The sequence below is a fragment of the Biomphalaria glabrata genome, chromosome 8, assembly GCF_947242115.1.
Source record: "Biomphalaria glabrata chromosome 8, xgBioGlab47.1, whole genome shotgun sequence".
NCBI lineage: Eukaryota > Metazoa > Mollusca > Gastropoda > Planorbidae > Biomphalaria > Biomphalaria glabrata.
The window spans coordinates 1,028,588-1,100,676 of record NC_074718.1 but is presented as its reverse complement, the minus strand read 5'-3'; the positions used below and the strand labels follow the sequence as shown (position 1 = coordinate 1,100,676).

Genomic DNA, 72,089 nt, shown 5'->3' with positions numbered 1-72,089 from the left:
TTAGAGTGATTAGAGTAGAGCCCTAGAAAAGGATAGATAATCAAGTAGATCTAGAATAATCTAGATCTAGTCAGTAGATTTATATCTAGTAGTAACAAATAAAAATAGATATTAGTAACATTTGAGTCTAGGTCATTAGAATACATTTTAGTTAGAATTCATCATTTAGGAGTTAAGAACTATTGATTTCAAACAAAGGACATAATTATGAATTAAAGGTTTTCTTACTTTTAATTATAATATTTACATCTAATTTATAAGAAGCATGCTATTGTTGTTTTTAAAGTAATATAATTGAAGTTTTATTTATATTGCGTACAGTATTGCTAACAAACGCGTTTATGTTCCACATTGGGGCTCAAAATTCCACATTTTCAACCTGAGTGTTCCACATTCTGGGTCTTGGGGGTAGGCATGTCTGGATTTGTATCTGAACCTTATATAGGCCAGACTAGATTTGTATCCGAACTTTATATAGGCCAGACTAGATTTGTATCCGAACTTCTTTGGTCACCTACTGAATACATGTAGGATTGCTTAGATCCAATATTTTCCATCTAAATAGCTTTGTATTGCTAATTGTCTATAAATCTGTCTTTCATCCAGTAAAATCTTTTCTTATATAATACTGATAATTGGACTGATGCATTTCTTAACATTTTTACAGATGTTTAGTTTTTCATTTTGACTAATTCAGACAGATATTTTATGTCTATTTGAACTATTTCTCAGAAAGAAAGGCACTTAAAGTATTAGACCATAATTGGAAAAAATGATTAACATGCTTTAATCTTTCACTAGTTCCTGTTTCGAACCTTGCAATCTATTGTGCAGATGATTATGTGGCCAGCACAATGACCAACTGCCTTTACTTTTCCCAACTAAAGTTAGGTACCCTACCTATTTCTTCTTGGGACTGTGGGTCACACTAGAATTCTTGCTTAGCCTTTAAGATCAGTTTTCATCTCCAAACCAAGTATTTCTCAAATATTTGCTGGTTGAAAACAATAAGAATTTCATTTGTGCCGCCTTAAGTTGGCTGGAGAAATTTTTAGCGCTGTAGGCTTTTACGATGAAGGCTTTTAGAATGTAATGAAAAAGAAGACATATTATTATAAAACAATATTCTGATTTTATTTATCATAAATATTTACAATATGTATAGAATCCAAATTTATGTATCGGTATTAAATGTTCATTGACTCGCTGTTTTTCTTCCACCCCCTTTTCACATTTGTTCAAATTGTCACTCCCCACAGTTTGAGAACTACTGTCCTAGCCAAAACCTCTTGCAGGGATAGAAGCAGTCTGGTTCTAACTTTGGACCATAGTGGTGACATTCTCAAACACATACCAAAATAACTAGGCAGCCATCTCTTCTGTTTCCTAGTTGCTTGCATCCCTCTCTGCACTCAGAATGACAGTCACAGAGTCAGTTCTGTCCACTCCTTGCTCGATACTTTCCCCCTTTATAATTCACCAGATGAAGGACAAATGATGTTGTAACATGACCATACATTGTTTATGGTTTTATCAGTAGTCAATAGGGCACCATGAGAAGGAATCAACTTCAAAACACTTGTCACAGTACAAATAATGTTGTTTTTTAACTAAAACAGATGTTTAGACACAATTTATATTTGTCTTCATATTGTTACTACTTTAAAACATTTAAATACTGTACTCTTCCCTTTGAGGCCACATACTTTTTTTTCTTTAAGGTCAAGTGCATTTGTCTTTGACGCCAAGTACCCTTTTCTTTTTAGGCCAAGTACTCTTTAGTTTAAGACAAGTACTCTTCTCTTTGAGGCCAAGCCATTCATGAGACAATTCCAGTACATCATTTTCTTGCGACTAGTCATTTGGCCTGCATTTTGACAACCTAAAATAACTTTCTCCAACATAATTCACATACATAAGATCTGGCTTACATAAAATAAGAGTTAAGATCTTTTTTTATTATTTAGAATCTGTGTATGCTCTGCAGCTTTGAGTGACCAGGGTTTGAAACCTGAAGACATCCACTATGTTATTTGCTTAAATGGACACATAGAACAGATTGGCAACCTCAACCTCTTCTCTGGAGCTGTCCAATGTGTAGGCTATGATATTTGTCGACATGATCAGTACTTACTGCATGAGTTGAAAGAGGTATCTACAGACTAATATTTTTTGTTTGTTTTTAGTGTTTTGTGCAGACACAGTTTAAATTCTTTTTATTGCTCCCCTACGATTGCAGTAGTTGCATAGATAAAGATTTTGTAGACATAATAATGCAACTAGCGAAGCTTCCCTTTGCTATCTTAATATCCATATAGCTGGTAAAGTAAAAGTTCATCAGTCGCTGGGCCATTTGAAGAGCTCTTTGTCAAACTCAGAGATTATTCTAATCAGGTCTTAAATGTAACTTTTCTATGGGAAGATTGGACAGACATCTTAATGTAGACAGAAAATGTGATTGTTCTACAAATTTATTCTTAAACACTCAAACATTCATAAATGTTCTCAAATCTTAAGGCAATTCTCAAACAGAATCGAACTATCCAACTCATCACATTCCATTTAAATTCCTCTTCTGCTATACCATGGCATTATGATGTAGCCTGATTTAGACATTTTTAGTTTTTGACATGCTGAAGTTGAAGTTTTGTTTGTTGACTGGCTTGCGTTTTGAACATGTTCATGTATTTGTATTGATGATGTTTACTTTTGATATCCTTGAGTTGTTTTTGTGTAAAACAAGATAAGAAATAGAAAACTTCATTGTTACACTGACTGTTTAAATAGAGCTAAGTCATTTTTTCCCTATTTCCTTCATTTGTTAGTAAATAAAGCAATTGGCTTGTTTTATCAACTACTTTTCATTTGTCATTAATAATTGCATACAATGTTTAATTTCTTTAAATATCTTTGCCTGCTGAACTACCTAGAATGTCATCATTATCCTTTCCTTTAAGTTTGGGGGCAACACAGAGTATGATGAATTTATATGTCAGATCCTTTCTATGTGCTAATTTCTTAGTATAAAAAAAAATAGAACTTAGTATAAAAAATCAGAACAAATTAATTTCTTAATAAATAAAAATACAAATCATTTTGTTTGCATAAAAACATCATTTCAATCTTGAAATAGCTTGAAGAAGCCATCATTTAAGGGAATATCTCATGTTTACTTTTTTACAAATATCTTTCTGAGTCCTACCCTGCGTCACTGCACATTATGGATAAACTTTTCTTTATTTATTCTTGATACTGCAGGTCTTATTTGTTCTTCCTGCAGGGGATGCCCTTCAACATAGATGAGGATGTAGAAATAGGGCCAACACCTGGTCATACAGGAAATGATGTGTTGGTGGTGGTGAAGAAGGCTAATCTTGGAGTATTAGCAGGGGTTGGTTGGTTGTTTTTTTTGTTGTTGTTGTTAGGTGGTGTAAGAAAAGTACAACCTTTTGCTTGACACAGAAAATCATGTTGAAGGATTGTACTATCCAGCTTTAAAAAGTATGGTTAAAGTTCCCTTTCCAACCTTGCAATCAAACGCAAGATGATGTAAAGGTCATATGTTTCTGTGGCCCCCTGGTTCGGAAGCCAAGGGCTTTACTGTTCAGCCATTGGGCCTCATGTTTATTTTCAAACTGATGTTTAATGTTTTTTCAATTTTGTTTTTCACAGCGGATTTATTTTATTGTGAAGGTGACCTTTTCTCCCCCTCCCTTTGGCTAAAAAATAGTGAGCGACAACATCTCCAGGTGCAATCAAGATATACCATATTGGAAATGTCTGACTTTATCATACCAGGACATGGACCTACGTTTAAGGTGCATTTAAGTTGTTTTGTCTTTCCCTTTGGCATGAGTCTGTCTTATATGTTTACAGCATTGTCATTTTCCTCTTAAATGATGTGCATTCTTGAAAAGTTTATGTTTGATTTTAGTAGTATTTAAGTTGATTTAAAAAAAAAAGTTTGATATAAAACCATTTTTTAGATTGATAAGTGTATTGCCACGCCTAAGGCATTATCTGTTGAGATTATGTGAGACTCCATGACCTGGTACATTACAGTTTGACCACTCACAATTGTGATTTGTTTTTAATCCAAAATGTAATATCTGCAACTTATAGAATGTATAAAAAAGTAGCCATTGGACAAATTTTCAAACTGAAATGTGCTTGTAAATAATAATAATATGGGATTAATATTAAAACCGTTTAGGCACCAATATCCAACATTAAGTCTGATTTGAGCTGATCAGATTTTTAAAGATTGAATTAAGAGACAAAATAAACTAGTGCAAAATTTATTTTTTTTATTCTGAATTTTTTTCCTTCTTTCAGGTCCCACAAGGCTATAAAAGTCAGAGGATCTTGGACGAACATGAGGAACACATCAGCTCTCCACAGTTGACAACATCCACTTCAGAATGTATTATTATTGAAACTGATTAATTGTTTTTTTGTTGTTGTTTTTTTTGACAAGTTCTAGATTTCTAGATTATGAAACAAGCAAATAACTATGCATACAACATATCTTTTTTTTTTTTAAATATTAAAATTGATATTTCTTGATTTCAGAATCAAGAATGTAGTTGTATTTTAATCCAGAATGCTTTACTAAGCCACCTCTTAACATAGTGGATGAAAAATTATACTGGACGAAAGGAACTGCTGAAATAGATGAAGGAAACAGAGGCGACGGAAACGAGGTAATCCTTTTTTTTTTCCATTTACAAATATATTCTGTTATCAGATGTAAGACTTGCTAAGAATACATCATATGGTCTATTTCTAGGGGTGCACCGGATAGTACTTTTTTATATTTGACCGGAGCTGAATATTGTCGAATAGTAAAATATGATATTCGGTCGAATCTGGATACCTACATGTCTTGTAAATACCTTGGGTTCCAAAGCACTGTCAATGCCGGGGGTGAAAGTGGGGATAAGCACCCACTTTCCAAGAAATGCTCCCATGGCTTGCATCTCTAAATGCCTCTGACAGTCAAATCCAGCTCCTGGCCTTCACGTGTGATTTCCTCAAAAATCCGGCGGAACCTGTTCTTACAAACTGACAGGAGAAGGGATGAAAGGCGGAACACTGGCGCCTCAAAAGCAGTTTAGCTTCGTGTTGATGGGGCACGTCAGCCTAAATAACGCAACCCATCTAGGAGAAGGAAAACTCTTGACTCCAAACCTCCACTCTGTGGCGATACTCCCCCGTGTGGGTATCGGGGCTTGGAAATGACCAAGAGAAATAAATAACCCCACTGCCTTTCCACTTGCATTTCACTAAGTGAATAATAGTGGACCTTCCCCCCTCTAGGTGCTTTTTGACAGAGGTCTGGATTGCACTACACCAGACGGAGGTCCTTGTCTCACTACATTCTAATACTAGACATAAACCCATCATGAAGTGTTTTTTTTTTAAATCTGGTGAATGTGATATCGTGAAGGGGCCTGGATCCAGGATGTGACTATTCCACAGAGCATACCCAGGGCACAGTCCACTTTAAGCTTTCTACTGCAGAAAAAAAGTTCCATTTGGAGAGCTCTATGGATGGCGGAGAATGGACCATTGGCCAACCCCACCTTGTCCCATGGATATTCCGGTTACAGTCTTCAGACCTAGATGTTTCCTTTTATGTCAGTATTGGAGAAAATTGCCAAGACCGAAAACTTCCTTAAAATGCGGGGACTATATATTTATATATTTTAAAAAAGCCTGAGGAAACACCCAGCCTACACTAAATGCCAAGGAATTTAACGAAAAATCCATACGAGCTCAGACGTCGCCTCGTAAAAGGTCTGCGCATGGCAGTTTCTTCCAGGACTGCCTGTGATAAGTCAGCTACTGGAAATAAAAAACAGACTAGCAGCAAACACCTAAACCTTTTGCAACTTAACATCTTAGGCCTACAAAACAAGACAACAGAACTCCAACACATACTCAAGAAGCATGATATACACATAGCGCTATTACAAGAAACACTACTGCCCAAGAAAAAAATAAACATCACAGGCTACACACAGTACAGATGCCTTTGCACCAAATGCCAGGGAATTATGACCCTCATAAGAAACGACACACAAGCCACAGTAAAACAAATACAGAACAATACAGACATCGACACGCAGGAAATACTTCTTTGGAGAGAAGGAACAAAGTACACCATCAAAAACTACTATTGCCCACCATCATCAACAGCAGAAATAAACATACAACTACCACACTACACAAGGACAATAATAGCTGGCGACTTCAATGCACACACACCTTCCCTAGGCTACCCACACTACAACAAAGAAATAGAGGATGTAACAAATGCCTCTAACCTACACCTTCTGCAAAACAAAACTACACCTCCAACTTTCCTCCACAGAGCACACAACACAACTAGCAGACCTGACCTAACTTTTATCTCTACAGACATTACCGACTCTTCTAAAATAACAGTACTTGAAGACATAGGTAGTGACCACAGGCCTATACTCCTCAATATTGGAACGCCAGGTAGATACCAATCCAACAAAACAACAAGATGGAACTATAAAAAAGCTAACTGGGCAGCTTTTTCACAAGAAACAGACACAAGACTATCAAGCATAATTGAGACAGACATCAATTCAACCTACACAACTATAGTCTCCAACATCTTACAAGCAGCAAAAAAATACATCCCTCGAGGCCAAGTTAAGAAATACAAACCTTTTTGGACACCTGAATTAGATAAATTAGTAAAAGAAAGAAACATGGCCAGGAAGACTATAAAAAAAAAAACTACTAGAGAGAACAAGACAACGTACAACAAATTGACAGGGCTTATAAGATACAAAATTAAAACAGAAAAAAAGAAAAAGTGGACCACAACATGCGAACAACTAGATGGATGGTCGAAAGGCCTGGACCCTTCTGCACCGACTAGCAGGAAAGCAACAAATAACAAACCCCCAACCTATAAAAGGCACTGACGACATAATAACAGAAAACCTTAAAAAGGCTGAAACCTTCAATAAATATTTTGCCAACATTAACAAGTCAAAGCCAAGAAAACAACTGGACCAGGCCTTCAGTAATATCTTAAAGAAAGAAGAAAAAGCTCCAACAGTCAACTGTCAGATCTTTGACACTCCCTTCACTCTACATGAGCTCAATACTGCCCTAAAAAGCCTCAAGTCAAGAAAATCCCCTGGACCCGATAAAATAACAAATGAAATGATTCGGGGACTAGGACCACAGGCCCAAAACTGTATACTTAACTTCATCAACCATACATGGAAAACTGGAGACATACCACAGGAATGGAGAACCGCAAACATAATACCCATTTTAAAGAAAAATAAACCACCTGGAGACCCAAAAAGTTATAGACCAATATCTCTAACATCCAACATTGGCAAAATGGCAGAAAAAATGATCAATAACCGACTTTATTGGTGGCTAGAAAGTACTTGCTCACTCCACAATGCACAAGCTGGCTTCAGGAAAGCAAGTAGAACAGAAGACCACCTCTTTCATTTTATCCAGGACACAGTAGAAGGGTTTCATGAAAACAAGCACACTACAGCAGTATTTATAGATTTGCAGCAAGCCTAAGATAGAGTGTGGAGAAAAGGTCTATTTTTGAAGATGAAAAAAATGGGCATCCATGGAAAAATGTACTGCTGGATCAGGGCATTCTTAAACAACAGAACCATCCAAACCCGATTTGAAGGTGCCATCTCTAGTAAAAAAAGTTTGGAAGAAGGACTACCACAAGGTTCAGCCCTTAGCTGCACTCTCTTTCTAATCTTCATGAATGACCTCCCGGACCTCATTTCGTTCAATAAGGCACTTTATGCAGACGACCTTTTAATTTGGACTACAGAGAAATATCCAGTGCTGACTAAATCCAAACTAAATAGAGCCCTCACAACTATCTCCACATATTCAAAATTATGGAAAATGGAAATAAACAAAGAAAAGTCAGTTTATTCAATCTTTAGCCACAGCAACAAAACAGCAAAAAGAAACTACATCCTAAAAATAGACTCTCAGCCAATAAATAAAGAAGAAAATCCAACATATCTTGGTGTAAAACTAGACCAAAGACTGTCTCTAAAACACTTTATGGCAGATTTAAAAGAAAAGGCATCACAAAGATTAAACATAATAAAACACCTAGCAGGAACATCCTGGGGAGCTGAAAAGAAAACCGTAAGACATTTTGTCAATTCAGTTTTAGAACCTCTGTGACATGAAGTGACACTCAGTCACCTATTGTAATATTACGTGCTGGTAAGCACGAGAATAAGTTTAGCGACTCAAAAATAAGGGTCAATGTTAGTCAGTTAGTGAAGAACTCCAGCAGAGAGTGGCCGTAATATAATTTTCTCTGTCTGTAATATGTACGGTGACAAATTTGAGCATGTGTTAACTTAGAAGATTTCTTCGGACTTACATTGTGAATATTTTATTAATGTGATTGCTTTGTCTACATGGCATGAGCAGCCAGTACTTATTGGTTTATATCTTGTGAAGGCTGAAGTCGCCAATATCTTTTGTGATCTATATTTTATATGTAATAAAATTCTTGTCTGCTACAAGAGCGTTTATTAATACTTCAGAACGTTTGTGTTTGGAGAGTTCAGTACGTTAGTGTTCTCACGCACCTGCAAATCTAGTGCGTATGAGAAAGCATTTAATTAAAGAACATTACAGCAATACCAAAAGAAGCATTCGCGTCATCACGTCTACAACCAGAACCAGGCAGTGACATTTGGTGGCCAGTATGTCTTAAATGACAGAACGAACCTACACTCTTTAACAAGTAAATCGTCGATTGTCTACATTCCATCTGGCGTAGAAGTACAAGGACTATTTTCTTCCATCATGGCGGCGAAAACAATTGAACAAACTTAGAGGGCTAATAAACTTTTCTTCAACAAGAAATCAACTCAGGTGGCCTTGCTACAACATGATCTCAAAACGATTCCTAGATCTTAGTGTGCTATCTTAGATCTGGAATGTAGCCAACTAGACTTAAAATATAATACCAAGTTGAAGGTAAATAAATAGCTACAATTTGGACAGTCTACTAATCACATGACCTTATCAATCTTATGACGTCATCGCTTCATTTGCAAGACCTTAATCGCCTAAGGCTAAGGAACTAAAAGCATGCCACTGAAGGCGCGTTTTTTTTTTTACCAACCAGAAACTTAAATAACTCTGTTGTAAACTTATAAGGACTTATGAACTCTAATCTAATACTTCGACAAGATTAAACTTCAATTTGATTACTTTAACAAGAAACTTCACCTTACAAAGAGCCACTTTGAACCAAGATCTGATGCAGATTGATGATAAACAACAGGTCAAGGCCCATTCATCTTAACTTTTAGAGATCTACTACCTTAACATCCTCATACACATAAGAGTCGATTTAATTAGTGTGTATGAAACTGAATACAGTCATGCCTGATGAGCCGCAATATGGGTGAAAACAATTACTGAAGAAAAGCCGAAGCCGGAGTACAGCAACCTGTCTGTACTAATCAATTCAGACGTCATTCAAGTCCACTATTCATCGTGGTGTACGTCGTTTGAGACTCACCTAATTATTTGTTCACTGTTCCAGTAACAAATTGGGGTACACTGGGGCACGTCATACCACCATATCGTCCTAACTGAAGAGAATCTTCTCCATAACATCTTCTGTGAAGAACTTTTCCTGTCGTATATTGCTAATTAAGTCAATCATAGACTATTGGATTATCTTCTAAAAGATCAAGTACTTTGGATTATATATACATATACTATTTGTCATCTTAGTCATCGTTGCCCACACTATTTGTATTAAGCCCTTATTGGATCACTAGCTACCAGTTTAATTAATTCTGTTTGGATTATTGAGCTCATTATTGGATATATTACCTCATTTCATTGGTTTATTTTGTGACTGGACTATTGGATATATTACCTTATTTCACGGATTTATTCTATGATTGGATTATCACTGGACTATGGATCTACACTAAGAGTATTGAGCTTATCTACATCAGACTACACTAGAAAGCCCCTGTAAGTTTTGATCAATTATTGAATATATTTGTTATACATTGATATAATTTAAAGTATCCAATTAAGTATTGTTGACTATTGAAGATAGTCACTAGTGAGTAACCATTTTCACTTTTCTAAGTGTTCTTTTGAGGGTGGCTGGAGAGGGACTATTTTATGATCTATCATAATAATAGGATCTATTAGGGTCTATCCTATTTGTTCTTTAACCTCTATAAGGCCCAATGCGTTTGAGGCTCTCCTTGTTGGTACGGAGGTCATAGAATATAGTGGGAAAATATTTATTTAGCTGTTGAGTCTTGTTTGTATTTCTGTCAGTGTACTTAATCTGTATCTATATTGTTGTTTGTTTAAAAGTCCTGTATCCATATATCTGTATTTCTCCTGTCGCATTTCTACTTTTTATTAATTTCTTTAAAAGCAGACTGTGTTGTTCTCTATATTGTTTCTGTGTTTGTCCTTTTCACTTATACTGTACATATATTTTTCTTTCTTTTACTAATTTACATTTTTTTTACTATTTTACTTTGGCACAACAGCACACATGTATAACATATGTTGATATTTATGAGTATTGAATTTGAATAGTTTATAATACTGAATTGAGTAACTAATGAGTAAATCTTGATCTATATCTAGATATTTGTTTGACAATGCTCATTACATTCTTTCATTACATTATAACCATTGATTACATTTTTTATTATTGTATAATACACACATGTAAAATAATTGACACACACTGTATTGATAAGTGTAACACAGTACATTTTTCTCACTTAATTAACTACTTTGAGCACACAAAGCATTAAACATGTCTTCCTATGACAAAATTTTAGAGCTAGTGAAAGTCATGGAACTAGAAGGGGATGAGAAAAAGGAATTTATCAAAAAAGAATTAGAAAAGGCTGACAAGAAAGAAAGGGAGGAAAGAGATAGGGCTGAAAAAGAAAAAGATAGAATAGAAAGGAAAGAAAGGGAAGAAAAGAAACAAATTAGAGATAGGGAAGAAAGAGCTGCTGAAAGAGCTCATCAAAAAGAATTAAAAGAACTAGAAACTAAACAAAGAGAAAGCCAGGACAAAGTAGAGTTAGCCAAACTAGAAGCTGCCAAAACAAATCCCAACATGATAACCCAACAGTCTACAACAAAGCCATTCATTTCTAAATTCCATAAATACAATTCAAAAGATGAAACACTTGAAAACTATTTGGTCCAATTTGAGCATATTGCCTCCACTTACAATCTTAACAATGAGGACATGGCCAAACACCTACTAGCAAATTTGTCGGGAGAACCCCTCAACATCATTTCCACTTTAACAGTAGACCAAAAGAAAGACTATGCAGCAGTAAAGACTAGATTACTAGAGCACTTTGGAAAAATTCAGACTTCTATCGCAAGCTGTTTAGGGACACTAAATTAAAGAAAGATGGGGACTTTAACAGAATAATATTTGATAGGAGGACGAATATGATAAAATGGTTAGAGCTAGCAAAATGTGACATCAAGGACCCGACACAAATCCTAGACATGCTACTTATTGACAATGTCCTCAACAACGTGACAGACTTGGTATTCACTTTCCTTAAAGAAAAAAAGATCAAGACAGAGACTGAACTAATAACCAACTTAAATTTATTTAAAGACAGTCACCCTGGACACACCATTGAACTAGATGTAGAAACAAAACACAACATACAAGAACATACAGTAAGCACTATAAACACCACACACAACAGTAGTCCAAATATTGAAAATGATATGTTACAGAATTTGACAGTTAAATATGGTGATGTAATTACACAAAAGCTAGGATGTACCAATCTGATAGAACATACAATAAAACTCAACAAAGCACTACCAATTAAAACAAAAGCCTATAGTATCCCCAAAGCATACGAGGACTTAGTTAGGACAGAAATGACCAACTTAATCAAAGATGGGAAGATAGAGAGATCTGAAACATGTAAATATGCATCACCCATGGTCATTGTAAAAAAGAAAGACAGTGGCGTAAGAATCTGCTGTGACTTTAGAGAAATAAACAAATGCACAATCATAGACCCAGAACCCCTACCAGACACTGACAGTATAATTACAACTTTAAGTAAATCATCCCTATTCACAACAATGGACTTAAACAGAGGTTTCTGGCAGATTAAAATGGACCCTGACTCTAAGGAATACACTGCATTCAAATGCACTATGCCAGGCCTAGAAGGTATCTACGTCTGGAATGTCATGCCATTCGGCTTAATAAATAGTACTGCCACATTTCAGAAATGCATGTCAAAATTATTAGAAGGCATAAATAATGTATTGTCTTATGTAGATGACATTTGTGTTTTCACCAACTCACAACAGGAACACATTCATGTACTAGAGCTAATATTCTCAAGACTAAGAACACACAACATGACATTAGCCCCCAAGAAATTAAACCTAGCCAAGCCTGAAATCCAATTCTTAGGATATTGCATTACCAATGACAAAATTACACCCACTGAAACAAACCTAACAAAGATTAAAAACATAAAAGAACCTAGGACTAAGAAAGACATTAGGACTTTGCAACTTTTATAGAAAGTTCATTCCAAAGTATGCACAGATAATTGAACCCCTTGTTGAATTTACTAAAAAGAAGCATGGAAACACAATTTGTATGGATGAAAAAAGTAGACTAGCATTAAGTAACTTAAAAGATAAATTTAATGAGAAACTAGCATTAGCCAGTATTGACCCAACATCAACACTATCACTATACACTGATGCCTCCAACACTGGTATTGGGGCATGCCTACTACAGCAAAGGGAGTCATTTTTTAAGCCAATAGTACACATCAGTAGAACATTATCTGAAACAGAAAGAAAATACTCAGTGATTGAAAAAGAATTATTAGCCATTGTATGGTCAGTTGTAAAACTCAAGAATTACTTGTTAGGAAGATTTTTTAGCATTAAGTGTGATCATAAACCATTAACTGGCACTAAAAAGAAAAGATCTAAAAAATGACACGATAAACAGATGGACACTCATTCTCTCAGATTACAAATTTGATTTACAAAGCATTCCAGGACATGAAAATGTAATAGCTGACTTTTATCCAGATACATAATACATGAAAATCAAGCAAGTGAAAATAATGACATTAAACACATCAGCCAGGACATTCTAATAGAGTAAATAACCAGTACAAATCACTTAGAACCAAGTAGTAGTAGTCAACTAAGTCAACTTAACATTCTACACATTTTTCAAATAGGTCATGACACTTTATTGTTACATTTTTCTCTTGGGTCATCATGACACTTCAAGTGCTATTGACCTATTATGCTTATGATCAATAACAGATCATCTATTTACTCATTGTATTTTATTGTCAACTTGTAATATGACAAATACCAGATGTGTTTATTTTGTGTGTACATATTTTGTTTTACTACTGAGCATGCACAGCAATGTAAACAATGAGATGTAAACTACTTGAACTGTTGACCTGAATTTTTTTTTTTTAAACAATTCACAGATGTAAATATTGTTGAATTTTTTACACACATACTACAATGAATGTTTACAAACATGAACATTTTTTACTATTGTACTTCAATACTACACTCAGACTATTTATAGTAGTCTTATGCAAGGGTGGCTGCCTGGTCGTGCGGTTTGCTCGCTGGACTGTCGTTCGGATTTATCGACGGTTGAGGGTTCAAACCTTGCCCGCTCCCATCCCCCGTCGTCCTGCGGGAGGTTTGGACTAGGAAGTAAACTATCTTCAACTCTTAAGGAACATCCGAATTATGTAAAACATTTTACAAAACAAACAAGGTCAACCTTGAACTTGATTGACATGTCTCTATGAATCCTTTTTGATTATGGCAAAACTTAGAATAATATTTTCACACAGCACATCACAATTGTAAATAAATATGAAATTTTTTTCTGAAATCATTTGAGTAAATTTACTCAGTGTGTCAAATGATACACATTGATAATGTTGTGCATCTACAATTATGTGAAAACATTGGATGTGACTTAGATTTAGACTTAGGTCCTCCCGCGCCGTTCGGCGCATTGGGCGGCAAGCTGTCTCCATAATGATCTGTCACTGGCAATGTCTGAAGCCTCCTCCCACCTGGTGTCCACTGTTCTGAGGTCCTCCATGAAGGTGTGTCGCCAGGTAATACGAGGACGTCCCTGTTTGCCCTTTCCTCATTTTGGCTTCCATGTTATCGCAACTCTTGGTGTGCGTAATTCATTTTGACATAGAACATGTCCCGCAAACCTCATGCGACGCTCAGTCACAACCTCACTAAGTGTTCGACTCCCAGTTCGGCATAGGATTTCCTTGTTTGAGATCCGGTCTGTGTAACTGACTCCCAAAATCCGTCTCAGCCATCTCTGTTGAGCCACATTTAGTCTTTTCTCAATTTTGACAGATGACTTCCACGTCTCACATGCATATGTAGCAGTTGGAATGACGATTGTGATGAGAAGGTGTATTTTTGTCTCGAGTCCAATGGCTTGGCTAGTCCAAATAGGCTGCAGCCTTTGGAAAATGCTCCCTGCCTTTCCTATTCGGCACGCTACATCATGGTAAGCATCTCCATCATTTGTTATGATGCTGCCAAGGTACGTGAACTTGTCCAGCTCTTCAAGCTTTGACTCGCCAAGTCTGACGGGGACACCCTTTGCCTTATATCCCACTCGCATAATTTTAGTCTTATCCAAGTTTATGCGGAGTCCAATTTTGGGTGCCTCTCTGTCTAGGCTCTCCGTCATTTCTTGAATGCATTTATTTGTTTCCCCGAGTAGTGCAACATCATCAGCAAAGTCCAAGTCCGTCAATCGGAGTTGTTCATGCCATGGAATACCAAAGGCAGTCTGGTTCATTGCTCTCCTCATTATGTAGTCGATGGCTAGGAGGAAAAGGAAGGGAGATAAACATTGGATGTGAAATAACTTAATTTTTTTTTTTCCTTTTATATTGATTAGCATGTGATTGCATGTACACATTTTTTCAGTACAAATGTATGCATAAAGCTGTTAACACTTGATGAAGATTGAATCTTATTACTAAAATGACCAGTGTGTGTGTTTTGTATCAAGGATGTGCATGTTGTTGGTTTTGAAAAAATGTTTGATGTGACTGCCAAGGCTTTTTACAAATCTTTTGTATGTGTTTTTTTTTCTATTTTTTTAAATTTTATATTGTAATCGGAATTCTTAAATGGTGGGGGAAAAATGTAAACCACTATTTTGACTGTCAAAAACAGTAAACCTAAAAAAAAATAAATTTTGTAGTTTTAAACAAATTGAATCACACTTATAATACATATAAAATATAGATTTATAACATATTTAATCACACTTATAATACATACAGGCTGGCTGCCTGGTCGTGTGGTATATTGTTTGGACTTCTCGATGGTCCTGGGTTAATACCCTGCCTGCTGTGTCATCCTTCTGGAAGTTAGGACTAGGAAGTAAATTATCTTCAACTCTGAAGGAGCAACTAAAATATGTAAAACATTTTACAAACATTTTTTTTTTTCCTTTCTCAGCACATACAACTCAATTTACTTCTATTGGCTGGAAATATTTAAAGCATGACAGTGGCGTAGGTAAATTACCAAATAGTGGATCTTATGTTGGATTGATCAGCCCTGATGAACTGACCTGACCATTGTAATTGAAACCATAGTGAGTAATAATTTCTTAAAAGCACTCTTCTTACCTCCCTCCCCTCCCCTTAAGATTCTAAAGAAAAAATTTGTAGCATGTTACATTACTAGACTGTAAGACTATTTATGACATATCTGTCAGACATACCTACAGGTTGGAAAACCTATCTATTTGACATACCTAGATGACATATTAACTCTGATTAATAAAAGAAAAAAGTTTTTCAGACACAATCACTTTATTTGTATTTCAGACTCACTCTATCTGTATAGGTCCTGGTATACCCTGGGATAATGTTCACCCACAACTTTTAACTTGAAATCTTAAAGGAAGTTTTGTAAGTATATTTCATTAGATTCTTCTGCTTAAAATAATTTATAACAATAAAGAAAAAGTTAAAGACTGCTATTGCATGAGGCTTGTATTAAAAAAAAAAAAAGAAAATATAATTACTGACAAATGAATTCAAAAGTTTGATGTCAGCTGGCAGAGTATGAACCTGGCACCATTGTGAAAGATAATCCAGTGTGCATACTGCACAACCAGGCAGCCATCCAGTCTTAAAAAGAATGTGTTAATTAATCATTTTATTTAGTTTTAAATTAGACTGTTTTATGTTTTATTTGTATCTCTTTTCTATGGACTTTCTTTTGTTTTAACAATATTTTATTACCAGTTATATAAATTTAGTAGAATGTTAAAATATCACTACCATTGTTATCTTTAGGCTAAACTAACAAGCATGAATGTCTGGTACAGTAAGATAGGGTTAATGGTCAACCTGACATCATGGTTCATTCATTGGGACAGCTAATGGTGAGTCAATTCTATTTTTAAATATTAAATTAATCTGATGAATTCCTTTGACTCTTTTTGTATTAAGTATCAAACTTGGCAGTGAAACAAAGACCAAGGAAAAGAAGCATAACTTAATTTATTTAGGTGATAGAGTAGCGGAGTAGGCCTAAAGTGTCTAATGCAGAACATTCTCAGGACATAAGCAATGTATTCATATCTTGTACCTTTGCTGAAATGTTAACAGACAGAAATTTAAAGAAGGGAATCCACCTGGGAAATAGTTTAAAGAGTGTTGGTAGACAAAAAGACTTGCAATGAAAAAAAAAAAGAGCCTACTGCTGTGCCACACCAGTTGGTTAAAAGAAAGACTTAGCAAAAGAAAATCTGGAGATGCTTTAGTAATAAATAAGTCAGCACTTTAATATTGTATTCATATATATATATTCATATTATCACATTCCATCTTTCACAGTTTGTGTCTGGCTTGATGAAGTCTACAAACTGACCACTATATCTACTGGACAAAAAGGATCATATTCTGACCCCGTCCCTCCCAACCATTTCCTCTGCCTCATCTTGATGACTTTGAAGGTATACAATTTTTGAGAAAAAAAAAAATAAAAAAAATGAAGGCGCCATGGTTAAACAGTTAAGCGCTTGGCTTCCAAACCGTGGGTCCTGGGTACAAATCCTGGTGAAGACTAAGATTTTTAATTTCTGGATCTTTGGGCGCCTCTGAATCCACACAGCTCTAATGGGTACCTGATATTAGTTGGGGAAAAGTAAAGGCGGTTGGTCATTGTGCTGGCCACATGACAACCTTGTTAACCGTAGGCCACAGAAACAGATAACCTTTATATCATCTGCCATCTCTTATGTCATGAAAAAAATTATTAGAAGAGTTTATGACATTATGCTGATGTCACATGTTGATAGATGAATTCCCAAAACTTTTATGTACATAGAGCTGTTGAAAAAGGCAATTAGAGTTGAACTTAGTCCAACATAATTATTCCTTGAATGAAATTGGCTTTTCATTGTGAATATTTTTGTCCATTGCCACTGCAGAGAACCAAAAATGTAATAAAACTGTTCTTATTATCTCCTGCAATTTTAAAACTAACCTATTAAAATGCTTTCTGTTAGTAAACTGAGCTTGAGCATTATATAAAATGAATTAGACTGAAACTTAAAAAAACTAAGCTTACTCTGTGTTGCTCGGAATCCTAAACATTTCTCTTTGAAACTTATTGGAAGGAATCTTTTAATGATTAAAGCTGTGGTATATAAATAAGATGTAATTATTTTTATTTTTTAGGGTACAAATGCACTTGGAGCTTTTGATGGTGTTCTGTTCAATGCAACAATTCCCACATCTCCAGCAGCTGGCTTTGCAGCTATTGGCGCAGACAGCTATGGCTTGGATGATTTTGATAATTATCTGCTTCCGCTCTTCAAAACTCAAACGCACGTCTGCCATGTTGCAGTTAATTCCTTGCCACTCCGGTACTGTGTGTGGTACAGAACCACCTTCACATTTATTTTTCTAATTAGACATTAAGCTTTCCATGTGCTGAAATTTAGCATTGTAGAACGGGAAATAAATTGTCTATGACAGTTCAAAGTGTGTATACATTTTTTTTACGCACCCTGTATATATATTGTATTCAGTGATTTTTTTATTTTACCATTTTCTAATATTAGTTTGTTAGCTCAATAACTATTAACCTTTTAGATTGTTATCTTTCATAATGTTAAGACTAGAAAACAAGATCTCAAAATTATATTTAGGACGATGATTACAATTACTAAGTCAATTACTTAGATAAAATAATTATAAAACAAAAGTTATATAAAGACATAATTATACAATGTTTTTGTTTTGTATGTTCATAAAAATGTGTATAGCAGTGTTATGGAGTGTGTGTGTGGGTGTTTCCAAGGTAACGTTGAGAAATTAGCGATTGGTTGGTGGATATGCAGTGAGGATGGTGAAATTACAAAAATGGTCTAGTGCAAATTACCCAGGGATCTGAAACTGTACAGAAAGGTTTTTTGTAGTGAGTTAGATTTTGTTTAAAATACCATTTTATATTATTGCTACTAGACTTATTTCATTTCATCTAGGTTAGTATTAGGGTTAGTGTTATGTTGTAATAAAAGTTATATTTAGTTTTGTTTAAAAAAAGACGTTTTTTCAAGTTTCACAATTAAATATATATATATATCCAAGCAGTAGTTCTCACCAAACTTTCATACACTGGCAGAACTACCTTTAAAAAATGTTCTGCTGGAGGCTGGTGTGGGTAGTATAGAAGAAATACTTATCATTCAACAGCTGTGATGGGTTGGAAAATTATCCCACATGGGGGGCGACTGCATGCCAAATGGTATCTTCAAGGATGGCGTAAGGGGGTGCTCCTGTAAGCACTATAAAGATTAACTCAGGCACCTTTTTGCCATAGAGGAAAGTAGGTTGTAATAGGGTTTATGAAAACACTGCACTCATGGTAATGAATGGTAATGTCTTAGTGTTAATGATTAGATTGAGAATGGTAATGTCGTAGTGCCAATGATAACAGTGAGAATGGTAATGTATTAGTGTCATTGATTAGATTGAGAATGGTAATGTCTAGTGTCACTGATTAGATTGAGAATGGTAATGTCTTAGTGTCAATGATAACAGTGAGAATGGTAATGTCTTAGTGTCAATGATTAGATTGATAATGGTAATGTCTTAGTGTCAATGATTACATTGAGAATAGTAATGTCTTAGTGCCAATGATAACAGTGAGATAATCATTAGATTGAGGATGGTAATGTCTTAGTGTCAATGGTGTAACACTATGATTAGAGTGAGATGCACGAGATGATTTCAATTCACGTGAAAATGGGTCTTACACATTGTCAAGCAAAGAGGTACCATTTTTGATCACATGACCACATTTTTTTTTGGTAAGTTAGCGCTATGATGTATCAAGAGACGGAGGTGTCTCTGTTTTATGAAATTGGATTAAATAATATGAGTACCTAATTGGAGCTTTTTCTATGGATGTAGTTTGTATTTGATGTGAAATAATTTGTGATGATATTGTATGGCTGAGATTGCCTACTTTCTGAACTATTATTTGATGTAATAAATATTCGTCTGCCAGAGAGGAGTTTGTGATTATTTTATCCATAATATGTGATGTGTTTAATTAAGAATACAAGAATTATCAAGGCCAGAAGAGGCCCTAATACCATTCAATCAACATTCACACCATTCAAGACGGTACAAATGGTTAGATTGAGAATGGTAATGTCTAAGTGTCAATTATTACATTGAGAATAGCAATGTCTTAGTGTCAATAATTATATTGAAAATGGTAATGTCTTAGTGTCAATGGTAATGTCTTAGTGTCAATGATTAGATTGGGAATGGTAATGACTTAGTGTCAATGATAAGATTGAGAATGGTAATGTCTTAGTGTCAATGATTAGATTGAGAATGGTAGTGTCTTAGTGTCAATGATTTCATTGAGAATGGTAGTGTCTTAGTGTCAATGATTACATTGAGAATGGTAGTGTCTTAGTGTCAATGATTAGATTGAGAATGGTAATGACTTAGTGTCAATGATTACATTGAGAATGGTAATGTCTTAGTGTCAATGATTTCATTGAGAATGTTAATGTCATAGTGTCAATGATTAGATTGAGAATGGTAATGACTTAGTGTCAATGATTAGATTGAGAATGGTAATGTCTTAGTGTCAATGATTAGATTGAGTATGGTAATGTCTTAGTGTCAATGATTACATTGAGAATGGTAATGTCTTAGTGTCAATGATTTCATTGAGAATGGTAGTGTCTTAGTGTCAATGATTTCATTGAGAATGGTAGTGTCTTAGTGTCAATGATTTCATTGAGTATGGTAATGTCTTAGTGTCAATGATTTCATTGAGAATGGTAGTGTCTTAGTGTCAATGATTACATTGAGAATGGTAGTGTCTTAGTGTCAATGATTAGATTGAGAATGGTAGTGTCTTAGTGTCAATGATTACATTGAGAATGGTAGTGTCTTAGTGTCCATGATTTCATTGAGTATGGTAGTGTCTTAGTGTCAATGATTAGATTGAGAATGGTAGTGTCTTAGTGTCAATGATTACATTGAGTATGGTAATGTCTTAGTGTCAATGATTTCATTGAGAATGGTAGTGTCTTAGTGTCAATGATTAGATTAAGAATGGTAATGTCTTAGTGTCAATGATTTCATTGAGAATGGTAATTTCTTAGTGTCAATGATTTCATTGAGAATGGTAGTGTCTTAGTGTCAATGATTAGATTGAGAATGGTAATGACTTAGTGTCAATGATTACATTGAGAATGGTAGTGTCTTAGTGTCAATGATTTCATTGAGAATGGTAGTGTCTTAGTGTCAATGATTTCATTGAGAATGGTAATGTCTTAGTGTCAATGATTTCATTGAGAATGGTAATGTCTTAGTGTCAATGATTACATTGAGAATGGTAATGTCTTAGTGTCAATGATTTCATTGAGAATGGTAGTGTCTTAGTGTCAATGATTTCATTGAGAATGGTAGTGTCTTAGTGTCAATGATTTCATTGAGTATGGTAATGTCTTAGTGTCAATGATTTCATTGAGAATGGTAGTGTCTTAGTGTCAATGATTACATTGAGAATGGTAGTGTCTTAGTGTCAATGATTAGATTGAGAATGGTAGTGTCTTAGTGTCAATTATTACATTTAGAATGGTAGTGTCTTAGTGTCAATGATTTCATTGAGTATGGTAGTGTCTTAGTGTCAATGATTAGATTGAGAATGGTAGTGTCTTAGTGTCAATGATTACATTGAGTATGGTAATGTCTTAGTGTCAATGATTTCATTGAGAATGGTAGTGTCTTAGTGTCAATGATTTCATTGAGAATGGTAATGTCTTAGTGTCAATGATTAGATTGAGAATGGTAGTGTCTTAGTGTCAATGATTTCATTGAGAATGGTAGTGTCTTAGTGTCATTGATTTCATTGAGAATGGTAGTGTCTTAGTGTCAATGATTTCATTGAGAATGGTAATGTCTTAGTGTCAATGATAAGATTTAGAATGGTAATGTCTTAGTGTCAATGATTACATTGAGAATGGTAATGACTTAGCGTCAATGATTACATTGAGAATGGTAGTGTCTTAGTGTCAATGATTTCATTGAGAATGGTAATGTCTTAGTGTCAATGATTTCATTGAGAATGGTAGTGTCTTAGTGTCAATGATTAGATTGAGAATGGTAATGACTTAGTGTCAATGATTACATTGAGAATGGTAGTGTCTTAGTGTCAATGATTTCATTGAGAATGGTAGTGTCTTAGTGTCAATGATTTCATTGAGAATGGTAATGTCTTAGTGTCAATGATTTCATTGAGAATGGTAATGTCTTAGTGTCAATGATTTCATTGAGAATGGTAGTGTCTTAGTGTCAATGATTTCATTGAGAATGGTAATGACTTAGTGTCAATGATTTCATTGAGAATGGTAGTGTCTTAGTGTCAATGATTTAATTGAGAATGGTAGTGTCTTAGTGTCAATGATTTCATTGAGAATGGTAATGTCTTAGTGTCAATGATTAGATTGAGTATGGTAATGTCTTAGTGTCAATGATTACATTGAGAATGGTAGTGTCTTAGTGTCAATGATTTCATTGAGTATGGTAATGACTTAGTGTCAATGATTTCATTGAGTATGGTAATGTCTTAGTGTCAATGATTAGATTGAGAATGGAAACATCTTAACCTCATTGATTAGATTGAGAATGGTAATGTCTTAGTGTCAATGATTACACTAAGAATGTTATGTCAATGATTAGATTGAGAATGGTAATGTCTTAGTGTCATTGATTAGATTGAGAATGGTAATGTCTTAGTGTCAATGATTAGATTGAGAATGGAAACATCTTAACCTCATTGATTAGATTGAGAATGGTAATGACTTAGTGTCAATGATTAGATTGAGAATGGTAATGACTTAGTGTCAATGATTAGATTAAGAATGGAAGGTCTTAGTGTCAATGATTAGATTGGGAATGGTAATGTCTTAGTGTCAATGATTAGATTGAGTATGGTAATGTCTTAGTGTCAATGATTAGATTGAGTATGGTAATGTCTTAGTGTCAATGATTACATTGAGAATGGTAGTGTCTTAGTGTCAATGATTTCATTGAGTATGGTAGTGTCTTAGTGTCAATGATTACATTGAGAATGGTAACATCTTAACGGCATTGATTAGATTGAGAATGGAAGGTCTTAGTGTCAATGATTACATTGAGAATGGTAATTTCTTAGTGTCAATGATTAGATTGTGAATGTTATGTCAATGATTAGATTGAGAATGGTAATGACTTAGTGTCAATGATTAGATTGAGAATGGTAATGACTTAGTGTCAATGATTAGATTAAGAATGGAAGGTCTTAGTGTCAATGATTACTTTGAGAATGGTAATGTCATAGTGTCAATGATTACATTGAGAATGGTAGTGTCTTAGTGTCAATGATTACATTGAGTATGGTAATGTCTTAGTGTCAATGATTTCATTGAGAATGGTAGTGTCTTAGTGTCAATGATTTCATTGAGAATGGTAATGTCTTAGTGTCAATGATTAGATTGAGAATGGTAGTGTCTTAGTGTCAATGATTTCATTGAGAATGGTAGTGTCTTAGTGTCATTGATTTCATTGAGAATGGTAGTGTCTTAGTGTCAATGATTTCATTGACAATGGTAATGTCTTAGTGTCAATGATAAGATTTAGAATGGTAATGTCTTAGTGTCAATGATTACATTGAGAATGGTAATGACTTAGCGTCAATGATTACATTGAGAATGGTAGTGTCTTAGTGTCAATGATTTCATTGAGAATGGTAATGTCTTAGTGTCAATGATTTCATTGAGAATGGTAGTGTCTTAGTGTCAATGATTAGATTGAGAATGGTAATGACTTAGTGTCAATGATTACATTGAGAATGGTAGTGTCTTAGTGTCAATGATTTCATTGAGAATGGTAGTGTCTTAGTGTCAATGATTTCATTGAGAATGGTAATGTCTTAGTGTCAATGATTTCATTGAGAATGGTAATGTCTTAGTGTCAATGATTTCATTGAGAATGGTAGTGTCTTAGTGTCAATGATTTCATTGAGAATGGTAATGACTTAGTGTCAATGATTTCATTGAGAATGGTAGTGTCTTAGTGTCAATGATTTCATTGAGAATGGTAGTGTCTTAGTGTCAATGATTTCATTGAGAATGGTAATGTCTTAGTGTCAATGATTAGATTGAGTATGGTAATGTCTTAGTGTCAATGATTACATTGAGAATGGTAGTGTCTTAGTTTCAATGATTTCATTGAGTATGGTAATGACTTAGTGTCAATGATTACACTAAGAATGTTATGTCAATGATTAGATTGAGAATGGTAATGTCTTAGTGTCAATGATTTCATTGAGTATGGTAATGTCTTAGTGTCAATGATTAGATTGAGAATGGAAACATCTTAACCTCATTGATTAGATTGAGAATGGTAATGTCTTAGTGTCAATGATTACACTAAGAATGTTATGTCAATGATTAGATTGAGAATGGTAATGTCTTAGTGTCATTGATTAGATTGAGAATGGTAATGTCTTAGTGTCAATGATTAGATTGAGAATGGAAACATCTTAACCTCATTGATTAGATTGAGAATGGTAATGACTTAGTGTCAATGATTAGATTGAGAATGGTAATGACTTAGTGTCAATGATTAGATTAAGAATGGAAGGTCTTAGTGTCAATGATTAGATTGGGAATGGTAATGTCTTAGTGTCAATGATTAGATTGAGTATGGTAATGTCTTAGTGTCAATGATTAGATTGAGTATGGTAATGTCTTAGTGTCAATGATTACATTGAGAATGGTAGTGTCTTAGTGTCAATGATTTCATTGAGTATGGTAGTGTCTTAGTGTCAATGATTACATTGAGAATGGTAACATCTTAACGGCATTGATTAGATTGAGAATGGAAGGTCTTAGTGTCAATGATTACATTGAGAATGGTAATGTCTTAGTGTCAATGATTAGATTGTGAATGTTATGTCAATGATTAGATTGAGAATGGTAATGACTTAGTGTCAATGATTAGATTGAGAATGGTAATGACTTAGTGTCAATGATTAGATTAAGAATGGAAGGTCTTAGTGTCAATGATTACTTTGAGAATGGTAATGTCATAGTGTCAATGATTACATTGAGAATGGTAGTGTCTTAGTGTCAATGATTACATTGAGAATGGTAGTGTCTTAGTGTCAATGATTTCATTGAGAATGGTAGTGTCTTAGTGTCAATGATTACATTGAGAATGGTAGTGTCTTTGTGTCAATGATTTTATTGAGAATGGTAGTGTCTTAGTGTCAATGATTACACTGAGAATGGTAATGTCTTGGTGTCAATGATTACACTGAGAATGTTATGTCAATGATTACATTGAGAATGGTAATGTCTTAGTGTCAATTATTAGATTGAGAATGGTAATGTCTTAGTGTCGATGATTACATTGAGAATGGTAATGTCTTAGTGTCAATGATTACACTAAGAATGTTATGTCAATGATTAGATTGAGAATGGTAATGTCTTAGTGTCATTGATTAGATTGAGAATGGTAATGTCTTAGTGTCAATGATTAGATTGAGAATGGAAACATCTTAACCTCATTGATTAGATTGAGAATGGTAATGACTTAGTGTCAATGATTAGATTGAGAATGGTAATGACTTAGTGTCAATGATTAGATTAAGAATGGAAGGTCTTAGTGTCATTGATTAGATTGAGAATGGTAATGTCTTAGTGTCAATGATTAGATTGAGAATGGAAACATCTTAACCTCATTGATTAGATTGAGAATGGTAATGACTTAGTGTCAATGATTAGATTGAGAATGGTAATGACTTAGTGTCAATGATTAGATTAAGAATGGAAGGTCTTAGTGTCAATGATTACTTTGAGAATGGTAATGTCATAGTGTCAATGATTACATTGAGAATGGTAGTGTCTTAGTGTCAATGATTACATTGAGAATGGTAGTGTCTTAGTGTCAATGATTTCATTGAGAATGGTAGTGTCTTAGTGTCAATGATTACATTGAGAATGGTAGTGTCTTTGTGTCAATGATTTTATTGAGAATGGTAGTGTCTTAGTGTCAATGATTACACTGAGAATGGTAATGTCTTGGTGTCAATGATTACACTGAGAATGTTATGTCAATGATTACATTGAGAATGGTAATGTCTTAGTGTCAATTATTAGATTGAGAATGGTAATGTCTTAGTGTCGATGATTACATTGAGAATGGTAATGTCTTAGTGTCAATGATTACACTAAGAATGTTATGTCAATGATTAGATTGAGAATGGTAATGTCTTAGTGTCATTGATTAGATTGAGAATGGTAATGTCTTAGTGTCAATGATTAGATTGAGAATGGAAACATCTTAACCTCATTGATTAGATTGAGAATGGTAATGACTTAGTGTCAATGATTAGATTGAGAATGGTAATGACTTAGTGTCAATGATTAGATTAAGAATGGAAGGTCTTAGTGTCAATGATTAGATTGGGAATGGTAATGTCTTAGTGTCAATGATTAGATTGAGTATGGTAATGTCTTAGTGTCAATGATTAGATTGAGTATGGTAATGTCTTTAGTGTCAATGATTACATTGAGAATGGTAGTGTCTTAGTGTCAATGATTTCATTGAGTATGGTAGTGTCTTAGTGTCAATGATTACATTTAGAATGGTAACATCTTAACGGCATTGATTAGATTGAGAATGGAAGGTCTTAGTGTCAATGATTACATTGAGAATGGTAATGTCTTAGTGTCAATGATTAGATTGTGAATGTTATGTCAATGATTAGATTGAGAATGGTAATGACTTAGTGTCAATGATTAGATTGAGAATGGTAATGACTTAGTGTCAATGATTAGATTAAGAATGGAAGGTCTTAGTGTCAATGATTACTTTGAGAATGGTAATGTCATAGTGTCAATGATTACATTGAGAATGGTAGTGTCTTAGTGTCAATGATTACATTGAGAATGGTAGTGTCTTAGTGTCAATGATTTCATTGAGAATGGTAGTGTCTTAGTGTCAATGATTACATTGAGAATGGTAGTGTCTTTGTGTCAATGATTTTATTGAGAATGGTAGTGTCTTAGTGTCAATGATTACACTGAGAATGGTAATGTCTTGGTGTCAATGATTACACTGAGAATGTTATGTCAATGATTACATTGAGAATGGTAATGTCTTAGTGTCAATTATTAGATTGAGAATGGTAATGTCTTAGTGTCGATGATTACATTGAGAATGGTAATGTCTTAGTGTCAATGATTAGTTTGAGAATGGTAATGCCTTAGTGTCAATGATTACATTGAGAATGGTAATGACTTAGTGTCAATGATTAGATTGAGAATGGTAATATTTTAGTGTCAATGATTACATTGAGAATGGTAATGTCTTAGTGTCATTGATTACATTGAGAGTGTTATGTCAATGATAAGATTTAGAATGGTAATGTCTTAGTGTCAATGATTACATTGAGAATGGTAATGACTTAGCGTCAATGATTACATTGAGAATGGTAATGTCTTAGTGTCAATGATTTCATTGAGAATGGTAATGTCTTAGTGTCAATGATTAGATTGAGAATGGTAGTGTCTTAGTGTCAATGATTTCATTGAGAATGGTAGTGTCTTAGTGTCAATGATTAGATTGAGAATGGTAAAATCTTAGTGTCAATGATTAGATTGAGAATGGTAATGACTCAGTGTCAATGATTAGATTAAGAATGGAAGGTCTTAGTGTCAATGATTACTTTAAGAATGGTAATGTCATAGTGTCAATGATTACATTGAGAATGTTATGTCAATTTTTAGATTAAGAAGGTAATTTTTTAGTGTCAATGATTACATTGAGAATGGTAATGCCTTAGTGTCAATGATTAGATTGAGAATGGTAATGCCTTTGTGTCAATGATTAGATTGAGAATGGTAATGTCTTTGTGTCAATGATTAGATTTAGAATGGTAATGACTTAGTGTCAATGATAAGATTGAGAATGGTAATGACTTAGTGTCAATGATTAGATTGAGAATGGTAATGACTCAGTGTCAATGATTAGATTAAGAATGGAAGGTCTTAGTGTCAATGATTACTTAGAGAATGGTAATGTCATAGTGTCAATGATTACATTGAGAATGTTATGTCAATTTTTAGATTAAGAAGGTAATTTTTTAGTGTCAATGATTACATTGAGAATGGTAATGCCTTAGTGTCAATGATTAGATTGAGAATGGTAATGTCTTAGTGTCAATGATTAGATTGAGAATGGTAATGTCTTAGTGTCAATGATTAGATTGAGAATGGTAATGACTTAGTGTCAATGATTAGATTGAGAATGGTAGTGTCTTAGTGTCAATGATTAGATTGAGAATGGTAATGACTTAGTGTCAATGATTAGATTGAGAATGGTAATGTCTTAGTGTCAATGATTAGATTGAGAATGGTAATGACTTAGTGTCAATGATAAGATTGAGAATTGTTATGTTTAAGTGTCAAAGATGACTGACTAAGTTTTGGAGGATGTCAGGAGGAGCATACCAGTTTACAGCAACTTCTAATAGTGACCATAAAAAGAGCAATGAAAATAGGGCCTTAAAAGTTATTCAATTACAATCTTAGAAGCCCAACTACAAAGTACTGTTAAGTAGTAAACTCACTTAAATTTTTTTAATAATACTTTGAAAAAGTTTTCTCTATTAAATCAATTATTTTATAAGAGTTAAACATACATTCTCTATGAAGAAAATATGGTTACAGGAGGCGAATCAAAATATAATCATCTGTAGTGTAAACAAAATGTTACTTCATTACCAAAGATTTGTTAATTTCACACAAAAAAAAAGCGCAATGACATTGTATTCACAAGAATTCATTCAATCTCGTTTTCACTATGCATGAAGATAAACATATTCACATTTTCTAAAGACTTGCACAATGTCATTTTATTTGTACACGAAGGTAGCTGCAAAGTCTTGAAAAAAAAAAGACTATATCTAGATCATTAAATTAAGCTTGGTCTAAGACTACCTTGTTTCTCATTATATCTTTTATACTTTGCTAATCTACTTATAAGTCATTAAGCTGCTTGTCTTTGTAGCACTGGCAAAGATATATATATTGTAACGTTTCTCACTACCCAGATTCTCTGCAAACTGTACCACACGACACAACCAATTCAAAGAACTTGACAACTCAGGGCTGAGTAATAGTTTAATATCAAATATAGACATTACGATTAGGATTTTATAACATTAGCCAATTGCGATTGAACTTGGTCCGTGAACGAATAAAAAATTACGTTTGGGGTTCGATGCTTAGTGGAGAATCTTATTAGGGGGTTGCAGCACTAAAAAGGTTGAGAACCGCTGGCCTATCTCAAGAGTTGCCCTGGCTGTAAACGTCATTGTCTAGGGGATTGGGTAACTGGAAAGCGACTCTAAGCCTTAGTTAGCTTCTTGACGACAGAAACATCTTAACTTGTAAAAGTGTAACATGAATATACAGGGCTAAATTTAACTATGTGAAGGCCCCCGGGGTAGAAATTTTGTAGAGCCCAGTACACTTTTTCAAAATCATAAATTAAAAAATCCACTTATTAATAATAAAACTATATGCCATGTTTTGGAAGAAAGAAACAAAGTAGGCCTACTTGTAAATTTATTCTACTTTATACTTTATAGACTCTTAAACAAAATTTTTATTGTATTTTTTTAGTTAAACAAAGAAGGTACACTTAATTTATCTTTGAGTTTGTGGAGGGTAAGGACCTGGTTTGACGCACTGCCGTAGAGATTCGAAACTGCATTTCTAAGTTGTAAGCATGATACAAGCATACACTTCTTTCTTGTCAATCGTGAAATTTAAAGTTTTATCGGACACAATGTTCTAAACAAAAACCAACAAACATAATAGTGGCTGAAACGTCAAAATTTTGAGACTTAAAATCTTGTGGAGGCCCCTTTCTTGTGGATTCACTGGGGCAGTAGCTCCACCATGTCCTGTCCTAAATCCGGCCCTATGAACATAGGCTACTCTTTAAAGAGACACATCTCAGAACTTTATAGTTAATGGAACACTTATTAACTATTCTACGTATTTACGTATTAAGTAGTACGTCCCGTACGCAGATAAACGCAAGAGAAAATACAACGCTCACCAACAAGGACTATCTACGATAAGACTTTCCTACTAATAAGCTCTCGACTTACTCAAACCCAAACTATAGTCTTAACTAACCTCTGAAAGTATATGCACTCTCTCTCATTTTTGCCCCAGTCACCAACTCGCTCTCTCATCTGTCCTTACACACATTCACCTGGACCTGTTGACCAGGATCTTACAATCTCGTGCAACTATGAATTTAGCCCTACCATTATAATAACTAACACGGTTTGTTACACTGGTCTGTAAAAGATTAGTTACTTTATGTAAGACTGGGTGTGTATGATGTGTCTGTCAGATGGACTAGTAAGCAATCAATGAAATAATTACACGTAAGTAACATATCCGGTGGCGCTATGGTTGAGTAGTTAAGTGCTTGACTTCAAAACCTGGGGTCCTGGGTTCGAGTCTTGGTGAAGACTGGGATTTTTTAATTTCGGGATTTTTAAGCGGTCGGTCGTTGTGCTCTATAGCTGTTGGCGAACTATAATAATTTTCTCTGAGTGCTGTGCAAACTGCGTTGGTAGCCTAATAATTTAAAGTCGTAGAATAAGCCAATCATAACTGTAATTAATCAACTTTTTACTTGACAGCCAATTAAATTAGTCCACCGATATCTCATCAGTCGAATCTACACCTGTTTATTATTTAAATTTGTTTTGAGGTCAATTAACAAACCTATTAAAGCACATCTTGTTTATTCTTTATTATGATATTGTGTTCAGATATGAGGTGATGAAGACAATACAATATTTTATTTTACAAAAACATTTTCTTTTAGTTTACAATCTACTTCACATTATCTTCCTTACTAACTCTAATATTTTCACATGCATTTAAAGCTTAAATATATATAGATTACAGACATAACTTCAAAAGAGAAGATAAATACGTCCTACGCATTTCATGTTTAAATCTAGTCAGTGGCGTCACTATGGGGAGAGGCGTGGGGTGCAAAGCCGCACCGGGTGGCACCCATCAGGGGGTGACACCCAAGTCGAGAAAATGCACTTTCCCAAAAAAACAACTTTTAAAAATACAAATTTCTACCTCGAATGTTTCTCACATTTTAGAATCAGCATGTACTAAACTTTCTGAATTCAGTTTGATTTGACTAGTAATTTTCCTATTATGAGAAAAATATTACGTTGTACACGCCACGGGAAAGAGATTATGAAGCTCAGAAATGTAGAAAAACGTTTGGCACCCGGGGATCCCCCCCAGACAACTCTGAGTGAGATTAAGGCGCTCCCCCTTAACAAATTATCTGATCAGTTGAGTGGCGAAAGTAACATTTTATTAATGCAAAATGTTGAGAAACACATTGACATAAGCGCTCGCGCGCTATTCGACACATAGGGCTGCAAGCTTTCTCCACAGCTACTTTCTGTAACGGACTTAGGTTAGTTCTTTGAGAGCTAATTTATGCCCAAACTGTTGTTCTCTACAAGCGTACAAGTATTATAAAGTACACTCAACGGAGTAGAAAATTAGTATTTATTTATTGCAAACAATATAATATATAATATATTACATAAGGGTATCATGACACATCATAGCATTACCCCAAATATTCAGTACGCACACATAGCAAGAATAATAATATAACATCTCCTTACTCTAGGCATAATAACCGAAAAACAATCACCAACACCCTACTCAGACAAGGTCAGCTTTCTGACTAGACGGACCACAGGAAACCTTATTGTCCCCCCCCCCCTTTGAAAAACCCCGTGCTAAAAACAATCTACAACTCAACTAATAAAATAAACAAACACACACACACAATTTCACTTTTTACACACCCCTCTCTTGACAATATACAATTGGGGCATTTAAATAGCCCCTCAAAGAACTAACCTAAGTCCGTTACACTTTCCTCTTGAATCGGTGTGACACCATGATTAAACGTTGACGGCATGTTTTTGCGCTCCTCTTTTCGGCTTTCGTGTTAAGGATGACTTAAGTAAACATGTTTCGTCTTGTCTAATTGTCACAGTCTTAGTTGACATTGCATGATCTAAAGTTCACGTCATGTTAAGAGTTTAAAAGGCACGTGGAATTCCTGATGTGGAAGTAGAATGAATAAAGTTGACTTTGAGTTCAGTCAAGTCAAGTCAAGTCAGTAAGGTTTTGCTCCCGGTCCAGGAAGGTTGGACGTTGCTTCCTGGACTGGTGTATATATATGTATATAGGATGAAAGTCGATGGACTAATGATTAATAATATTTGAGAGTTGATTTCATTATGTGCTTATTGAATATTAAGGTATTATTCGTATTTCAATGGATATCTATAGTTGAAGCTCCAGTGTCACTAGTAGTAATTGTTCTTATTGTTACCCGCTGAGATGCGGACGTGATTGATACATTTGATACCTCTGCTATGCGGATAGGATTGTTTATTATTTCTTGACTTGTAGCACTAACAAGGAGTGCAGTGCATTATTATTGTAGTAAAATAAACTTCATGTTTGTCTGCTGAAACGAGCTTCAGTTAGTTTATAATATTCGTCTTGTCACGTGTCTAGAGTACTTCAGGAAGCAAGAACTCAGCATTACACATTGACACTAATGATATACCTCACAAATGTCAATCGACGTTCAGTCGCCTCTTTCCGTAGACGGCGAATGCCTGTGCTGGAAAATATTTCTCTATTGGTAGCATTATCTCGGTATGTTATTCAAATGATCCTTCTCAGACGTCACTGCTCAGTCTTTTTTCAAGGTGGCATTGGGACAATGATTGTTTTGAGTAGGTGGATTTCATCTCCAAGCTAATTGATTTGTTTGTTCAAATTGGCCGTGCTTTTATAAAGATGGCTCCTGCTTTCCAATCCGTGATAACACTGCCTAAATTCGGGTGTAACAAATAAATAATTTAGCTAACCCCCTGAGCCTACCGCACTGGGTGACACCGACCCTAGTGACGCCACTGAATCTAGCCATGCATGTTAATCAATAATATAAACTTTAGCCTACTAAGTAGTTGGTTATCCTGGCTGATACCACACTCTAATTTTTAGTACCCATTAGAGTTTGGTGGACTTAGAGGTATCATAAATATTCTGAATCTCAAAGCCCTTGTCTTTACCAGGTTCAGAAGTCATGTGTTGTAACCTTCAGCCATTAAATCACCTAATTAAAGATGTAGTGAAAGAAGTGTATACTAAAAAAAAATGTATATGGGTTAAATACATTTTGTCGCATCATAACCTCAAAATGAATTTTTTTTTTTTCGACCACATTTTTCACCTGCGGTCACATCATTATTTTTCTTTTTTTTTTATGAAAATTAAACATATTGAACATTTTTGCAGCCTATTACCTATGATATACTATCAATAAACTACATGTGAAAAATTATTAGTCTAAATTATACAGAACTAAAGATTTTGAGATTCTTGTGGACAACATGCACCTAAAAATACATTTTGAGAAAAACGCATTTAAAGTTTTTAAAATGATATAAAATATTTATTGCAACCATAAAAATGAAAAAAAAAAAGGGAATATTTACATAATATAACATAATAGATAATAAAAAAACTATTCATTAAAATGGCCTGATTGATAGGTTGGACCTTCTAGAACCTCTGCTCATGCTCAATTTTTCATTTTTTTTCTCCTGGACACTAATGTGATTGATCTTCTTTTTCTAACAACAAGCTGTAGTTTGACATTTTGCTCTTTCTCACTAAAAGAAATGTTCTTTAGTGTCCAGGGAACGCCTAATATGTCAAAAACTGGTCCATTATTGAAGGCTATAACAGCAAGGTATGTCGCCGTCCTTAGTTTTTAATGTTGCGAATTCTGTTTTGTGGCATCTTTGCCAAATGAGGGAATGAAAAGATTCATTGGCGTTTTGTGTTCCCATTCTTGAACATGTTTTTAACAGATCTGTGTCTGTTATAGGAAATAACAGTTTTCCTATTTCTGATGTGATGGTCTGATTATGTTTTTTTGTATGGCTGTTTTAGTGCCTCTGATCTCTTAAAGTGTGACACCAAGATGTAGTGCCATCAGGACACAACCTGTGGTTATGATCTAGGTCTGAGCTCATCATATGAAAAAATGAGCCCATAACAGCCAGCTTCATTTTTTTGAATGTCAGGAGCATTTTGGCGCAGAACTTTGGAATAGTTATTTGTAATTTTTTCAATTTTTGGCTTTGTAAGCCTATAATTTAGTTCTTTTTTGTTAGACATTTTTAAATTGTTCAAAGCATTAAACATTCTTTTTGAGATGTGGTTAATGCAGTCCTCTTTTAAGATTTCTACATCATATCCTGAGTTGGTAATGGCAGATGAATGTGATTTACTATCGCCATCACACAGCATCATGCCATAAACAAGTTTTCTGATGCCACAGAGTGAGAACAAATTTTGGATGTTGCTGCGGCCTCCATTGCATTTGCTGAGCCACTGAAGTTTTTTTGACACATATGCTTAGAGGCATCAAAATTTAGTTCTGCAGAGTTTGAATCACAAACACAGCAATAATTTGATAGGACTTCGGTGTCGATGACGAGTCCAGTATCAAAATCAATAACTGTGCCAATTCCTGAATGAGATGAGTGGCCCCTTTTATGCCAAGTCCCATCGAAAGAAACTGTAATAACAGGACACCCTGTTGAACTTATTCTATCATCTGTAGTCAGAGGTTGTGAAATGTTTCTTCCATGCACAACAGCAGATGCCCTAATCATACATTCTTAACCAGCTTCAATTATAGCAGTGTTGACTATGTTAGCTAGATTGTTTTAAGTATTTCTGTGCATGCAGGGCATACTCATAAGTCCACAAAACCTATCAAATTTAGAATGCGAGATTCCAGATTCTTTTAATGCATCGACAGCGCGGACATTAATATCCAGATGAACATTATTACTTTTTTTTTAGGTCCAGTCAGGCCACAAATATGTTTCACAATTTAGGCATTTGATTTTAATCAAATGAGCCATGCCTTTTGATTGTGTGATGCACATGGTTAATTTTTTGTCGAAGCAATGTGGACAGCACAACAAGGAGACCATTGTGGTCAATTCCATTGAATTCATCATGACGTATATGAAATCTTCAGGCAGCCTCTTATTGGTGTTATCAGCGTTAGTAATTGCAGTTAGAATTATTTTTCGTTCAGCTGCACTTGCAGGCTGCATTGTTGCTGCTTCAGATCCAGCTGTATCCAAAACAGAGCTGCAAACAAATAAAAAAAATTAGAGGTTCTTTAAAAAAAAATTCAATAGTATGAAAGTACACGTCACATCTATTTATTTACAACATGAACATTATTTTAAATTTTATAATGCATTTTAGGAATCATATATTGTATTAATCATCAAAAGTAAAAAATGTAAAGAGACATGTTACATGTAGATCTATATAACATGGTTCATACAACTTTTGTGAAAATGAATTCCAGACATTTTCCAGACATTTATCTTATGTTTTCCAGACTTACTAACAGTAAAAAGGATGGCTACCTGAGCATGCCATATGTGCTCTGGACTGCTGTATTCGTGATCTTGGGTTCAAACCCTGCCAATAACTAACCCCTGTCGTACTGTGGGAGGTTTGGACTAGGGTGTAATAATAATTTTCAATTATTAAGGAACATACGATACAAGGGGGAAAAAAAGTCACTAATCTTGTAGCACTTAGACTTGGGAAATTTAATAGGCCCTATATAGTTTAATAGGCCTAACTTAGTTGTAAAATCTTATTCTTAATCTCATAACTAGTCCAATAGTTTTATAATTTTTATATAGATATTTAGAGGCTTAAACATTAGACACTAGTTAAAAAGTAAAGACTTATTTAGACTAGCCTAGGTTAGAGGGCCTACCTCTAGTAGGCCTATAATTCTATTGGAGGAGATAATTTTAAATAAAGATCTAGAGATAGATTAACTGTATTGAACTTGAAATTTAATTTGTAGTAGTGGCTTACTTATGTCTAAATTCACAATAGGCCTATGTGAATACTGACTTGTTTTTTTTAACGGGGTAAAAATTTATAATATTGATATCTAGATCTAAATCTATATCATAACCATACTAGATTATAATTATAGATCTATATGCTAAGTATGCTAGATCTAAATCTAGACTTAGATCAAGACTAAATCTAGTAGTAGATCTAGTATTCTAAGTCTTTTTAGTTTTTGAGTTTAGACTCAAGATCTATATTCTACATTGAATAGATTTGGGGAAAAAAAAAAAGGGGGGGGGGGTAATCGTGCATAGATCGAGACTAAATCTAGTTGCAGACCTAGTAATCTAAGTCATTCTTGTGCTCTAGTCTTTTATCTTTTAGTTTAGACTAAGATCTAGATCTATATTCTATGTTGACTAGATATAATATAACTTGTTTTCTTTATTTAACTGGGGAAGGGGGGGGGGGAATCGCGCATAGATCGAGACTAAATTAGGTACTAAATCTAGTAGTAGACCTAGATCTAGTAATCTAATTCGCGCATAGATGAAGACTAAATCTAATTCTAGACCTAGTAATGGAAGTCATTCTAAAGGCCTAGTCTTTTAGTTTAGACTCAAGTGCGCATAGACAGCTGCCAAATAATTAACCTAAAAAACTAGGGGCCTTCGATGGGAAGTTTTACCGATCTTATAGGCATATTCTATGTTGACTAGATATATTATAATATAATTTGTTTTCTTTATTTAATGGGGGGGGGGATATATTTGTTTTCTTTATTTATAAAAAGGGGGGGGGGGGAGTTTCGCCCATGCATAAATAAATCTAGGCCAAAAACTTCCCGACCTTTGGTAGCCTAACTGAAATTTGATCGACCATCTAGATAATATAGAATAACATCTTCTAATCATCATCTTTTTTGAAGTAACGTCTGTATTATATAAGATAAGATAACAGCAGTGAGCAGTCATAATAAACTAGTTACTAGTCTAGGACTAGATCTATTACTAAATCTGATTTAAGTCTACAGTACACCTTCTAGAAATTGGCTGGCATTTCACCAACATGCCGTGGATTGCGCGTGCTTTCACAATAGATAGATCTAGTAGGCCTATTAATGGAAGCCTCTATGCCCAACTAGATCTAGCAGCCTAGCGTTTTACCGGATACGGCGCCTGAGCCTGAGGGCTGAATGACATCAGATTTTATTTTTTTTCAAATTCCAGACTTTTTTCCAGACATTTAACAAAATTGCCTCAAAAAGTAGCAATTTTCCAGACTTTTTTAAGACTGAAATCTGAATTTTGAAATTCCAGACTTTTTCCAGACCGCGTACGAACCTTGAATTATATGTATTAGATCTTAATTTCTTAAAAAAAAAAAAGACCAAGTTGAAGTCCTACAACTACATGATAATGATGATAATCTAGATTTAGAATCTAGATCTAGTCAATCTAGAATATCTAGTCATTCTAGTTCTAATGTGATCTATGTCTCTAATCTATACTAGATCTAAAAAAGGATAGATCTCTATGTAGTATGTTTGCAATCACTTTCATGATATTTATTTAATGTCTAGATCTATATATAGATCTAGATCTAGATTAGATGTGATTCATTGATATGATAAACACGTTGCGTTTGTCGAATTCAAAGATTGATGAAGCAAAGGTTTCATTATCTCATTATTTTATGTGTAAGCACACGCTGGTCTAGTAAATAAAAAAATCTACCTTTGTAATTATGCTTTTTTTCTTTCCAAACATATAACCTTTTGTTGGCATTTCTGAGTTTGAATAATGAATCGAGTGTTGATGTGAAGAAAGCTTTCAAATGTTTACAGAAGAAGGACCGGTTCACGTCATGTGCGCATGCGTGCAAATTTTGTTGTCATACAGTTACCAATGTAGCTTTGATAGTGCGCATGCGTAAATATGGCTTAGTGAGTGTGTATATGAGGATATAGGGAAAAAAAAAGAGGTAGTGACGTATTTTGAAAGTTTATTTTTATAGAATGAGAAACCATGCTCATAATCGGAACTAGAAAAGTAGACCTTTGTATCGATACCATCTGTTAGGGATAAGAGCGTACATTAGCTTATCAACTTTAGCTTACAAAATGTTGATTTTTAACCAAAACATCAAAATTTTGCTTATACATCTACTTTTAAAATACAAAATTGATGTATAAAGCGCAGTTTTTTTTTAGTATTCTGATAGGGAATTCGTTTTCTAGACATTTTAAACTATTAAAATCAATTAATTTTAAAATATCGATATTTTTGACCTAGATCGATGTTTTCTCACTGTGCATCCCCCTTAAATACTCAGAAGTCCGATTTTATAGATCCATCCCCCCCCAAAAAAGCACAAGCCGATTTCAAATAGCCACTACAAATAACAAACAGGTCGATTCAAAACAGAAACTACGAATAATGTTCATATAGAGTCCAAGCAGCGGCTATGAAAAATGCACAAGTCTATTCAATCAGCCACCACCAAAAGAGTAGAAGTTGATTCTAAGTAACCACAAAAAAAAAAAAAAAAACCAACATAGGTCCGATTCAAAACAGTCATTACAAAAAAGTCGATTCCGAAAAAGCAATCACAAAAAAAAAAAAAATGGATTACAAACAACAATTAATTTAAGAAATTTCTTGATTCGAAGACAAGCCTTATTAAGTCCTTAATTAAGATCATTCGGGAAATACCAAAAATAAAATACAAAAGCTTTAAAGCAAGCCTGCAGATTATCACTATAGGTTGTTCCAAGATTTCGAATCTGTCAACAACTGTTCTTACTAAGCATCTAGATTCTAGGAGGTAAAAAGAACCTGTGCAAGAAATTTCTTTTTAATAGGTGCGACAATGTAAGAGATTTCTTGATTTTTGAAGACAAGTCTTATAATCTCCTAATATTTATTTATAGTTGATTTGGGAAATACCAATAATAAAATACAAAGCTTTGATAGCAAGCCTATGGTTTTTTCGCAAATTGTGGTCCCAACGTTTTGATTCTATCGAAACCCGTTCTTAGTAAGCATCTAGGAGGTAAAAGGAACCTGTGTACTAGATTTCACTTGAATAGAAGCGACAGTTTAAGAGATATCTTGATTTTCAGAGACAAGTCTTATAATTTCCTTATTAAGTTGATTTGGGAAATACCAATAATAAAATACAAAGCTTTGATAGCAAGCCTGTGGTTTTTCGCAAATTGTGGTCCCAACGTTTTTATTCTATCGAAACCCGTTCTTAGTAAGCATCTAGGAGGTAAAAGGAACCTGTGTACTAGATTTCACTTGAATAGAAGCGACAGTTTAAGAGATATCTTGATTTTCGGAGACAAGCCTTATAATTTCCTTATTAAGTTTTTTTTGAAATACCAATAATAAAATACAAAGCTTTGATAGCAAGCCTGTGGTTTTTCGCAAATTGTGGTCCCAACGTTTTTATTCTATCGAAACCCGTTCTTAGTAAGCATCTAGGAGGTAAAAGAAACCTGTGTACGAAATTTCACGTAAATAGAAGCGACAGTTTAAGAGATATCTTGATTTTCGAAGACAAGTCTTATAATCTCCTAATATTTATTTATAGTTGATTTGGGAAATACCAATAATAAAATACAAAGCTTTGATAGCAAGCCTGTGGTTTTTCGCAAATTGTGGTCCCAACGTTTTGATTCTATCGAAACCCGTTCTTAGTAAGCATTTAGGAGGTAAAAGGAACCTGTGTACTAAATCTCACTTGAATAGAAGCGACAGTTTAAGAGATATCTTGATTTTCAGAGACAAGCCTTATAATTTCCTTATTAAGTTGATTTGGGAAATACCAATAATAAAATACAAAGCTTTGATAGCAAGCCTGTGGTTTTTCGCAAATTGTGGTCCCAACGTTTTGATTCTATCGAAACCCGTTCTTAATAAGCATCTAGGAGGTAAAAGGAACCTGTGTACTAAATCTCACTTGAATAGAAGCGACAGTTTAAGAGATATCTTGATTTTCGGAGACAAGCCTTATAATTTCCTTTTTAAGTTGTTTTTGAAATACCAATAATAAAATACAAAGCTTTGATAGCAAGCCTGTGGTTTTTCGCAAATTGTGGTCCCAACGTTTTTATTCTATCGAAACCCGTTCTTAGTAAGCATCTAGGAGGTAAAAGAAACCTGTGTACGAAATTTCACGTAAATAGAAGCGACAGTTTAAGAGATATCTTGATTTTCGAAGACAAGTCTTATAATCTCCTAATATTTATTTATAGTTGATTTGGGAAATACCAATAATAAAATACAAAGCTTTGATAGCAAGCCTGTGGTTTTTCGCAAATTGTGGTCCCAACGTTTTGATTCTATCGAAACCCGTTCTTAGTAAGCATCTAGGAGGTAAAAGGAACCTGTGTACTAGATTTCACTTGAATAGAAGCGACAGTTTAAGAGATATCTTGATTTTCGGAGACAAGTCTTATAATTTCCTTATTAAGTTGTTTTGGAAATACCAATAATAAAATACAAAGCTTTGATAGCAAGCCTGTGGTTTTTCGCAAATTGTGGTCCCAACGTTTTGATTCTATCGAAACCCGTTCTTAGTAAGCATCTAGGAGGTAAAAGGAACATGTGTACTAGATTTCACTTGAATAGAAGTGACAGTTTAAGAGATATCTTGATTTTAAATGACAAGCCTTATAATTTCCTTATTAAGTTGATTTGGGAAATACCAATAATAAAATACAAAGCTTTGATAGCAATCCTGTGGTTTTTCCGCAAATTGTGGTCCCAACGTTTTGATTCTATCGAAACCCGTTCTTAATAAGCATCTAGGAGGTAAAAAGGAACCTGTGTACTAGATTTCACTTGAATAGAAGCGACAGTTTAAGAGATATCTTGATTTTCGGAGACAAGCCTTATAATTTCCCTATTAAGTTGATCTGGGAAATACCAATAATAAAATACAAAGCTTTGATAGCAAGCCTGTGGTTTTTCGCAAATTGTGGTCCCAACGTTTTTATTCTATCGAAACCCGTTCTTAGTAAGCATCTAGGAGGTAAAAGAAACCTGTGTACGAAATTTCACTTAAATAGAAGCGACAGTTTAAGAGATATCTTGATTTTCGAAGACAAGTCTTATAATCTCCTAATATTTATTTATAGATCTAGTATCCTATTATTTCCGACATTTGGATTTTTCCGGTATTTGGTTTTTATTCTATCGAAACCCGTTCTTAGTAAGCATCTAGGAGGTAAAAGAAACCTGTGTACGAAATTTCACTTAAATAGAAGCGACAGTTTAAGAGATATCTTGATTTTCGAAGACAAGTCTTATAATCTCCTAATATTTATTTATAGATCTAGTATCCTATTATTTCCGACATTTGGATTTTTCCGGTATTTGGTTTCGCCCTTACCAATATAAACAACCATATTAATATTGGTTTACGTTCCAATGACGACTGCTGATAAAGTTTTCTGTACACTACGTGTGGACTTATTATTCAACTTCTAAATCTAGATCTATATGTAGGCAAAAAAACTTAAAAATAAATAGACCTTGTAGATTTGTAATTCTAGATCTAGAACTTATAAGACCAAGACTTAGCCGGCAGGCTAGGCTGAGAGAGGCCTTATTCCGGGCTATTAAATTAATGTGGCAATTCGATGATCAACTAAACAAATTATCCTTTTTTTAGTCCTTGCCATAACTGATGTCTCTCAATCAAAACTTAGAAATAATTAGAAAAGTAAAGCATATCAAAGCTTGCAATACACATGTGATCTAATTCTAGACTAGATCTATAGATTTATCTAGATTATCAACAGTTTGCTTAAGTTTCAGTGGATCTGATTTCACTACTAGATCTATAAAGTATAACTACTACAAGTTGTAGTACAAGATCTGATCTAGATCTATAGGAAAGGCCCATCAGCGAAATGACATACAAAGCGAACACCTCCCAGTATTTTTTTATCCATTCTTATTTATTTCAAAAGTAACTGCAGAACTAATAAAATGGTGTTACAAAGACATTTTTCTACATTTCCCACATATTCACTTTTGTTTTCCCTCATAAAATAAAGCGTAGCTAAAGGTCAAAGTTGACATGTATGGAAATTTCATTCTCAAAACGTTTCCAGATAAACGAGAATAGGTCCGAACTTAAGGCGATTTGCATATTATGCTTCTAAATTGACGAGGAAATAGTTAGCTAGAATAGCTAAGGCTATTCATTCCGTTGAAAAAAAAATATTATGGGGTGTTTGCTCAAAATGACCTTTTTAACTGAAAACCTATTCAGCGAAACCCCTATTATAAGCTTAAAAAGCCATTAATAATAATTTAGTTACTGATTTAATCTGTTTTTCTTTTTGTCTTATCTATTGTTATTGTTTGTAAACTGAAATATTAAGATAATAGGCCTATTTTTAACCTTAACCCAACGTCTTCGATTTCGAAGATTAAGGATGAGTGCATCACTACGTGTTTCACATGACTACGCCCAGTTGCGAACAGCATATTTTCCTGCATTTTCTTTACGTCTAAAATGTTTGACTCGCAGCTCTCCAACAGTCTCTCAGAGGTCATATGCTGGCAGCTACTTTCCTCTATGCCAGTGAGGGTGAAATGACGCTTCAGTTGATCTTAACAGCGCTTATACAGGATACGGGGGGGGGGGGGGGACCTCTGTTTTGCCCTCCTCCTTTTTTTTTAACTGTCTGGTTAACCTCTTGTTACTAATTAATGAGATTAATATTTGTATAAATGTTTAAAAGAAGTGCAGGGTTACCCCACCATTCTGAGATTAGGTTTTCAGATCTCCAAGAGTTTTCCAGGAGAAAATATTCGATTTCAGGATCGGAAAAAACGCGAACTATATATTTAGTAATAAATATAAGAGTTACCATATAATATACATTTATAAAATTACAAGTTCACTCCTGAGCCTTTAGTCTCCATGCCCGAAACCCAAGCTGTTGTAGATCTGTCTCCATACATCATCAATCCATCGCATTCGGGATCTGCCTTTGGGTCAATCAGCGTGTGTGTGTGGGGGGGATTGAGTTGATGTTGATTAAGTGCACTGAACATAAGTTCTTAAAAAAAATAGTTGCAGTAACGAGAGTTTATGAAATGGAGAGTAGTACGACGTGGAGTAGCCTGTAGGAAGGTGGCGTGATAGAATTTTGTAGTTTCTTTATTTCTTTTAAGAAAAAAAATTGATCGCAAGTTTCGTAGGCTATATAGACATCAGTTCCAAGCAGAGAAAGGAGATGTGGAGCATGAGAAAGTGAAAACAAATTTAGGCTTTATGCGACAAGGAGGACAATAGTTATAATGCTTCATGGAAGAAGTTAGATGATAGAACTAACTGAAGCATAATTTCCTATATTTTAACATGCTATTTTTAACGGCCTTCGCTCATTATGACTCCCGCGACAATTGCTTTCGCTGATTAGGTTCGACCCCTACTGCAAGTTGACTTCAATTATAAATTTAATAGCTGATATGGAAAAAAGAGTCAAATTTAATTTTATCACCCAATAGCTGAGGAGTCCGCAGATGTTTTCATTTTTTTAATAAGTTAAACTATTGCAGAGTTATAAATTCTAAACTAAAAACTGGCACAAAAACATTCATCACATTTTATATTTTTCAGATGAAGATGCATAGCAGGCTTCATTATATTGCTTTTGGAACAGAGCCACATACAGATTAATAAAACCAGCTCTTTTGAGTAACAGGAAGGACTTGAAAACTACATATTAAAAAAACAAGCAGCAAAGAAGAAAATTTAAGGCAAGTTGTTTTTCTAAATATTTTGATTTATTATTTAAAATGAACTTCATTGTTTCTTTTGTTGTATGCATAATACAGAACAGGCAAATTATGAAAATAATCTTGACTAGAATCTTTCAATCAAGATTAGATTTAGATTTAACTTTTTAGAACTGATTTCCACAAGGGATGGGAATGGGCAGGGTTTAAACCCGGAACCATTGGTAAGTCTGAACAGTCCATCACACAAAATGCATGACCAGGCAGACATCTTGATTTGAATTACTAACTAAGATAGGCCTACTTTATAAAAAAAACAACTAGTTCTTGGCGTCCATTGTTATTCAAACAGTTACATAGTTACAAGAATTGATCTTGAAATAAAATGTTGTTTTTTTTAATAAACAAGTTAACTTTAAAGACCTTACGATCTATAAGGCAGATGATGTAAAGGTCACCTCTGTTTCTGTGGACCACGGTTAACGAGGATGTCTTGGCCAGCACAATGAACAACCACCTTACTTTTCCCCAACTAATGTCAAATACCAATTAAACCTGGTTGGACTCAGAGGTATCCCAAAATTCAAAATACCAGTCTTTAACGAGATTCGAACCTGGTACTGCAGGTTTCACTAAGGGCCTCTTTTGAATGAATAGATCTACAATTTTCATACTAATAGATAAGATAATAATAATTAATATACAAACAATACTTCAATTCATTTCTTTTATTTCCACAAATAAATGAATGCATATTATGATTTGAATAAATATATCTATATATTAAATTATATAAATATTTCTCATTGGATAGCTTGGATATAATACAGGTACAAAAAAAAATACACTGTCTCACATTTACACATATTTATATATAATTTAATTTAACTACTATAATTATGAATGTACACAAATTATTTTTTTTAACACACATTATTTCAAATATTCTAGGTAAACCAGCCTATGTATTAGCTGATATGTTTAAAATTCATCCCACAACTGCATCTAAGACAGGGGTGGGCAAATTACGGCCCGGGGGCCGGATGTGGCCCAGCGGAATGTTTTATGCGGCCTGCTGACACCTACAGCAGACATGCCTATAGTCCCGCATTATGCGGAAACGGCCCGCAAAATCATCAAAAAAGCTCACATGTTCCGCCGTTCCGCATTCACGATTTTTTGTTCCGCCAAGTCTGAATTCCGACACTAAAAAAAAATTGCCATTTTATCATTATTTATTAATAGTGCGAATTGAAAATACTGAGTGCAAAATAAAATATATATAGGTCTGTGTTTATTGTTTACATTTCATCTACTTCCGGACCCGGTGTGTCCTAAATTTACGAAGAAATGGTTGAAGACTAGATCTACATCTAGATCTAGTTCTAGACATAGATCTCTAGATCTACTGATCTAGTAGTCTAGGTCTAGATATTAGAATTAGATCTATTCTTAGAATCTAGTAAGTGCTAATTAGCCAAATATTATATTCGAATCCCTTTCTTTTCACGACAATGGCTCTACTACAGTACTCTACATCTACTAGATCTAGATTAGATCTAGATATCTATCATCATAATCTAGAATCTAGATTCTAGATTGAGATTCTAGACTCTAGACAATCTAGTCTTAGTCTTAGTCTAGACTAGGCTACTAGATAGGTCTAGGTCACTAGACATCTAGAATCTAGACTAGATTTAGATTAGAATGAATAGATTTATATAGATCTAATCTAGTCTAGATTGTTTTTTAGATTTTAGATGATTTGATAGATGTATTAGATCAAATAGATCTGACTATTCTAATTCTAACACTAACTTCTTGAACTGGTTTCTAAGTAATCTAAGAAACTTTCAAAAGGATTTAAAAAAAGATCTAGACCTAAATTAATTAATTAACTTGACTTAGACTTAGACACAGTAAGTCTAAGGCCTAAATAAGGCTATTAGATCTACTTTTCTTATTACATAGTCTAAATTAGTTTCTAGATCTAGAAGTAGGGCTAGCACTAGATAACTAGATCTAGAAGTAGACTCTAGATCTATCTAGAAATAGACTTAGAAGATGATAGATCTCTAGATTCTAGATTTCTATGTATCATTATGTAAATTTAGTTCTTAATAAGTCTATTATAGACTATAGATTTAGACATAAATATTTAGATCTCTAATATAATTATCATAATCTGTGTTGTGTTCTTAGACATAGAGGACTTATTAGATATAGATCTAGACTAGTACTAGTAGACTCTTAAATTATTTTAGATCTAGAACTATATACAAGATCTAGTGTGACTAGAGTAGAGCCCTAGAATTATAAAAGGATAGATAATCAAGTAGATCTAGAATAATCTAGACTAGATTTCACTAGATCTAGTCAATAGATTTAGACCTAGTAGTAACAAATAAAAATTGTTTGTTTTTTTAGTTTTTGTTCTTTAGGAGGGTTTTTGGGCCAAAGTCTTGTTCGGGTCTCTTGATTTAGAATGCACCATTGAAGGACATGGTCAGCATTCTCTGGTGATGGGCAAGTTTCTCTAGTCCCGACATTTAACTTCCAGAACATATATTGTCTCATTCAGTGAACAAGCCTTTTCCTTTGTGGAAACTAAACAAGCATTACTACTGGTCGATTTTGACTGAATGTAATTTGACAGCAGTCACAAGGATAGAAACTAGTAAGCTAGTTCCACAGTTCCGGAACATCATGCACGAGTGTAAAAAGTAAAATACTGCACATTAAGTACAACTGTATATTTGTCAGGATATTTTAATGTAAAATGACAACTGCAATTTGAAAAAAAAAATCGTAAAATTGGTTTAAATAATTGCTAACTCTTGTTGTAATTCCTTAACGTGAAGTGTGGGAAAAAAAAGAAACGTGAATATAATACAGTGTAAATATGAATTAAAAGACATTCTACACAGTTAGCTTAGAGTGTCTCTATAAGTTGTATATAAATATGCGGCCCGCCATTCCCAATTTTTAAAATAATGCGGCCCTCGATACAAAAAGGTTGCCCACCCCTGATCTAAGATATTCATGTACTGTTTTGGATGTTATGTATGTCGACATATCCAATTTGATTTTCTGGCCCAATAAGGAGAGTCTCAGGCCCAAAAAATTTATTTGTACTTATGACAGGAAGATGACAGTAATAAATGACTGTTTTGAAATTTTCATTGAGAGACCTAGTAGCGTTAAAGCACAGGCACAAACCTATTCTTCCTATTAGCACAACACAGTAAAATATCTGATTGGAACTCATTACTTTCAATAAATGAATTAAAAATATTTATACTAAGCTTTATAGTTTCTTTGGATTTAATAGCCTTTAAATTTTTATTTTTAGAAGTGATGTTGTTCACAAGAGAATCAAATTTAACTTTTTGTTTTTTAATGAGGTGATGTCAATCTCAGAAACCTTAGTTGGCAAAACTTTTTTAAGCTCTGATGGATTTATCCAGTAAGATAACAAGCCTGTAACTGTCTTACTCTCTTTTAGCCTGGTGTTGGCTTCCAGCATAAATAAAGTGTCTGCCACATTTCTTCTTCTTCTTCATCGTACTCATTGTTATGTTGGAGTGTTCATATGACTAGACCAGTACATGAGATGAACTGCGCAGTGGTTTCCAAATCAGGGAGCTCTTCATATAGTTTTCTTTCTATTGGGGTGATTTGGGGCCAATGTCTTATATGGGCCTCTTGGTAGAGAGAGCAGTTTTGGAGTATGTGGTCTGCATTTTCTGGTGATATTCCACATGGGCAGATTTCATTGGTTCCAATTTTGAGCTTCCGGAACATGTGTTGTCGCATTCTGTTGTGTCCGGTCCTGAGTCGAAAGATTAGACGTTGGTCTTGTCGGGATAGCTTATAGTAAGCGTCATCTTTCTTGTGATTTGGATGGGAGCTCGTCCATTTCTCATTTATTTTATCTACAATTAATTTCTTCATTTCTTCTGGATAGAGTGCAGAGTTTACTTGTGAGTTTGTTCTCCCACTCTTGGCGAGTGTGTCAGCCTTCTCATTTCCTGCTAGTTGTATGTGAGCTGGTATCCATTGAATAACAGTTTTTTTGCTGTTGTTGTTGAGCTTTGTAAGTGCTGTTCTGAGGTTTTTAATATGAGGGGAATCAGAGTTTTGCAAGCTTTGGAGGGTTGTTTTCGCGTCTGTTAGAAAGACAATCTGACTGTGAGGGAAACTTGGATGATTTGCTAACATGGTAGCAGCTAGTGCTAGTGCTTCCCTTTCTGCTCTGTGACTGTCAGAGAGCTCTCCAGTTGCAATGGATTTTTCTAGTTTTCCTCCATCTGGCCATTCGATAAGTATTCCAGCTCCTCCATTTGTGGTGGCTTTATGGGATGAGCCATCCGTGTAAACTCTGATCCACTGATTGCTAGGGTAATTGGTATGTAGAAAACAGTTCACTATTTCCTTGAGCTCTGTTGGTCTGTAATCAGATTTTCTTTTTATGTTTTCATTATGGTCCCTTATAGTAGGAAGAGGGCTTTCGTCCCAGGGTGGAGATTCATTATAGTGTATCGAAAATTCCAGAGTAATTTTTTCAAGTTGGTGTTTCTTTTTTAGGTTTAGAGATTCCTGTATGAAATTGGTCCTTTTGAGACGGTTTTTTGTGCCAGTTTTGAGAATTTTTGTTCTGAGTGGGTGCCTCTCCAAGGTTTCCAATTTAGTGAATTGGGAAAGGATTTTTATTTCTCTACTTTCATCCAGAGAGATCAGGGCAGCGGTTTCCTCCATAGCTCTTATGGGTGTTGTTTTGATTGCTCCTGTCATTATCCTTTGACCAATATTTTGAACCTTGTCTATTTTTCTTAGGTTGGTTTGGGCTGCTGAGCCCCATGCTGTGGCACCATACAGTTCTTACATAACTGGTATAGATCTTTTTCAGGATGTTGTGATTAGCTCCCCAAACTGTGCCAGCTAATTTTTTCAAGAGGGATAGTCTCTGGATGCCTTTACTCTGTGTTTTATCTATTTGGTTTTTCCAGGTTAGTCTCGGGTCATAGGTGACTCCAAGATAAGTAGGGCTGTCATTTTTTTCTAAAGCTTCCAAATCTAATGTTAATTTTATTGTTTGTTGTTTTGTTGACAGTGAGAATATGGTATATGTGGTCTTTTTTGTGTTGATGGACATGCCCCAGTCTTTGGACCAATTATTGAGTTTATCAAGAGCATCTTGTAATCGAAATTTTGATGTTCCTACATATTCTTCTGTGCTAATTATGGCAAGGTCATCTGCATACATGCTGCTTTTAACTTTTCTTGGTAGGTTTTGATTTAGATCGTTTATGAATATTAGGAAAAGTGTTGGGGATAGGACTCCTCCTTGAGGGACGCCATTTTTTATACCCACTGTGTGGCTTCTTTGTCCTTGCATGCAAACTAAGGCTTTTCTATTATTTAGGTATTCCTTTATCCAGTTGTACATTCTTTGGGATATGTGATGCTGGATTAGCTTGAGCAAGAGACCTTGTTCTCAGACTTTGTCAAATGCTTTTTCTAAGTCAACCCACACAATTGTTGTTGGTTTCTTTTCTCGAAAGCCGTCTTCTATTTCTTGTGTGATGAAGGCAATTTGATCTTCTGTTGATCTGCCTTTTCTAAAGCCAGCCTGGGCTTCAGTGAGTAGGTTATTTGACTCAAGGATCCATGTCTGCCACCTGAGTGCAGGACTCACCAAGTCCAACTATACAAGAACAGTGGGCTGATAGAATAATACCATCTTGACTTATTACTATCCAGGGCTCCAGTACATGCTAACCACTGAGAGTGAAGACCTATTAAAAAGAAAAAAAAATTATTTAAAATACCTGTACATATCAAGACATTGGTCTCATACACATGTAAATACCTTTGAATATCAAGATATTAACTATAATATAACAATATTTATTACTTACCTTTTGCTAGTGGTTTAAAAGCCATAACATCTTGAACCCAACCATCTAGGAACTGGTTGTAAGCTGCTAAACTCTTGTAAGCCTGTAGACATTTTCAAAAGTAAAAATAGCAATAACATTTTAATAATAGATGTAGAACTCTTGTAATATAAAGAATTGGTTGGACTTCGAAGCATCCTAAAAATATAGAAATTCAAAACCCTAGTCTACACCAAAAATTCAATTGAGACTAGTGAAGTGCTTCAGCCGCAACAGCCAAAAGGTTTGGGCTAAGGTGTAATTAGCTTCAAATCTTAAAGAGCATTTGAAAGTTGTAAAAGAAACACAGATCTAGGACCATTAGATTTATCAACAAGTTACTAGTCTTGATGAGCCTAGTCCTAAAATAAACTTTAAAAAGTCTTCAGCCCTAGACTTAGATCTAAACTGGATAGTAAAGTTTTCTTTGGTTTAGATGCTAGATCTGATCTATATAATACTAGTATCTAATAATAAGTAACTATTATCTGTAACTATAGTCCAAATATATCTTGTGCAGAGATGTGTTTAATGAGCGCCTAAAGGCAGCACTGAAAACCTCCCAGATACCCCTCCCCTCCGGTCCACCAATGAGATTGGACCATAGCGCTCTGAGCATGCTATAAGCATGAAAGTAGTGCTACATAAAAGCTAAATTTATTTATCTTATCAAGTGACCTAGAAGTGAAGACTAGATCTAGCTAAATCTATTAGATAAAAATTAAGTTTCATATGCTTAAAATATGCAGCAACAGAGAGATGTAGATTTTAGATGTTATCTAGATTTTCTAGATCTATTCTATAGAGTCTAGATGAGATCTAGAATGACCTACTAAGCCTAACCATTATGTAGGCTAGACTCTAGATCTAGTCACACTCTAATCTAAGACATTATCCAGATTTTGTATATAATATATCTATGATCTATGTAGCCATAGATCTAGATCTAGAATACTAGACCTTGAAGGCTTGAGTAGAGAGTAGATCTCTATCACAATCTATGTAGGCCTACATGATATGTTACAACAATGTTGATCAAGCTCTAGACCAGTGTTTCTCAAACTTTTTTGTCTGCCGGCACAGTAAACAGATGTTTTATAATAAAAAGAAAAAAAGATTTTACCTGTTTTTCAGTATTATGTTTAATGTGAATGTTGTGTCTGTTTTTTAGAGCAAATGCGATCTAATCGAGGCTCCAAAGTCGACAAACAAACTCGCATTTCATCGTCTATTGTAAGAAGTCTCTCTCTTTTCTTAGATTTGATTTCAGTCAGTGCTGAAAATCCAAACTCACAAAACCATAAAGATGTAAATGGAAGAATTATTTTGATTGCTTTTAAATTGATTACAGGATATAACTTGTTGATTGAAATCCAAAACACATCCAAGCTTTCTCGGAAAACTTGACTTATTAGGGATGTTGAGGTGGTATTAATTTTACAAAATGTTGATTCTATATTTTTTGAGTTAGGTAAGGTAATTTCTTCTGTTCCTGCAATTATGTCTGGTTTCTCACATTCTAATAAAACTTCTAAGTCTGCTGTTTTGTTCCTAATGCTTTGAAAATTTATTACTAAGGTTTTAAGGTATTTTGGTATTACTTCTTTAGTAGGTTTTTTTAGTGAGGCTGTTGTGTTAATTTTAGTAGATTTAGGTTTAACAGGAGTGGATCTGGCTAGTGGTTGGTGAGTTTGGTTTGAGATGGTGTTTAGGATGTTGTATGGGTTAGAAGTGTCTGCATCAAAGGAATCAAACAGTCCTGATGTAAACTGTTCGGTTCGGTTCGGAAACCAAGGGCTTTACTGTTCAGCCATTGGGCCTCCTGTTTATTTTCAAACTGATGTTTAATGTTTTTTCAATTTTGTGTTTCACAGGGGATTTATTTTATTGTGAAGGTGATCTTTTCTCCCCCTCCCTTTGGCTAAAAAAAAAGTGAGCGACCAAATCTCCAGGTGCAATCAAGATATACCATATTGGAGATGACTCAAATCAGACTTAATGTTGGATATTGGTGCCTAAACGGTTTTAATATTAATCCCATATTATTATTATTTACAAGCACATTTCAGTTTGAACATTTGTCCAATGGCTACTTTTTTATACATTCTATAAGTTGCAGATATTACATTTTGGATTAAAAACAAATCACAATTGTGAGTGGTCAAACTGTAATGTACCAGGTCATGGAGTCTCACATAATCTCAACAGATAATGCCTCAGGCCTGGCAATACACTTATCAATCTGAAATAGATGAAGGAAACAGAGGCGATGGAAACGAGGTAATCCTTTTTTTTTTCCATTTACAAATATATTCTGTTATCAGATGTAAGGCTTGCTAAGAATACATCATATGGTCTATTTCTAGGGGTGCACCGGATAGTACTTTTTTATATTTGGCCGGAGCTGAATATTGCCGAATAGTAAAATATGATATTCGTCCAAATCTGGATACCTACATGTCTTGTAAATACCTTGTGTTGATGAAAATTTTGCAAAACTGTTAAATAACATACCTATATTTTTTTTTTCCTTGTATATACCATATTGTTTTAAACTCTTGTTACTGGTTAGGGTTAGGGCCCTAACCCAACCCTGCCTAATTAACTAATCTGTGTAGCATGAGTGTCTGTGTATGTGCGACCAACTGTAGAGGGTGTGTGTGGGAGGGTCAATGAAAATATGTAACTAGTTACTAAAGTAAATTTTTCAAAGGTAAAATCTGGCTTGTATAGTGGGTAGATGTATGTATTCATGAATTTCAGACCAACAGCTGATCATCAGACTTTAAATTTAAAGTCCAAAGACCGCTTCTGGTTCTGGTTTCAAGGGATTTATACCGATAATAGGTGTTAGTTAATAGTTGGAATCTGAAGCGTTAGTTGGAATCTGAAGCGTTGTAGATCAATATTTATTGTTTTAGATTAATCCATTTGATGTAAATGATATTAGGTTAACAGCGGGAGCATCAATAATACCTATTTATAGCTTGAACCTTAGATGGTGCCGAAACATAGTTTTAATTGTAGTCTTTAGGCCTATTATTGAGATCTGTTTAGATCTACAGTTGTATAGGTCTAAGAGCTTTAGGAAAACCAAATATAGAAGAAAAAAAAACTCTTCCACACCCTCCCTACCAAAAAAAACCATAAATAGACTGTATGTTTGACTGATTGTAACAACCTGGTCAGATAGATGTAGTGGGCTTACACATATAGTCCTAGTGTAGTTTGTATTGTTGATGGTGTTGACCATCACACGTTTTTTTTACCTTGGGCATATGCAACAGTGTTGAGTGGTCGTCAGGCAAAAGGATTGGCCTGGTCAATCAAGCATGTAGACTTAGTATACTCGCACACTAATTACAGGGGTTAAGTGTTTCTTAACACTCCAGTATATGTTTGTTATTTCTTTGCTAGATATAATTGCGTGCCGTAGATCAATTTCTTTTATGTGATTTTAAAATTTACTGTAAGCTTTTCCATTATAAAATAAGTCAATAGAATTAAACAATGAAATGAAATTTCTTCACATGCACATCTTTGTTTTATTTTATTGTGCAAAGAACCTATGCCTATGTAAAAAAACACATCTTCCTTAATTATTTCTGATTTTATTGTGGTTTCTGTAACTGTAACAAAATGGCACGGTAATAAGCCTATAGGTGTTAGGAAAATTAGATCAACCGTAATATTTATTTACAGTGTAGTATGCTTCCTTAGCACATTGTGTTTTTCCATTCTGGCTTAAAAATGGTCAATCTCTATCAGTAAATTGAGTGAAATAAAATATAGGGGTGTTTAAAGATAGGCCTGGTCATGTCTTTTACGCCAATATACACAAATCTGAGACTTGTACTTTTTTCTACAAAATAATTAATTACTGGATAACTGGGCTATGCTTTGAGTTTGTTCTGTGTAGCAAAAGGTCACTCATTTAGTTATTCCAGCTAACTAATTGAGATTTATATCCAAGTAACTAGGCACACAGGAAGAGGTGTGGCCACTAGTACAGTCACATGATTGAGATTTTTCTACAAATAAGCAAACTTAATGTCCAGTTACCCGTGTAGAGGTGTGGCTCCCTAATTAAGATTTACTACCAAGTAAACAAACTCAGTTCCCCCGTGTGCCCCTTTCCATCGTATCTGACTTGTGGTCACCTGTCAATCATTGAACTCAATGTGATGGAGTAAAATAAAAGGGAGTGGGAGTTTTTCATCTCTACCCCTGAAGATATACCTGGTTACCCGTATAGAGGTGTGGCTTGAAGTCCACCCCCCTACTAATGATTTACTACCAAGTAAACAAACTCTCTCGTAAGGTGTGACCTCTAGAGAGTGTCAATATGCTGGCATTAAACCTACATCCATCGTATTTGAATTGTTGTCACCTGTCTATCAATAGACTCAATGTGATGGACTAAACAAATAAAGAGAGGGGTGGGAGTTGTTCATTTCTACATCTGGAGATATACCCGCACAGCATGACGTAGTCAAGGGATATAACATCTTAACATGTTAACTAACCTCCTCAAAGGTCAAGACAAAATGAAATTGCATACCATTTGTTGCTCTATATGTAAAACACATATGTAATGTACAGTTTCATTTTTATTTATATTAACACACCTTGTCTTTATAATATTTGATGTTTGGTACATATTCATGTAGGCCGGAGCGACTATCCGGTGCACCCCTATAGGCTATGTATTACATTGCTATGAATTCAAAAAGAGGGTCTTTTACTTTGTGAAAGGTGAAAGGCTTTGTAATAGACTATAACAACAAGAGTCTCAATTAACACATTGAATTTTTTTAGTCTTCCATTCGTCTCCTTTACTCCAGCATCTTGTTATGAGTCTGACCCACTTTTACACACAGTCCTGACTTACACACTTTCTTTGCTGTTCACTCAACCATTTACAATGAAGATCAACTGGTCATTTCTTACACAGGCACACACACTGCACTACCAGCCACTCAAAACACATTCACTTACTATCACAGGTTTTTCTATGACCTTTCGCTTGTAGGCCTTCATTCAATTCTTTTTCTTGATTTTTCTATTGATTTTCATGTGAGCGAAGAGCTTTACCCTCTTTTAATACTCAAGGTAGCTTACACATATGATGTGCTAAATTATAGAATGTAATTCTTATATTAAGGACTGCATCTTAATTTCTAGGCACCTCTTCTCTTTGTCTTGTATAGATAAGTCTAATCAGAGGTAACACTATAATAAGGAAATAACACACAGGGTGTAAGGCCAAAAATATTAAGGCAGTTAACGCTGAGGAACAATGTCCAACAAGAAGTTTAATACGTAATGAAGGGAACTGTTGAATGTTGTATTATCTAAACATCTACTACTTCAGAAACTAAAGCCGACCTGACTCAGGAGCTGCAAAAAAGTCTTCTATTAACCTTTTGCTCTACTTCCTAAATCTAGTCCTGGATAAAACACATATGAACTGTGTAAAAGTATATCTAGATTTATCCTTGACTATCAGATGTGTTATTTGTTTGCTAGACAACTCAACCCTATTATACACAAGGAAAAACACCTGGCAGTCTTTTCATCATTTAAAGCAAATAATCGACTAGACTAGAATCACTAGACCTATCTGACCAATAGACCAATACAACACACATTTATGGTCTACTGTCCAACTTTTAGTGTTCTAGCCTGTTTATTTTAGGGCAGAGAGGGAGGGGTGTAGATGAAAGTGTTACTTTTTTTTTCTAGGGTTGATTACCCAGATGCTCTGAGCAGATAACTGTAAATGTGTAAGTCAAGAAATCTAGATCTCAGTACTGCAGACTATAGAATCTATTATATAGGCCAACGCTTCCGAACCATCTGTCAAATGTTTAACTATCTGTTTTAAGTTACTATAAAAAAGATAAACATCTAAGTTCTCCTATTATAAACAAATTATAGTTTGGCACTAATTAATTAATTAAAACCACCAATTATTGTTCTAAAACACTTCAGCTTCCCACTGTAAATTAACAAAAGTAAGCAGAGCATGAGATGTAAACACAACCATGTGATGTAAACATAACCATGTGACTCAGAAGAAATTTGGAACAACCCCATTTGCCATCACTGTTCTAGATCAACAAATATTAGATTATAATTTAATCTAAATTTTATACTAATTACTAAATCTAGTAAATTTTAGGATCTAATCATTCTATCATTAATTTAGATCTAGTCATCTAGACTAGCGTCACGATTACGCTAGATGTCTAGATCTGGAAAATCTACTCTAGATTTAGACTTTACATAGTGACAGAGTAGAGGATACTAAAAATTGATAAAGATTTTTAGAATCTAGGTAAGATCTAAAATTATAAGAAGATCCAATACTATAAGAACTACTCTGAATTTAGATCTTAACTTGGTCAGAGTCTCTATATTCTATCATGGAGACTATCTAATTTAGTCTAGTAGTAGTAATCTAGATTAGTTTCTAGCTGTATTCTGTGTTTAATATATACTTTATAGACTTTTTTAGATGGTAGAGATATTTAGTATATTATTATGGAATGTATACACACTTCTGGTTAGTGTGATTCCAGCCCCCACCTCATTGTGGTTACCCTGGGGTGGTCAAGAAGAACTGTTTTTTTTTTTTTGGTTGTGGTTTCATGGCCACGACCAATGTAAAATAGCCACGCAGCTCTGTCCCAGCTTGTTGGAAATATGGCAAGCTTAGTAGCCACTGTACCTGACTCACCAGGTTCGGAATGAAGGCAAAAAGCTGGAGGTCAATATGCTAGCTGAAGAAGACTTGAACAAGTGAGCCCAGCCAATTTCAACATTATAATACCATTGCACTGAAGGACTGCACAAAACAGGAAGAGTTGAAGATCACCTTATCAAACAAGTTCCAGCTCCTAGAAGAGGAGACAGTAGAACAGACATGTCAGAAACTGAAAAAAAAAAAACCAGTAACCTTCACATGCCAAGAAGTACTGGGTCTCAAGTCATACACCCACAAGGAGTGGAGTTCAGCAGAAACTCTTCAGAAGATCAAGGAAAGAAGAGAGAAGAAAGCAGGCATGAACAACAGTAAAACAAGAGCAGCAAAAGGAAAAGCACAAAAAAGAATAAGCTGAAATAGATAGGAGTATCAAGCATAGCATCAGAACAGACAGGCAAAAATACATTGAAGCACTAGCAAAAGAAACAGCTCTTCAGAACAGTACCAAAGAACTGTAACCAGTCATCAAAAATATATCTGGAAAATTTGCCATGTCAGAGAGGCCAGTAAAGGACAAAAATGGTGACTTGATAACAGACGAAGAGGGACAAAAGAAGAGACTGGTCGATCATTTCCAAGAGCTTCTTTACAGACCTACTCCTGTCAACCCACCAAAGATACCGCCAGCTGTAAGAGACCTATCAAGTGCAGTGCACCCACTAAAGAAAAGTAAAGTAAAGTTCCCCTTTCAGACCTTGTGGTCTATAGGGCAGATGATGTAAATGTCATCTGTTTCTGTGGCCTACGGTTAACAAGGGTGTCATGTGTCCAGCACAACGACCAACCGCCTTTACATTTCCCTAACTAATGTCTGTCAGGTACCCATTAGAGCTGGGTGGACTCAGAGGCGCCCGAGGATCCCGAAATTAAAAATCCCAGTCTTCACCAGGATTCGAACCCCAGTCCCCAGTTTGGAATCCAAGCACTTTACCGCTCAGCCACCGCGCCTCCACCCACTAAAGAGCTGACTATTTATTTGAAGAAGTAGTTGATAACAACACAAACCATATTCATCTATTGGAATCTGCAATAGAAAAATTTGATGTAAGATTCAAGCATATATTGTATTTGTCCTCACTGTCATGAGCTCTTTTGCAGAGTAGTATTGTCTCTATTCAATCACACTGAAGAAATCTAATTAGAATATATCTTTCTTGAGTTTAATTTCTTCAAACTTGATTCAATCAAATAAGCTATCCAACAATACAAAAATTAACATGACTCACTTTTATGAAATAGCTGGCTATCTTACAATATTGTCAAATAACTGAAGTACATAAACTACTAGTCGAATAATGACCACAGAACAATGACTCATCTAGGAAGCTTCGTGTTGCCTGGCCTTTCTTGCTACATAATTCTTAGTCTTCTACCTATTCCTGACTACTCATGCATGTTTACCTAAACATCTCTTCAAGGTCATCTAAAAGAATGACCTATTTACCTAGTCGTTCACTCACACACTCCACTTTTAGCCCACTTGACTAGTTAACTTATTCTTGGAATTAAGGCACTTAACATTATTTCCTGTACCATGACAAATAAAAATTGTTTTCTTCCTACTTTCACAATTGTAAAAAAAACTTTGTCACCATTTTCTGATGCTTGAACTTTAGAATGCAGGGCTCATTGTATTCTTTCACTTGAATCAACTATGTTATTCTTAATTAGGAGAGAAAGTCTAAATTGCACTTTTTTTTTCTTAAGTTCATTCGAGAGTAGTAGTTGCTGTTTGTTTTGACAGGTTGAACTAGAGGAGCAAAAAAGAACTAAAGAAAACCGTAGGAAGAGAATGTGTGAAGTAAAGGAACTGGATATAACAACTGACAATCTGTGAGTCTTGAAAAATATATTTATTTACTTATTTTTTTACCATGTTTTTATCAAATATATGAATGTTTTTTTCTTACTTAAAATGTGAGACAAATAAAACAGGGTTCTCAATTCTATATGAATAGAACAATATCTTAATTAAAGAGCCTTTTTATTACCCTCTTTTTGTTCTGTACATTGTCTACTTTAAGATTTAAAATTACATTGCCCAAGCTAATGTGCATTTTGGACATAAATTATAATAGGATGTCTAAATAAGATAACTTACTAAACTTAAGAGTTGCAATTTCCTACTAATACCAATGGATGACACTGTTAGACATTGTTATGTACAAAATAATATCCTAGAATTAGCAAAAAACAAGAACAAAGTTTTTTAAATATTTACTCTCATTCTGAAACAGTAAAAGGAAAAAAAACAACAATTAACTTAGTGAATGTATTATGAAAACAATGTAAGGAACATCATAATATATAAAGCAAAACATTTTGGCAAATATTTTTTTAATGGTAAAGTCAGTATATATCCTCTTAGCACACTCATCAAAAAAATGTAGGCTTTCATTTATTGACTTATTCAGACAGACTTAGCTTTAAATACATAAAAAGTGAAATTAAAATAATTTTTTTTTTTAAAAAAGCTTATCAGATGATCCAATTATTGTCAGCTTTAGTAGAAAAGGTTGAAGATACTAGAAAAAGATTAGCATTAGCCTACTATAAACATATACACCTTAGTCAAGAGTGAGACCAACTCATGATCTGTTTAATGCCTATGAAAATGTCTTAGAAGGCACTGCAACAATAGAAAAATGAGATTTCTTCTTCTTATATAATACAGACGTTACTTCAAAAAAGAAGATGATTACGTCCTACGCGTCATGCATTTAGTCGTGCATATTAACCAATGACTTAAATTCTGCCAAGTCACTGGTTTTCCTGGCTAGCTCAGGCAACCCATTCCATGCTCTAATAGCACTAGGGAAGAAGGAGCATTTGTTAAATATTTTGACAAGATATGGACAATCAGTAGAGAGAGTTTTTTAGGTGAAGGAGAGCTGAGAAAAGTACAACCACCACATTTCTGTATTTAAATTCCAGTGTTTCTCATACTGGGGAAAGGGAGAGGGGCTTAAAGGTCCTGACAAAGGGGGACGGGGCAGTCAATAAAATTTTAGAAGCAAAATAAAAGTTTGAATGTCATTAAAGTTATCACTCCATGTTTGAATATTAACACACACACAAAAAAAATGTCATTCTTACAGTTGCTTCAATAAATCAAAATATTTTAAATAAAAGGCATCCTTCACCTTTTTAGTAGGACCTTTTAAAAATGTATACTGTTTCGTGAGATGTGACAGCATGAAGTCATTTCAAAGTAACTCCGCAAATGTGACTTTATGTCTGAGTGGTTGAAATTCTCTCGACTTTTGCGATCATGCCTTAACATTAATAGTCTTTTTTATGCTTGAGGACATTTGTCTTATTTGTGTATCTGTGTTGATCTCAGAAGCTGTTTTTTTTTTTAACTTTAAAAAAAAGAAAAAAAACATTTTTAGTCAACATTCACTTTTGGATAGTTTCATTTCAGTTTTCTAAATGATTCAACTAAACACTTTATTTCTAATTCATTTTTTTGATTGACAATGTTTAAAATGAAACCAGTACGTCCCAACCCTATATTTCAACTGTAATAGGCTTTGCCAGAAATGTCAACTCAAAGTTTATTGCGTAGGCATCAGAAGTTTCTATTTAGTTTCAATTTTTTTCTTGATCTCAGGGTCAAGTCTCTAGAAAGTTCATTGAAAGAAAAAGAGCATGAGGTGAAACAGGAGCAGCAGAGAAACAGAGAGCTGGATGCCAAATTTAAGGATCTACTCCAGGAGAAAGAAAGTATTGAAGCTCAGTGAGTGTTCTCATTATTTTTTGATGAACTTAGGTTGAAACAAATTCACTTTGAAGAGGCCTGATTCTAGATTGGCCTTGAGGGATTGTCAGCTGTAGATGGAAATGTTTTCATTGTCGCTGAACTCTGCAGTTACTTATATAACCTATATATAAGAACATTAGTTACATGCTAGGAAAATATTTTAAATTTCTGCAACATCTTATTTTAAGTCGCTGCTACAGGCCAGTTTACAAAAAGGGGGGGGGGGGAATAGGACCAAAATTTCCTAAAATTATTGTAAAGTCTGTTCCCATCACTGGTATGTGTAACCACATATAAAAGCACACTCCAACATAATCGTTCAGAGACAATACTATATTACTATATTGATTGTAAAGTATTTTATTTAACATTATGTAAAGGATCAATGAAAACAAGGCAGTTGAATCCTTGTTACATAATTCCCAAAATGTTTGCATGATAGAAGTGTGCTTATTATATAAAAGAGTGAAAAAAAAAAGGTTGATGACGGATCTAGATTTTTATAACTCTTGTGATTCACTAGGAATGTTAACTTTTCTTTTCTTTCAGGCTTCAAAAAATACTTGATAATCATTACACAGAGAAGTCAGAGTTGAGTTCTAAGATTAAAAGTCTTCAAGAAGAGAAAAAAAACACTCAAAGATGTAAGAATTTAGTAAACTAGAAATAACTTTTATTTTTTTGTCTTTGTCAAATCTATGACTACAGACATTATAGCTTATTGTTATCAAAAACTATCTGAATTGAACGTTAGCAAAAACATACAAGCTTGGATTCTAAACTTTCTTATCAAACGCCCAAAATATGTAAAAGTGAACGGGTATGTGTCCGGCACGAGAGAACTTAGCACTGGAGCGCCGCAGGGGTGCGTCCTGTCACCAGTATTGTATACCATATACACAAATGAAATTCAGAGCCTATCAGCTGACACTCCCATCATAAAATTTGCTGACGACAAAGTAATCATTGGCCTTATTTCAGGGGACGAAAATCTGTACCATTCAATAATTGACACCTTTTACCAATGGTGTATAGACAACTTTCTAATTTTAAATGTTCAGAAAACTAAAGAAATGATTATTGACTTTAGGAAACATTAAGGCTATATTGCAGAAATTCAGATGAACAATCAAACCATAGAACAAGTACAAGAATATAAATATCTAGGAACAACTATCAACAACAAACTGAAATGGAGTGAACACTGTCAAAACCTCTACACAAAAATTCACCAGTGACTCTTCTACCTTAGAAAGATAAGAAAATTTAACATCGACAAAACCATTATTTCACTTTTTTATACAGCAACTATCAGCAGTCTAATTAACTTTGCCATCACCTGCTGGTATGGTAATACTTTACTGGCACAAAGACTTAGACTAAATAGACTAATTAAAAAAGCATCGCACATCACTCAAATACAGCTACCATCTCTTGAAGAGCTTTTTCATGAAAGATGCCTTTCCAAAACACTCTCGCTTCTTAAGGACAACCTGCACCCATTAAACCACTGTTACATAAAATCTGAACGAAGTGGTCGTCTCCATTCCATTGGATGGCTGCCTGGTCATGTACATGTAAAACATGTAAAACATGTAAAACAAGAACTAAAACAGAAAGATTTAAAAACTCCTTTATCCCACTTTCGGTCAGAGTGTTACAAGATCAGCTGTCGTCATCGAGAAGTACATAGAAGTTCAAATTCATAAAGTGCTGGTTGGGAATGTGTATGTGTTTCGTGTGTGAATGTTGTTTGAATTCTTCCTCTATACTGTTATTGTACAGTAGTTACGCTGATGTTGTCAATTGTAGTCAAACTGAATTTCTATTTGATTGGATCAATAAAATTATCTTATCTTATAATATATAAATTGAACTGATGTCATTCTATAAAATTGGTATTGCATTGATCAGTTTTATGTTTCAATGCCAGGAACTTGCTGCTCTTGAGGAGCTAAATGCCCAACTAGTGGAAGAAAGCAATTGTATTATTGATCACACAGATACCAACCAGAAAATCCAGCTTTGTGACAAGAAAAATCAAGAAAACAATGAGCCAACAAAGGTATAGTTTATTGACACTTGACACCTTAATTTCTCTTGTAATAAAAGCAATAATGAGAAGTGCATGTCAAATGATATTCATATTGACTGGTAGAATGTATTTTTATATGTAGACTTTTATTAATCTATTTTTTAAAGTGAGTGCTTTGATTTTTATTTTGATAGAAGCACCAACGCCAGAAACTTATTTTGAACATTTATAACGTTACCCATCAGCATGTTAGTTTTTTTTTTTTTTAAAGAATTTTACTTTCTTATCCTACCCTTCTAGATCATTATAAACATCATTCATTGGTAAATATCTGGAGCTTGTCTGTATTCTTAGTTGTTATTGTTCAAATCGTTGTGCCAAAGAACTGCTTTCAGATTTTATTGTGTAGGGACAGCCTTGTATTACTCCTGTCTTCAATTTAAATGATAAATAAACATATAGTAACAACTATTTCAAGTATAGCGCAGCACATAGATTAGGTAATAAAATATCTGTCTACAATACTTAGCGACAAAATGACTACAGCATCAAAAAGCCTTGTTTTAAGGATACTATTAGTTTAATGTGGTCTGTCTGTCTATCATATGTAGATCTTAAAATTTGAAAAGCTATTGAAAATCCCATTTCATGATATTTTGCAGCTTGCAAAGGCTACATTTTCTGTACTGAAGGCAAGCGCACCATTTTGTTTTCAAAATTATGTATTGTTGTCATTCTGCATGCACAAGGCGCAACAGTGCACTATTATATCACTGTATATGAACTAGAGCAACTGGAATTCCATCTAAGTGGAAAAGGAAGAATATAATATTTTAGACGAGAACTTGGCTTGATCCCCCTAGAGTAATGGTTCAGCAAGGTTCTTTGTGTGGGTTGTCTAGTCAGGAAGTTGCCTAGGAAAACTGTGGAAACTGTGTTCTAGTGAGTGGAAGACATTCCTGTTGGTTTGTTATTGGAAAGTGAAGACAGAGGCGGCGACAGTGAACCCTGCAGGAAAGAGTTTGAAGATCTAAAAACCAGAACTGACATTTATGTTAATTGTAATCATCTCACATTTTTTACATATCAAAATGTTTGTAAAATGTTTTGTAAAATGTTTTACATGTTTCAGATGTTCCTTCAGAGTTGAAGATAATTACTTCCTAGTCCAAACCTCCCGCAGGATGACGGGGGATGGGAGCGGGCAGGGTTTGAACCCTGGACCATCGATAAATCTGAACGACAGTCCAGCACGCAAACCGCACGACCAGGCAGTTATATCTATCTGTCTATCTATATATATAGGGCCTATCACATCTCTCTCTCTCTCTAAATATATATAACACATTAATGTGTTTTCTGTTATATGGGTTAGTAAAGTTTACCAAAAATATTTTTTTTTTTTAAGAATGCATATTCTAGTTGTAAGCACCTATATTTATTCATGTTTTTAATCAAGGCATCTTTTAGTGTTATTTATTACCAGCTTCTATAATCAGTAAGCTTAGCCAGTGGCCATTTCAATTGTATCCAAGGAAAGGATTTTTTCCAGAAGTCAGGAATGAGAGTTTGGCCATTCATCAGCTTCTTGGTTAGAAGATCAACCATCAACAATAGATGATCATTTAATTATCTGTATTGTGTGATCAATGCTCAGTTACCCCTGCCATTACAAGGCCAGAAGCCCAGCATCTCAAGGGGCCTTCATATTCTACAATTTAGCAGGGAAAAAACACCACAATTAGGGGTCAGGTTCTGCTTGAATAGATGTATTTAACAATATATACATGCATTCATCATACAAATTCACTAGGTACTGGGCCTAACACCTATTGTTATGAAATGTTTTGAAAAATATATGCTTAAACAATTTGTAGCAAAAGTCAATAACAGCCTTAATCCTGATCAATTTGCATTCAAAGCAGCTAGAGGAACTGAGGATGCCATTCTATTGCTTTTGGACCAGCTTTATAAGCATCTCGATATACCCAAAAACATACGCACGAGTCCTCTTTGTAGATTTCTCCTCCGCTTTCAATACCATACAGCCACATCTAATGATAAACAAACTGAGTAACTTAAATGTAAGCCCTTACTTGCAAGCATGGGTTCTAAACTTTTAAACCCAACGCTCCCAGTATGTTAAAGTCAACAACACCAAATCGTCAACTTGAGTACTATGTACGGGTGCTCCTCAAGGTTGTGTACTTTCACCTGTACTATACACTCTTTACACTAATGACATAAGAAGCATCTATGACTCAGTTAAACTCATTAAATTCGCTGATGATACTGCCATAGTCGGTCTTATTTCAGGAGACGAAACTCAGTATCGAAGCTCAATAGAAGAGTTTACAAACTGGTGCACCTACAACTTTCTAGAACTGAATGTCACAAAAATTAAAGAACTTATAATAGATTTTAGAAAGAAAAAACAAACTATACTTGAACTGCAAATAAACACTACATCTATAGAGCAAGTAAAGGCATATAAATATCTAGGCGTTATCATCAACAACAAGCTTTCATGGGAAGACCACCTTGGAACTCTGACAAAGAAAACAGCCCAGCGACTCTTTTTTCTATACAAACTCAATAGCTTTAAACTAAACAAGAAGATCCTTGAGACTTTTTACGGCGCGACTATACAAAATCTGCTAACATACGGAATAACTTGTTGGCAAGGTGCGACATCTAGAAAACATCATTAAAAAAGCATAAAAAATTACACTCACAAATTACCACATTTAAAGGAGCTTTTTGAACAAAAGTGCCTTAGAATAATCGAAAAAAATCTTGGAAGACAACGGCCACCCGCTCCATCAGAACTATGTCAGGTCGTCGCGAAGTGGGCAACTGCTGTCAATCAAAACAAGAACGGAGCGGTACAAAAACTCGTTCGAACTTCACTCGGTCAGACTCATCACCGCCACTCATTGATCAGGGAACATGAAATGCACCAAGATACATGTGTGTAGTCGCTGAATAAACTCTTTTTGTTGTGTCTGTTGTAATTATGTGTATTTTTCTGTTGTGTTGTCTTTATATGAGAAAAGAGTCCTTGTAATCACAAGTTTCAGTAAGGATCAATAAATCAGTCTTAGTCTTAGTCTTGTGTGCATTCTTTTCAACATACAAAAACATTATTTTATGCTATAAGTTTTAAACAATAAGAATGTAATTCAGAAAAGTACAATCATTAGGTTAGGCTCATACTGAACTTTATCCTCATAACAATCAGTTCACTGAAAAAAACATGTCAGTAATCTAGATACCCTCAGTTCAGAAGCCAAGAGCTTGACTACCAAACCCTGTTATTAATATTAAAAAGTTACCAAAACAAAAAAGTAACGTTTACCTTTCAGACCTTGTGATCTATTGGACAGATGATCTTAGGTCATCTACTTCTTAAACCAATGAGCAGGCGCCACTGGGATGGATGGATGGTTATTTGGCCAGCACAACGACCAACTGCTTTTACTTTCCCCAACTAATGTCAGGTACCCATTAGAGTTGGTTGGACTCAGGTGCGCCATAAAAATCCCAGATTTGAACCCAGGATCCCAGATTTGGAAACCAAGTTCTCAACCACTCAGCCACTGTGCCCCATTATAAATATTAAGAATGTAATAACAATAATAATACCTCAGCAGTCAGCCAAACAAAATACTTTCTCCTGCACACATCTACTTTGTATAGAAGGAGATAGGATTGTGGTTGTTGATAGTTTATACCTATTGATATTTCTTTTTTACCTGCCTAGGTGGATCTAGTGGAGGGCTCTCTCTGAGCTTATGTGAAAACACAAACTCTCTTTGAAATTTATTTTTAAAAATTATTATGGCTCCTGTTGGTATTTTAGAAATACATTGAGCTGCAAATACCCCATCATTCTGCAGGAGGTCTGGACTAAGTAAACTATCTTCAACTCTGATGTAAAACATTTTACAAAAAAAAAAACATATTCCAATTCTGACTCTGATAATGCTTTCTACTTCAACTTAGCACATAACATATGTTGTTTTTTGCACAGGTCAAAGAGCAAAACAAACAATGTGAACATTTGAGCGACTCTGACAGCACTGAAATAGATCTGTGAGTGTTGATTAAAATTACAAGTATTTTATCAAATATATTATTTTGTTTCTCAGCTTTGTGAAATTACATGAAGCAGAGCTGACTGGTATATTCCAGTCTTTTTATTACCCTATGTTCTGTACATTGTCTGCTCTAGCATTACTTGTATGGTGTATTTTTTTGTTTATATTTACTCACACTCTGAAACAACAAAAGGAAAAAAAAGCAATTTAAGCTTACTGAATTCAGAAAGAAAATAAATAAAGCTAAACAATTAGAAAGAAATATTTTTTTTTTTTTTAATCTTGAATGGATAAATCAGTATCTAACTTCTTTGCACATTTAATATTTTACAAGAGACAGTTCAATTTTCCTGCAGGAAGTCGTGGGATGGCAGCCAATAGACCATGAACAACCAAGCAGACATTTTTTGTAAAAGACATCTTTTGTTTTGATATGAGACAGTAGTGTGTCTCATGGATGTTGTCATTTGATTATGACATTTATTATATTATTGTAAACCATTGTTTTGGTTTTTGAGATGAGACACTATTGTGCCTCTGTGATGCTGGTTCTTTGATTATTTTGAACTGAACCTGTCCTACTATTTTGATTTGTTTCATTATTTTATTTTGTTTTGTTGGCCTTTATTTCCATTTGTTTTTTACATGATCTTTTTCTTTTGTTTCTAAACAAACTATTTTTTTTTTTTTTTTTTTTTTTGTTGCAAAAGAAAAAAAGGTTCAAGACCAGAAAAACAAGCGGTACTTAGAAAAAGCTGAAGGTTGTTGTGTATGTAAAATCTTTGTTTCATGAAGTATCTCTTTTTTTTTTTTTATATAATATCGCCTATCAAACTTTTATAAGCTCTCTGCTTATAAATTTCTGATAATTCAATTTCCAAAAGTTAAGAAAAATGCCCTGAAGCCAGTGGCGTAGCTCGGGTGAGGAGAGGAGGGGGGGGGGGGGGAGAATTTGAAGATTCCCCCAAATTGAGTGTCTGAAATTTGTTTTTAAATAAATTAAATGTTACGTCACTTTCATGTAATCCCGCCTTTCACATTGTTATATCAGTTAGTGACCCTGTTGCATGTATTCCACACAGAGTATTAACTCTTTCCATGCGGGATCATTCTCAATTTCAAGGATTAACTTCCATAGCGCTGACTAGTTAGCCGTGTTACTCTCAGGAAGTAACTTAGTATAAAGGGTAGTTTAAGAGCACTGAAAACAAAGGAGACCATGAACGTGTTGAAGAAAAGTACCACTAGTCAGATGATTCATACAAACATACAGCAATTGAAGTAGTGAAAATGTCTCTTAATAAGAGAAGTAGTGCTGAAGAGATTTCATTCTGTGCGCTGCTTCTAGTGTCCATCCTACAGTTGCTGATTCAGAAAGTTTCTTCAACAGCTTGATGATTTTGTCAAGCTGCAAAGAAACTGCCCACGTAGTTTTCTCTCTTGCAGACCACCTTGTATTACTCTCCTTTTTTAAACTCCAGGCTCCAGCTTCTTTCAGTTTGGCCCATCTCTGGGGTGAATTTGAAAAAAAGTTGACTTCATATGGAAATGAAGGACGAATTCAAAGTCTGGAAAACCATTTGGACACCTTTGGGTTTCTTCTTGAATAATGACACGCTGATGAAAAACTGTTACTTTTTCCTGTTTGATGAAATACAGGCAAAGTGCTTAATAAGCTAAAATGTTGTAATTTTTGTTGCCTTAGAAAAAGGCTAATAAAACTACATCTCTATGTTATAGCTAGGAGTGAAGAGAACTTGAGAAACACAAGCAATGAAGTTAGTAACATAAAGTCAAGGTTGATAGTAAGTATTTACAAACTTATATCAACTCACTCTGTCTGTCTGTCTGGCCAAAAGTTTGTACACAATATTTCTCTGACACCCAATCTTAAGCTGAAATTTGCACAATTATTTCTTTTACCTGAAAACACAAGAATCAATTAAAAAAATTAATCAATTAGTACCCTAACCCGCACCCATGAGGGGACCTTCACCACCCATAGGGGTAACAGCGGTGGGTTTTGAACTGGTTAGCAAGCCTTTCTCACATCCCCACCACGTGAAGGTACACTCAGGTCACTCGCTAGAGCATACAGTGGTAGCTCACTAAGAGCCATGTTTGCTCACGTACTTAGCCATCATAGTGGGTAACAACTGGCCACTCCAATACATGTGTACTGCTCCGAGTACCAAAGACAACTGACTTAAATTGAGTTTAGTAATTATCACTTCCTCTTCTTCTTTGAGGTTTTTCTCATGCTATCACCTTTTTGACCCAAGGTGAACAAATAACATAGTGGCTGAGTGGTAAAGGACTTGACTTCTGAACCAAGGGGTCATGGGTTCAAGTCCTGATGAAGATGGATTTTAATTTTTGTGATTTCTAGGACATTGAGTCCACCCAAGTTGAATGCGTACCTAGCATTAGTTGAGGATAAGTAAAGGTGGTTATTTGTTGTGCTGGCCACATGACACCTTTGTTAACCTTTGGCCACAGAAACCTTACATAACAGGTTTTTTTTTTATAAATAAACAAACAAAACAAATTTAAACCCATTAGCCACTTCTGCTGTCCAGAATGTTTTAGTCCTATACTGTTTTTATTAGATGTTCCTAAAACCCCTTTTCAATATTTGAAACTTTTTAAATTAAATATTTCTTCAGTCTCATTGCTAGGTTAATTACAAATCATTTTGGAGAAAACTGATTTTATTTTTCATTAAAAGGAAGAATCTTTATACCTTATTTTCAGTTATAATCTCTATTTTTCTAGCTGTAGTTTGTATTTTTATATTAAATACAAAAATGTGACCTACTTCTCTTTGCTTAAGATTATAAAGGTAATCGGGGGTAGGACGTAGTGGGTTTATACAATGTTCAATATCAAATGGTTAATTTTTGGTAAACTCCTTAATTTCTTCAAATTTATCAGTCTTAGAGAAATCGATTTAAAATTTTGTCTTGGGAAATGCTATTAGGATGTAGCTTATATCTTTCAAGACAATTTGTCTATATTTTAAATTGCTCTCTTTTCAGGATGTGGAGCATGAAAAAATCATGCTAGTGAAACAGCTGACACAATTTAGATCAGTAAGTTATATCTTTTTACAATCAAAGTTGATCTTAAGGACCATACAGAAAAAAAAAGTAAAGTTTCCCTTTCAGACCTTGAGATCTATGGCGCAGATGATGTTAAGGCCATCTGTTTCTATTGCCAACGGTCAAATAGCAGGATGCCATGTGGCCAGCACAATGACCAACCACCTTTACTTTGCCCAACTAAAGTCAGGTACCCATTAGAGTTGGGTGGACTTGGGGGTGCCCTAAAAATCCCGAAATTTAAATTCTCAGTCTTCCCTAAGATTCCAAAACAGGATCCCAGTTTCAGAAGTCAAGCGCTTAACCCCTCATCCACCACCACCCCTTATTCCATATGCCTAAACAAATTCCTGCAAGTTCTCCTTCTTCCCTAGTGTCATTAGAGAATGGAAAGGGTTGCTCAAATCATCCAGGAAAACCGACGACTTAGTAAAAAGTCAATGATTAACATGCATGACTAGTTTGAAAGGCGTTGGACCTAATTACCTTTTTATTTGATACAAGGTCTGTAAGTAAAATTGTGATAAGAACAGAATAAGAAAATGAATCTGATTAACAAATATTTGTTTTTCTCTTCAGAAGTACAACTACATAACCAGACAGAAAGACAAAGAAATCCAGGTAAGAATAGAAAAAGCTATGAAAATTTTTAGACAATACATTTTTTTTTCTTAAAGGTGTCAGAGAGAGAAAGAAGATTAAAATCTTTTTTTTTTTTTTCCCAGAGACTCAAAAGTGTACTGGAGCGGTAATTATCTTGCCTAACACTTTCTTTTTAGCACTTTTTTGTTCTAGATTAGTGCTTGTTTTTTTTTTTCTGTAACAATATTCACTTGTGGTTGAAACAGACAAAGTCTTGAAATGGAGAAAAGGGATTGCTCTTCTTCTTCTTCTATAATACAGACGTTACTTCAAAAAAGAAGATGATTACATCCCACGCGTCTTGCATTCAGTCATGCATATTAACCAATGACTTAAATGAAATATTAGACCTAGACTATAGTCTATAGCAGGGTTAGCAAATTATGGGCTGCAGGCCACATGCGGCCCGTAAGAATATGCGGTCTGCGGACACATACAGAAATCAGATATGTGTCCACAATATATACAAATAAAAATGCAAATAAATTAAAACTAATTTTAAATATCTTTATAAATATTTAGCAATGTCTCATAAAATGTTTCATGTAAATGAAGATTATTCTTATTGGCTATATTTCAATACATTCAGTTAAAGCAGTAGTGGCCTTAGGGGGTAGCTAGTGGGGCAACCGCCCCCCTGCAATTAGAGATTCCATTGTTATAGTCAACTTCGAAAACCAGATCAGTTCTCATAAACTAAGATATTTGATAGTATATGATTTGATTTGATACAAATTATTATGTAAGTTCTTAACATACTTTTGGTTACAAATTCTCATTCTGTTTGGTAAAGACAGCAACTTATAACCTGCGGTATTTTTTTTTAAACCTTTTTTTTTTAAATCTTGTTAAATTTCTTTAAATTACAGTGTACAAATTACAACTTGTGGATTGTTCTTTGCATTATCATTACATGATACATTTCATGTGAGGACAAAGAATCCGCTACTAGCCCTAAACTTTTATAAACTCAACAGAGCATCACATCTTCATTTAATATACTCCAGCTATATCGTGCTTTGGTATTCAATGTATTCTAATGTTTAAAATAAAAAAGCTAAATAAAATTATTTCTTTTTTTTTTCTTTCAGCCAATATGAAAAAGAGTGAGTTTTCACAGCATGACAGTTTTTTCTTAGAAGACTTTTCTCAGTGTCAACTTTGTATTGTGGCTTTCTTCAATTGTCATAAAGATCAGTGAATTCTGTTAATTCTAGATTTGAAATTTTGTAACTTAATACTGTGATTAAATACTGAATTGTACCTCACCCTTGTTGCTTTTATCTGTACAGCCAATGATTATGAATGTTAAGAATTCCATTTTTTTCAAATTATGAATTGGGTACAGGCTGAGAATATTATTTGAATTATGGTTATTATAACAAAATGAGTTTGATTATTGATTGCACTAAAGTTTTCAACTAAAATAAAGTAGTTAAACTAAAATTTTATCATGAATTTCAAAATATAGTTAACCAAACAAACTTTTCATAACTTTTGTATTGGAAAGGGTGGGGGGGGGTGAATTTGACCTATATAGGCCTAGATATAATCATTCAACTGTATGCCTACAGTTCGATCTTATTCTTTTAACTTTGTACAAATATTTATGCATAATAAAATCAGTAATAAGGAAATGTTTCTTACATAAACATTAATGCACAATAAAATAATGTTTAAAATGCTAGCACAGTACAAATGTCTAGAATAAAAACATAGAGCCCGGAAGCTCAAAATTGGAACCAGTGAAATCTGACCGTGTGAAGTGTCACCAGATAATGCTGACCATGTCCTCCAAAACTGCTCTCTTTACCAAGAGGCCCGTACTAGGCCCCAAAACACCTCAATAGAAAGAAAACTATACGGAGAGCTCCCTGATTTGGAAGCCACTGCGCAGAGCTCCCTGATTTGGAAACCACTGCGCAGTTCATCACATGTATTGGTCTAGTCATCTGAACACTTTAACATAAAATGAGAACGAAGAAGAAGTATAGAACCTACTGATAACATTTGTGTTAGTGGAGCCAGGAGAACCTATCCATAGCTTTTGTGGAGATATCTACCTTCTACAAGTTTCATTACAGATCTACTTGATAAGACCATATACACTTTATACACTTTAAACACTTATGTACATTTGTACATACACATATGTGATTCAATGTAGTTAAGACGGCCCAAATTAAGCTTGTCGCAGTTAGTAA

General features: G+C 34.5%; 3 protein-coding genes across 13 annotated transcripts in view; all 3 read left to right on the top strand.

Annotated features, from left to right (window-relative positions):
• The window catches only part of LOC129927701 (uncharacterized), a 13,929-nt gene extending 10,268 nt beyond the window's left edge, over window positions 1–3,661 (top strand). Inside the window, exons 3-4 of the mRNA XM_056038019.1 lie at window positions 1,988–2,151; window positions 3,281–3,661. Of these exons, the coding sequence (XP_055893994.1) occupies window positions 1,988–2,151; window positions 3,281–3,457 (341 nt within the window). The 3' untranslated portion in view covers window positions 3,458–3,661. The remainder of the gene's footprint in view (window positions 1–1,987; window positions 2,152–3,280) is intronic.
• A 2,020-nt stretch (window positions 3,662–5,681) lies between these two features.
• LOC129927644 (uncharacterized) lies at window positions 5,682–19,697 on the top strand. 5 transcript variants are annotated; one of them, XM_056037546.1, is made up of 7 exons: window positions 5,682–10,056; window positions 15,625–15,763; window positions 15,999–16,082; window positions 16,473–16,561; window positions 17,016–17,134; window positions 17,862–18,167; window positions 18,956–19,697. In XM_056037546.1, exon 1 carries the CDS (start codon window positions 5,745–5,747, stop codon window positions 6,963–6,965), a length of 1,221 nt encoding a protein of 406 aa, XP_055893521.1. In that variant the 5' UTR covers window positions 5,682–5,744; the 3' UTR covers window positions 6,966–10,056; window positions 15,625–15,763; window positions 15,999–16,082; window positions 16,473–16,561; window positions 17,016–17,134; window positions 17,862–18,167; window positions 18,956–19,697. The 5 variants fall into 5 exon arrangements, 4 of the variants coding, with proteins under 4 accessions (XP_055893521.1, XP_055893520.1, XP_055893518.1 ...); XM_056037545.1 differs by having other exon boundaries at window positions 16,018–16,082; window positions 17,862–19,697; XM_056037543.1 differs by having other exon boundaries at window positions 17,862–19,697.
• A 10,283-nt stretch (window positions 19,698–29,980) lies between these two features.
• Window positions 29,981–71,148, top strand: LOC106078136 (uncharacterized). 7 transcript variants are annotated; one of them, XR_008779279.1, is made up of 13 exons: window positions 29,981–30,067; window positions 43,418–44,998; window positions 57,989–58,077; window positions 59,858–59,983; window positions 60,557–60,651; window positions 61,941–62,072; window positions 66,076–66,137; window positions 66,853–66,911; window positions 67,883–67,947; window positions 69,181–69,234; window positions 69,823–69,864; window positions 69,969–69,991; window positions 70,977–71,148. XR_008779279.1 is itself a non-coding variant. In XM_056037571.1 (8 exons), coding segments are annotated over exons 3-7 (381 nt in total). In that variant the 5' UTR covers window positions 29,993–30,067; window positions 43,418–44,998; window positions 51,589–51,686; the 3' UTR covers window positions 61,943–62,072; window positions 66,076–66,137. The 7 variants fall into 7 exon arrangements, 5 of the variants coding, with proteins under 5 accessions (XP_055893546.1, XP_055893550.1, XP_055893547.1 ...); XR_008779280.1 differs by lacking the exons at window positions 66,076–66,137; window positions 66,853–66,911; window positions 67,883–67,947 and adding an exon at window positions 51,589–51,755; XM_056037571.1 differs by lacking the exons at window positions 66,853–66,911; window positions 67,883–67,947; window positions 69,181–69,234; ... (1 more) ...; window positions 69,969–69,991; window positions 70,977–71,148 and adding an exon at window positions 51,589–51,755 and having other exon boundaries at window positions 29,993–30,067.
• Window positions 71,149–72,089: the final 941 nt, after the last annotated feature.

Bases quoted from the DNA above. Each gene is read 5' to 3' on its own strand.
- LOC129927644 (XM_056037547.1), top strand. From the start codon at position 5,745: ATGCCAAGGAATTTAACGAAAAATCCATACGAGCTCAGACGTCGCCTC.
- LOC106078136 (XM_056037571.1), top strand. From the start codon at position 51,687: ATGCCTCAGGCCTGGCAATACACTTATCAATCTGAAATAGATGAAGGA. The intron at 51,756-57,988 runs GTAATCCTTTTT...TTGTTTTGACAG, and splicing joins ACAGAGGCGATGGAAACGAG to GTTGAACTAGAGGAGCAAAA. The intron at 58,078-59,857 runs GTGAGTCTTGAA...TCTTGATCTCAG, and splicing joins GATATAACAACTGACAATCT to GGTCAAGTCTCTAGAAAGTT.